A 72,089-nucleotide genomic window follows, 5' to 3' on the forward strand; every position below is an offset into this window, starting at 1 on the left:
TTCAAAGAGAAATATTGTTCCATTAAATACTCTAAAAGTCTAAATTGAATTAAGTTGTGGTTCTTATTGACATTTCTTTGGTTTCAAAAAATTGCTCTGATCCCCGTTGGGCCACTTAGCGAAAAAATTTGGGAAACACTGGTCTAGATGAAGTACTTTCCATTCCTACCAGTAGGCCAGGACAGGTGGTAGGGGTGGCACCCCCAGAGTAATCAAGATTACGGACCTCCATTAAACCTAAGAAAGCCTATAGATGAGGGGTCGTGGGGTGGAATCCGTGGGTTGCAGGATTGGTGAGCGATAAATCCCAGAGGTCAATTGAATGTCGGTTCTCAGGTGTGTGGTAACTGGTAGAGGGTGAGTTGTGTAATGCCTTATTGGATACTGACTCCCAGGTAATGCAAATTTCAGATAATGTTGTGGCCAGATATGCAGAATTATGATGGCTAAGCCATTAGAGAATATGGAGATGCTGATTGAAGGAGCTCAGGTGTAGTTGGTAACACGTCATGGTTTAATCCCTGTGGTTTTGGGAGGTGCACCGAGTGATGTTTAATGAGATTGCAAGCTTTATTGGGCCGACAACACCGTACAGACAGATGGTGCCAACGATAATTGGGGCAAATGTATTCCAGGTGTACACAACCTATTTGTTCGCAGGGGTCAATGAACATAATAAACAGGCAAGTGTGAGTTGACATTCCTTGATGTGGTGGGACTTATGGAAACAAATGAAGGGAATTCACGAGAAAGGTCAGACTGGCTCGGTATGATATCTGTGCCGGAAGCCAGTGGTCATGCTCATACCACTCCATACACAAAAAATGAGTGATGGGGCGAATGACGAAGAGCATGGGGAGCAAAACCTTTGCAGCACTGCTGTTGAATGATCTTGGTTCACCTTTGTTAACTGTGAGGGCCATGGTGACCACCATGAGCCATTAATTGAAGGTAGTGGTTTGTAATGCATCTAATGAGCAGGTAGTGTTGCAGCATGGGCAAGTACGAGCAAGAGCATATGGGTGGAGCCGATTTTTTGTTTGTTTGTTTTTTTTGTATACAAGATCGAGGCTCGTGAAAGAGCGAACATTAATCACACAGAAAGACAAACAGACACACAAAACAAATAACATCGGGAGCAGTAGACAAGATGGGGAGAGAGGGGGAAGGACACAAACACAACATTTGAGAGCAGGGACCGAGAGACATGGAGACATCGAGAGAACTGTGGGAGGGAGAGGGCTTTGGGGGGGAGGCATGGGAAGGGGGGGGGGGGGGGGTGGGAGAGGTATAAAACATGGACACTGCCAAGACTTCCAGGAAAGAAGTTGGAATTTCAAACAAGGTGGATCTGGGGTGAATTAGTGGGGGTAGAAAAGATCAAGGTTTTGGATGGGGGAAGATAAGAGATGGTGGTGAACAGCTGTTTTGAAGACCTGGAGGGAGGAGTGTGATTGAAGTGAGTGTGGGAGTTTGTTCCAGAGGCGGGAGAAAAGAGGAATGAAAGAGTGAAGGTGAGCAGAGAGCCGAGATTTCGGCAGTTTAACCATCAGAGGGTGGCTGGCAGATCTTGTGCGACCTGTAGGAATATTTGGGGGACAGAGCACAGAGAGAGCTGGGGGAGCAAGGCCGGAGAGGAGTCGGTAGAAGACAGAAAGACCACCTACCTGCCTGCGGTGAGTGAGTGAAAGGCCCTCAGAGATAGCTTCATCGCGGGAGATTCCAATGATTCTGAAAGCTTTGGATTCAACAGCGTGAAGCCGAGCCAGGTGTGAGGCAGGAGCACCAGCCCATAGGGGAGAACAGTATTCCATTGAGCTGCGGATGAAAGCCTTGTATGTGGTGAGGAGCTCAGGTGTGCCTAGGAAGGATTGAGGATAATGACCTCCAAGGAGAGGCACAGTTGATTCAGGCGAGACAAGAAAGGACCCAATATAGTGGGGGGATGATCCATCCACCAAGGACTGTAAAGCAAAACTCAGCTCTTAGCTCCATGGTGGATCAGCTGCTACAGGATAATGCACACGTATTGTCAAAGGATGCTTTGTACATTGGAAGGACCCTGGATGTAAAACTCAGGATCCCTATGGTGGGTCATCACCTTTTCCAACTACCATATTGGCATATTTTTCCAGCATAATTCCAGGATGTCTGTAGCAAGGTTGTGATAAAAGCTAGAATTATCGAGCTCAGTGAGAGCCCTTTATGCTTCACCACTGGTTGTTGTTAACAAAGATTGCTGTGTTGACGCCAATTTAATCACCGGACAGTGTGAGATGTCAGACATGTACCAGTTTCCCTGAATATGAGGTGCGGAATGCACGATTTGGCAAAATGGTTGTGAATATAAGATCTGAAGGCAGAGAACCACCAGATTGGGGTTAAAGGCTATTTGAGTTCAATCGTGTACCTTTTGGCCTACAGAATACCCCTGCTATATTTTCGACACTGATGACATCCCGCACTGGGGATTTGAATTATGTCTCAGTATTACTAAGTCTTGACGACCTCATTGGGTTTTTTTAAACTTTTGGGAGCAAGTGGAAAGACTCACTTGTGTCTTTGACCATCTGCGACAATTTGGACTATGACCGAAGGTGTCGAAGTGCCATCCATTTCAACAGGTGTCATATTTGTGGCATGTTGTGTCCTCAGATGGTGTGGCCATAGATCCAAAAGGTAACTGCTGAAAGGGACTGGCAAATCCCAAAGGCCAAGTAGGAGGTCCAACAATCCTGGAGGTTTGTAGCTTACTACCAGAGGCTACAGGCGCGAATCCGCGCCATCTTGTGTGCTTCCCACGCGGGGTGGTTATACCACGGATACGACCATCAAACTCCTAAAAGCCTCGTAGACTAGAGCTGAGTGCCGGCCGATACAAATACAAAACATTATATTATTTCTTTTTCATTCCTTTGTGTTGTATACGATACTCAATCTCAGCGCGGGAGGGTTCAACTCGACCCTCGTCAGTCTTCCTTTCATCGTCATCAGCTAAACAAGCGAGGAAAGGACAAGACAAGGCTTCCTGAGGCCTCCTTTCCTGCTTCTTGAGGCCTCCTTTCCTGCTTCCTGAGGCTCGTTTGCACGACGTGCTTGAGGCCTCCTTTCCTGCATCCTGAGGCTCGTTTGCACGACGTGCTTGAAGCCTCCTTTCTTGCTTCCTGAGGCTCGTTTGCACGACGTGCTTGAGGCCTCCTTTCCTGCTTCCTGGGGCTCGTTTGCACGACGTGCTTGAGGCCTCCTTTCCTGCTTCCTGAGGCTTGCTTGCACGACGTGCTTGAGGCCTCCTTTCCTGCTTCCTGAGGCTTGTTTGCACGAAGTGCTTGAGGCCTCCTTTCCTGCTTCCTGAGGCTCGTTTGCACGATGTGCTTGAGGGCTCCGAGTGCTTCTGCTCACTGAGGATCTCACCTTCGAAAGTGTTGCTTTTACATTCTGTACGCCTGGCCATCTTAGCTACTTAACGTGCAGTGTAAACGAACCTTTTCTTTGTTATCAATGGTGATCTCAAGCTTGTGGAGGAGCTTGTATGTGTAATGTATTTGGGAGGACGACTCGGCAATCCTTGTGCTTTTACATGAATTGACTTGGACCGGTGTGTACGGTGTGTACCCTGGTTAGAATAGGTACACCGTATCCCTGCGTGTCGTAAGAGGCGACTAAGAGGGTTGGCGTCAGGCAGGGCATCCGGCCATAAAAACCTTGCCTCAAAAAGAGAACCATGACAATTACAACTACATATGGGCAGGGTACAGCCCGAAGTGGAGATCGGTTTCTGAGGTTTGGGACATGGAATGTAGGGACAATGACAGGGAGATCAGGAGAAGTGGTGGAAGTATTGGTCAGAAGAAGAGTGGACATATGTTGTGTGCAAGAGACAAGATGGAAGGGAAGTGGTGTGAGAATGGTGAAGGGTAGGCAGGGACAGAAATACAAGTTTGTGTGGCAAGGGTGCCCGGAGGGCGTGAATGGTGTTGGTGTCCTGTTTTCTGAGGAGTTTGTAAACAGTGTGGTGAGTGTGACTAGAGTGAGTGATAGGTTGATGATGGTGAAAATGATGATTGGAAAGCTCTTGGTGAACGTCATCTCGGGATATGCTCCGCAGGTTGGTCGGAGCGATGAAGAGAAGGACAAGTTCTGGTGTGCGATAGAGAAGCTGATGGAAAACGTGAAAGATGAGGAAGTTGTTGTGGTAGCAGGAGACCTAAATGGACGTGTGGGGAGGAGTATGGACGGTTTTGAGGGAGGTCATGGGGGTTACGGATATGGTGTGAGAAATGGAGAAGGTGAAAGGATTTGGGAGTTTGCTGATGGAGCTGATTTGTTGATTTGTAATACTCAGTTCCAGAAAGGGGATAATACGCTTGTTACACACACGTCAGGTGGGTCGACGACAACTGTTGACGACCTGATGGTGCGTAGGCGAGATAGGGGGCACCTCCGGGACAAAAAGGTGATCCCGGGGGAGGAGGCTGTTTCACAGCACCACTTGGTTGTCTGCGACATAAGGGTGAAAGGTGCGAGGAGAGCTCGGTGGGTGAAGTACCAACCGAGAATGAAGGTGTGGTGGTTGAAAGAAGTGACAGTAAGGGAGGCATTAAAAGAGAGGCTGAGTCGGGTCGAGGATGATGTGATTGAGCTTGAACGTGGTTGGATGTCAATGAGAGATAGTCTGTTGGGAGCCGTTGGTGAGGTATGTGGATGGACAAAAGGACCACCGAGGCACTCGGAAACATGGTGGTGGGATGATGAAGTTGGAAAGAGGATTGACGAGAAGAGGAAGAAGTTCAAGGAGTGGCAGAAGGCGAAGGGTAAGGGAGCAGAAAAAGCAGAGCATGAAAGTTATAAGGCAGCCAAGAAGGCTGCAGAGAAAGGTAGCAAAGGCGCAGGAGACATGTAGGAAAATGTTCGGAGAACGCTTGGATTCGGAAGAGGGTCAGAGAGCGGTATTCAGGATTGCAAAGCAGATAGCGAAAGAGGTGTGATGTGATGGGGATGAGTTGCTTGAAGGATGATGTGGGTCAAATCGTTGTGGACCCAGATGGAATTAAAGGAAGATGGAAAAGATATATGGAAATGCTGTTGAATACAGAGAATGAATGGGATGGCAACATAGAGAGTAACCCAGTTTTAGGACCGGCAGAGAAGATAACTGAGAAGGAAGTTGAGGAAGCGATAAAAGCAATGAAGAGTAGAAAAGCGGGACGGCCGACAGGAGTTGTGGGAGATATGTTGAAGGCAGCAGGAAGTTGGGGTGTGAAGAGAATGGCAGAGATCTGTAATCTGGTGGTGAAAGAAGGTCGCATTCCAGTGGATTGGGGACTGAGTACCCTTGTCCCTCTATACAAGGGGAAAGGTGACCCTCTGGAGTGTGGCCCGTACCAAGCGATAAAGTTATTGGAGCATGGAATGAAGGTATTGGAAAGGGTGTTGGAGAGGAGGATAAGGAAGATAGTGAAGATTGACGAAATGCAGTTTGGATTTATGCCAGGAAGAGGAACGACAGACGCGCTCTTTATTGTGAGGCAGTTGCAGGAGAAGTACATGGAGAAGAGGAAGAAGTTGTTTCTTGGGTTTGTTGATCTGGAGAAAGCATTCGATAGGGTTCCACACAAAGTATTGACATGGGCATTGAGGAAGTTAGAAGTAGAGGAATGGTTGATCAGAGTTGTGATGGCAATGTACAAAAGAGCGCGCACAGCTGTAAGGACGAAGGACGGGAACAGTGGTGAGTTTGAGGTGAAGGTGGGAGTGCATCAGGGGTCGGTACTAAGTCCACTACTATTTGTAGCTGTGATGGAGGTGCTGGCTCAGACCGTAAAGGAGGGTTTACCGTGGGAGTTGTTGTTTGCAGATGATCTGGTGTTGATTGCGGAAAGTATGGATAGACTGAAGGAAAAGATGAACAAGTGGAAGGAATGTATGGAGACAAAAGGTCTGAAGGTGAATATAGGAAAGACGAAGGTGATGGCAAGTGGTAAAGCATGTGGTGAGGTGGAAAGAACTGGGAAGTGGCCATGTGCTGTGTGCAGGAAGGGTGTCGGAGTGAACTCCATTCAATGTACAATGTGCGCTGAGTGGGTTCATCAAAAATGTAGTGGTCTGAGAGGGTCATTAACCAGTGTGGCAGCTACATTCAAATGTAAGGTGTGCACAGAGGGAGCTGCAGATGGAGGAAATGTTGAGTTGGATCTTGGAGACGGCATGAAGCTGGAAGGTGTGAAAACATTTTGCTACTTCGGAGACATGCTGAATGGAGAAGGTGGATCAGACTCGGCAACGGTTGCTCGAGTGAGATGTGCATGGAAGAAGTTTCGGGAACTGAGTGGCGTGCTGATGAGGAGGGGAGTGTCGTTGAAGCTGAAGGGAAAGGTGTATGCTGCATGTGTGAGAAGTGTTATGATTTATGGGAGCGAGACATGGGTCATGAATGTAGAGCAGCAACGAAGGCTGGAAAGGGTGGAAATGCGAATGGTTCGGTGGATGTGCGGAGTGTCGTTGAGAGAGAGAGGAAGACAAATGATGAATTGCGAAAGATGATGGGAATAGAGCCTGTGATTGATGCTGTTAAGAGGAACAGGTTGAGATGGTTTGGTCATTTGTTGAGGAAGGATGAAAGTGACTGGTTGAGAAGAGTGATAGAAATGCATGTAGAAGGAAGTAGAGGACGGGGAAGACCGAGAAAGACTTGGCTAAAGATGGTGGAAGAAGAAATGCGGGCAAGGGGGTTAACAAGGAGAGATGCAGAAAATAGGGCAAAATGGAGAAGATTGGCATGGGGACCGCAAGGCTAACCCCCGCTCTTGCAGGGAAAATGGCCTTTAAATGCATGTTGTTGTTGTTGTTGTTACCAGAGGTACATGAAGCCTGAAGGGTTTCTCTTCCATTGTCGCACAATTCTACAAGTTGATGCTTGGGGACACAAAAGACAACGTGAAAGATCAACAAAGGGGTAAGGAGTCGACGATGATACTCATATGGGACACAGTGCCAGGAAGTCTTTCACCACCCCAAACTCTACTTAACCACTGCTTGTGTTGATGTTTGCAGACTTCAGCAAGCCATTCATTCTTCAAGTGAATGCCTCACAGGGAGTTATAGTGGAGGTTTTGCCACGACTTCAGGATGGTAAAGAGAGGGATTGGCATAGGCCAGTAGGTGAGTATACAATCCTCCGAAACCCGTTATGCAGCGCACAAGTTGAAGGCTCTTGCCATAAAATGGGCCGAGGCAGACGAGCTGCGAGGTTACTTGCAAGGTCATACGTTCACTGCCAAACTAGATGCTATAGCACAGTGATAGGTAACAAAAATGGCAGCTTATGAATTTGACATTGCTTATCATCCAAGGAAGGGCAAGGCAACACCAATGCAGATTTGTTGTGCCGGTGGCCTTGAGTAATGGAGGTGGAACAAGAAAGAGGAAGGACTATGAATGAAGAAACTGTGCAGCCCATCTTAGATGGGATGAAAATAGATGTGAGAGTGACAATGTGGGGTCATACAACAAACATAGCTGAACGGCAGTCAACTGGTTGGGGTGCATTGCTATGTATTGGGGTGGTGGAGATAAGTACAACACAGGAAAAAGATCCGCAAATAGAATAACTCATGAGCAAGGCTCAGGAGAGTCTTTATATAGAGGAAAAAGGTGAAGGAAGAGCTCTTATATTTAGATGGTTTCATGAAAAATTTTGGAAATACCGTTACCGGGTGAACAAAGTGCCAAATTTTCCATGAATGTTCCTCACGTTATAATGATGAATTTCAGAAGTGTAGCTACCCAGATATAGGTCAATGAGACCTCAGTAGGGGAAACTGAAATTCAACATGGGATATTACCCACAGATATGACATATGTACTCAGTAGGGGAAACTGAAATTCAACATCGGATATTATGAGTCATATGTCCTCAGTAGTTCTTTGTAATAGTTATTGGAAAAAAAACTACTCAAAAAAATAATAAATACATAGAATTAATGTGATAAATATTGTCGCGTTCCCGAGGTGAACACCCTGGGGACGGATTAGCCGATCGAGCTTAACATTCCGAGGTGTTCAGTCAAAATATAGCGGAGAATACGTGCGTGGGGGAGGGCGAATAACTTACCTTCATGGGTCCCACCGGACATCTTCGAACCTGCGATGATTAATTCAAGCCGACACAGGATTTAAAATGTACAAAAATACTGGCTTTATTGAAGAAATGCCGGTAATAAAATAACACACGGCAAAACTAAGATTCCTAAATGTGACGTCCCCACACAGACTCGTATACCACACAAAGGGGGAACATAACTGGTGAAAATAAATGTGTGTGTGTTTTTAGTTACTTAGCTCTGAGCATCTCCTCAACCCCCTTGGGAATCGTCAAAAACCCCGCATCCTTGGCGGGAACAGCACAAGCCTCCGTGCACAGTTCGCTCGCGGGAAACGCAGGCCTCGGTCCGCAGTCCGTGCCCAGGAAACCGCAGGCATCGGTCTGCAGTCCATGCCCGGGAAACTGCAGGCATTGGTCTGCAGTTCGCTCCTCCTCACGATCGTCGAAACCTCCAATGTCCCTAGCGTGAGAGTGCTATGAACTGTGACTGCACGGCACCAATGTTCCAATGCAAGAGGAGGGAAAATGTCGGAACACGACTGTTCGTTGAGACTGTCCCACCCAAGAGAGAAAATGTCGGGGAGAGCGTTCTTTTGTACTCAAGGCTCTGACATCATCCGACGCCGCGCGTGCCTGCTCCAACCAGCTAGTCCCTCTCTTTGTTGCTCGACAATCCTAACCAATCACTGCTCTTTGGGGCGTGGCCTTATGCCCCTGCCTGCTTGGTGTGGAGATGTGGCGGCTGGCAGTGCCAGCGGTAGTTGAATGTCTTGTTCCGGTTGCTTTATTTAATGTTATTAATGCACGATTGCTGGCTTTGTGTGTGTGTGTGCTGCATTGTCATAAATAACAGAGGGGAAATAACAGAGGCAATTACATGCAGTGGATTCATAACCCATAATCCCTAACTAATTAACATAACCCAACCCCTCTCATGGGGACACATATACTTACACGGCATACGGTCTAACGGATCCCTACTTTTGTACATGGGGATTCTTCTTCTTCATCGTGCCATTCGGAGCATGGTAATCTATACACTTCTACCTATACTAAGGTAATCATTGCCTACCTCCACAAACGTAACAATATGTCACCTGTACATTTATTCACTTTAAATAAAAAGAGTGTATAATGTTTCATATGTGATGTCTGAAAAAAAAGGCACAATGGTGGACAATATCTCTTGAAGTCTTAATGTTTTGAACAGTTTTATTCATTTTTGCTCTTCAATATTACAATTATCCTCGGCAAAATTCGGTCCTTTTTTTTTTTTTTTTTTTTTTTTTGTATACAAGATCGAGGCTCGTGAAAGAGCGAACATTAATCACACAGAAAGACAAACAGACACATAAAACAAATAACATCGGGAGCGGTAGACAAGATGGGGAGAGAGGGGGAAGGACACAAACAACATTTGAGAGCAGGGACCGAGAGACATGGAGACATCGAGAGATCTGTGGGAGGGAGAGGGCTTTGGGGGGGAGGCATGTGAAGGGGGGGAGGCATGAATTTTTTTGTGTGCTGAGGGGGAGTTCACCCTTTAGTAATAACTGTGATTTATATGTATGAAGTAATCATATATAAACAATAAATCATATATAATTAATAGCAGTATCATTTTATGGAATAAAAAAATTCCATCTGTGATAGGTTTTCGTTACCACAATAACTTGGGAATGACTGAAGGGATATAAGTCAAACTTGGTGCAGGTATGTAATGTAAGGTGATGATGAACAGATTAGATTTTGCGGTCATGAGGTCCAAGGTTAGGTAAAAATCCTGTTACCGTGATAACTTGTGAACCAGTGATGCAATTTTGACCAAGGTGTTTGACCAAGTGACACCTTGGTCAAAATCTAATTCTGTATGTATTATGATGCAAAGATGAACTGATTTGATGTTGGGGGTCGAGAGGTCAAAGTTCAGAATCTGTAATAGGTTTATAACTTGAGAACGGCGAAAGGGATCTAATTCAAACTCGGTACAGGTATGTATAATGGTGTAAAGCTGAACTGATTTGATGTTGGGGGTCAAGATGTCAAAGGTCAAAGTCTGTAATAGGTTTATAACTTGAGAATGGCGAAAGGGAGTTGGTACAGGTATGTATAATGGTGTAAAGATTAATTGATTCGATTTTGGGGTCCTGAGGTCAAAGGTCAAAGTCTGTAATAGGTTTATAACTTGAGAACGGTGAAAGGGATCTAATTCAAACTTGGTACAGGTATGTATAATGATGTAAAGATTAACTGATTCGATTTTGGGGTCAAGATGTCAAAGGTCAAAGTCTGTAATAGGTTTATAACTTGAGAACGGTGAAAGGGATCTAATTAAAACTCGGTACAGGTATGTATAATGGCGTAAAGATTAACTGATTCGATTTTGGGGTCAAGATGTCAAAGGTCAAAGTCTGTAATAGGTTTATAACTTGAGAACGGTGAAAGGGATCTAATTCAAACTCAGTACAGGTATGTATAATGGTGTTAACTGATTCATTAACTGAATTAACTGATTAGATTTTGGGGTCAAGATGTCAAAGGTCAAAGTCTGTAATAGGTTTATAACTTGAGAACGGCGAAAGGGATCTAATTCAAACTTGGTACAGATATGTATAATGGTGTAAAGATTAATTGATTAGATTTTGGGGTCAAGATGTCAAAGGTCAAAGTCTGTAATCGGTCTATAACCTGAGAACAGCGAAAGGGATCTAATTCAAACTTTGTACAGATATGTATAATGGTGTAAAGATTAACTGATTAGATTTTGGGGTCCTGCAGGCTGAGGTCAAAGGTTAAAGGTCATGTCAGGTAAAAATGTGATAACTTGAGAACAGCTGAATGGATTGAAATCAAACTTGGTACAAGTATTATAATGATGTAATAATGTGGGCGGAGGCATATCGGTCGACGTCATGACGTCGAAGAGTGTTGTTCTAGTTTTAAGTGATTCTTCACCATTGAGTGATATAGTCAGGTTCAGTATGTCCAGATTTAAAGTTTCGTTGGATTTTTTGGGGGATTTGGAAAACTATATATTTTTGGAAACTATATTGTATAGTCAGTCAGAAAACCAATGTTGCTATTTGCACAAACTCCTGTATGGCGGCCATCTTGGATTTTCAAAATTGCCGCCGTAGAACTAATTGTTCTCAATATCTCAGCTTCTAAATAACATAGAGCTTTGATTCTAACGGCTAAACATACATTTTCAAGGGCCCCGAATCCAATGGTAACAAGTTCGATAAGCTAGACATGACCATAGCGCTCCTATGTGGCGGCCATCTTGGATTTTTAAAACTGGCCGCCGTAAAATTGATGTTTCTCAATATCTCAGCTTCTAAACAACATAAAGCTTTGATTCTAACGGCTAAACATACATTTTCAAGGGCCCCAAATCCAATGGTAACAAGTTCGATAAGCTAGACATGACCATAGAGCTCCTATGTGGCGGCCATCTTGGATTTTTCAAACTGGCCGCCGTAAAATTGATGTTTCTCAGGATCTCATCTTCTAAATAAGACGGAGCTTTGATTTTTCTAAATCCCAAAAACAATCCAACGAAATCTAAAATCTGGACATGCTGAACCTGACTGTGTTGACTGTAATGAGAAATACGATTCTACTGCGAGTGTTTTGCCCTTTGTGGGCCTTTGCAAACAGCAAACTCCTTCAAGTCTTGACATCTGATGGGGTGGTGACGGCACTCGAGAATTGGGAAGCACGGAGATCCAAGAATGCAATGTTCAAGTCAATGATGAACTATCTACATCGGGTGGAGACAATCCTGTTATTCGTGGCAGCATCACGGAGTGCTGACCTGGTGCTTCACCTCCAAGCTGGAGAAGAACTGAGCAAGTTATTCTTTGCCATGGACCGGATCAAATACAAGCGGCTCTGGCCCCGATACATCGCAGACATGTATGACCTAGGAACCAATCACCCTAGGACCTGGGAAGAACTAGGAGCTGGCAATCTATCAGTAACCAAGAATGACATCCCGTTTGTATCCATTGGACCAGATCATGCATGTGAACATCTGAACAAGCTGATGAAGATTCACTCTGGACTGATTGGCATCTCTAACAATGCCAATGCTAGACAGAGATTCTTCATGGTTACACCAGAATTATCACGCCTGTCAAAAGACTTCAAGAGTCAGTTTGGCCTGGAAGGTGACAAGATCACAGAACATCATGACCGTGGTCCAAGTGCAGTCAAGATGGAGCATGAAGCAATCAACAAGATCAAGACTGTGATACTGAGTCACGGGAATCCATTTGACACTGAAGGTGACAAGCTGCACAATGTGATAACGAATGCTTACATCCCAGACGAGTATGTACCACAGATCTTGAACATTGATGTCACTGGTCAGAAGTTGTATGAAGACTACGTGTCGGAGCGTATCAATGGAGATGTTAGCCTCTGGGCACCAGTCAAGAAGGAGAACAACAAGATGTTCACGTCTGGGAACAAGAGAACCACAGTGAAACTCAGAGACAGGACTGTGGATCTGAAGGAGACTAAGGAACTGTACGGAAGGCTCATGGTCCTTGCCAAGTCAAACAGAGACGTCAACCAGAAATATGCCATCGGAAATTACGAGTTCACTGTGACACCAAGAGCACTGTTCGCTCCAGATGGGACAATTCTTCCATGCACTGACAAGTCGAAGTTAATTCATCTCCTCGACAAGTTAGCAAGAGCAGAAATTCACCCCGAAGATCAGCAGCAGACACCAGCGGCAAGTGTTCTGCAAGAAGATCCAATGGACACAAGAACTATGGCATCCACATCTAGTAAACCTACAAGTCGGAAGATTGCACTGGTGGATGGGATGGTACTTGTGCATAAGCTGACAAAGAAACCAGCCACTGTAGTGAAAGTCAACGATCTGGGTGAATGCTTCAATGACAGACTCATGTCTCGAACAAAAGATTGTGATGAGATCATACTGGTCTTTGACACGTACAAAAATGATTCTCTGAAGAGTGCTACCAGGGCTAAAAGAAGGCAAGGAAAGGATGCAGTACAGTATCAAGTCAGAGATGATTTATTCCATCAAACACATCCCAATGAGCAGATTCCTTTCTCATGACAAAACAAAGGCTGATCTGACTGACTATCTGGCAGCGAAAACTCTAGAATACAATAGTCACTCATCCAAGTTGATCATCACGTCTGCTTCAGGGCGTACTTGGAGCAACAGTGACCTGCTCTTCGAGGACAACAACCATGAAGAAGCTGACACCCTGTTGATCCACCAGGCCGTGCTGGCATCCCAGCGAAACCCACATGATGCGCAGTTGGTGTTCTTCTCTCCCGACACAGATGTCCTGGTACTAGTCATAGCAAACTATGACCTACTGCTGAGGAATACATCCATTTCCATGGCCTCTGGAATACTTCAAATAGAGCCACTGTGGACAGCTCTAGGGGTCGAAAGAGCAAAGGCATTGCCAGCCTTTCATGCTTTCACAGGGGCAGACAACACTGGGAGGTTCTCTCGAATAGGCAAAGCAACCTGGCTGCATGTCTACCTCAAAGCAAGTGAAGATGTCATAGACACCGTGCGAATGCTTTCAGATGCAACTGAAGTGACGGAGGACATGTTGTCCACACTAGCTAACTTTGTATGTGCTGCTTACTCTCCAAATGGCATCCACATCGACAGCATCCCCGAACTACGATGGTATCTCTTTTGCAAACACATGGCAGAAAGTGACAGGCTTCCTCCTACTCTTGGAGCTCTCAAGCAGCACATCCTTAGAGTCAATATCCAAGCCAGAGTGTGGGGTCAGGCAAGCATTGCTCAACAGGATCCTCAGCTGAATCCCCTGCAAAACGGCTTTTACAAAGACACGGATGGACAAGTGAAACCAACCACAACTGAGGAGCCTCCAGCCCCCAAGGCCATCATTCAAATGGTTAGATGCCAGTGCAAAACAGACTGTTCTTCATCTAGATGTTCCTGCAGAACAAACAACTTGGCTTGTACAGACCTTTGTCAGTGTGACATCCAGTGCCAAAATGATGAGGACTCTCAAGATGTGATGAACGAAAGCGATGATGAGGATGATGATGACTTTACTCAATGATGAATCAAAGCTCTGTGCTCTTTAGAAGGTGAGTTACATCAGTTTTACGGCGGCCAGTTTTAAAAATCCAAGATGGCCGCCACATAGGAGCTCTATGGTCATGTCTAGCTTATCGAACTTGTTACCATTGGATTCGGGGCCCTTGAAAATGTATGTTTAGCCGTTAGAATCAAAGCTCTATGTTATTTAGAAGCTGAGATATTGAGAAAAATTAGTTCTACGGCGGCAATTTTGAAAATCCAAGATGGCCGCCATACAGGAGTCTGTGCAAATAGCAACATTGGTTTTCTGACTGACTATACAATATAGTTTCCAAAAATATATAGTTTTCCAAATCCCCCAAAAATTCCAACGAAATTACATAGTGAACCTGACTAGGAGTAGGAGCTTGAGTATGGATCGGTGATTGTGTGCATCACTGTGCTGAGTGTGATGTCCATGTTGGAGTCTCGTCAAAGGATCGTGTGTGGTTGGTGTTGTACGTTTTTATGCCTCCGTCCCCAAAGGTGGCCGGAGGCATTATGTTTTCATGTTGTAAGCCCGTCCATCTGTCCGTACAGGCTACACCTCATTTTTCTCAGCAACCACATGTCCGATTGAGACGAAACTTTCAGGGTAGGAGTGACACCGATGCAGAATGTTTTTTTTGATAATTGTGATGTCATAGGTCATGTGATATGGCAGCCATCTTGGTTTAAACGCAAATAATTTTTAAAAAGTTCTTGGAAATTGCTGAATGGAATTTTTTTTAAACTTGGCACATTGTCAAGTACTCCCAATGGGGAACAAAAGCATGATAATGATGACATCATCAGTGAAGTGGTACACCAGCCATAAATGTTTTAATTGAATGCCTTATCCTAAAAATCTGAAATTGCATGCACATGATCTCTGACCCATTTGTATTGAAATGTTAAATTTATGACATCTTAGGTCACATGGTTTGGCAGCCATATTGGATTGAAGGAAAATATTAAATAATTATATCTCTGAAACCGCCTACCCTTTCGATGCAAAATTTTACAAATGTCATCTAACACCATTGTTGCATATAGTTTGAAAATGATGACGTCGTAGGTCACGTGGTTTGGTAGCCATCTTGGAAAGAAAAACGAACCTTATCCTATCAATACAAAACTTCTGAAACGTGATCCCCGAATCTCACATCTGCAGATTGTACCTTTTTATGTTAAATGTCAGTTGGTTTGGCAGTTATATTACATTGAAAGGCAATATTTAAAAAAATCCCTTCTCCGAAAACACTTCACCGATCGATGTGAAACCTGTCCTCTGGTAAAAATGTGATTCTTCAAAACAGCTGAAGGGATTTAAACCAAACTAGTTTATTTTCAGGACAGTGAACGAGGATATCTACCCTTTGTCACTGGCATGGTCTACGCGAAGGCATATTGGCGACACAGTCACATTGCTCTGGTTCACACTAAAACTGCCTTCAACCACTTTTCCTCTCTCCCCAAATGTGGTAATAAACCAAACACGAAAAACTAAAACAATGCGACTGTGTCGCCAATATGCCTCCTCAAAGTCACACAACGGGTCACACAACGGCCCTTGTTCATTGTCCTAAAAAGAAACAACTTTGATTTAAATCCCTTCAGCTGTTTTCAAGTATCATATTTCACCAGCCATGACAGGTTTCACATGGATTGGTGAAGTAGTTTCAGTTAAGGGATTTTTTTAAATATCGGCTTTCAAGCTAATATGGCTGCCATACCACATGACATATGACCTTTAAAAATGTACACTCTGCATATGTATGGGTAGTGGGTCACGTTTGTGAGGTTTCGTGTTGATCGGATATGGTTCGTTTTTTTATCCAACATGGCTGCCAAACCACGTGACCTGCGACATAATCATTTTCAGACTATATGCAACAATGGTGTTCGATGATATTTGTAAAATTTCGCATCAATATGGCAAGTGGTTTCAGAGATACAATTATTTAATTTTCCTTCAATCCAATATGGCTGCCTCACCATGTGTCTAATTATCTTTTCGTGATCATCATTTAATCGCTATGTTTAGTCAATGACACTCGTGAAGTTTCGAGTCAATCGATTTGTTTTGGGAGATGTTTTTAAAAAAAGTTTTAGGTTAAATCCAATATGGCTGCCAAACCATGTGACCTATGATGTCATAAATTTCAATACAAATGGGCCATAGATCATGGGCATGCAATTTCAGATTTTTAGAATGAGGAATTTGATTAAAACATTTTAGCTGGTATACCACTTCACCTATGATGTTTTCATTATCATGCTTTTGTTCCCCATTGGGAGTACTTGACAATGTGCCATGTTTAAAATTTTTCCATTCAACGGTTTCCGAGAAATAATTTTTTTGATCATTTTAAAATCATTTTAATCATTCTCGCTCCACCCCAAACAACTCCCCCGACGATTAAATTACGTCATCAGCTTAACTGATTTATTTAATTTAGTATTGGTGTAGCACACAGGCATGATGGGCCGAATGGCCTCCTGAGTTGAAATTCCTCATTATCCTGCATTGAAGTTCCTTGTTATCCTGTGCTTAAGTTCCTCGTTATCCTGTGCTTAAGTTCCTCGTTATCCTGCGTTGAAGTTCCTCATTATCCTGCATTGAAGTTCCTTGTTATCCTGTGCTTAAGTTCCTCGTTATCCTGCGTTGAAGTTCCTCGTTATCCTGCGTTGAAGTTCCTAGTTATCCTGCGTTGAAGTTCCTCGTCATTCTGCGTTGAAGTTCCTCGTTATCCTGCGTTGAAGTTCCTCGTTATCCTGCGTTGAAGTTCCTCGTTATCCTGCGTTGAAGTTCTTCGTTATCCTGCGTTGAAGTTCCGAGTTATCCTGCATTGAGGTTCCTAGTTATCCTGCGTTGAAGTTCCTCGTTATCCTGCATTGAAGTTCCTCGTTTATCCTGCGTTGAAGTTCCTCGTTATCCTGCGTTGAAGTTCCTCGTTATCCTGCATTGAAGTTCCTCGTTATCCTGCATTGACGTTCCTCGTTATCCTGTATTGAAGTTCCTAGTTATCCTGCATTGAGGTTCCTAGTTATCCTGCGTTGAAGTTCCTCGTTATCCTGTATTGAAGTTCCTCGTTATCCTGCGTTGAAGTTCCTAGTTATTCTGCATTGAAGTTCCTCGTTATCCTGCGTTGAAGTTCCTAGTTATTCTGCATTGAAGTTCCTCGTTATCCTGCGTTGAAGTTCCTAGTTATTCTGCATTGAAGTTCCTCGTTATCCTGCGTTGAAGTTCCTAGTTATTCTGCATTGAAGTTCCTCGTTATCCTGCGTTGAAGTTCCTAGTTATTCTGCATTGAAGTTCCTCGTTATCCTGCGTTGAAGTTCCTAGTTATTCTGCATTGAAGTTCCTCGTTATCCTGCGTTGAAGTTCCTAGTTATTCTGCATTGAAGTTCCTAGTTATCCTGCGTTGAAGTTCCTAGTTATTCTGCATTGAAGTTCCTAGTTATTCTGCGTTGAAGTTCCGTGTTATTCTGCATTGAAGTTCCTAGTTATCCTGCGTTGAAGTTCCTAGTTATTCTGCATTGAAGTTCCTCGTTATCCTGCGTTGAAGTTCCTAGTTATTCTGCATTGAAGTTCCTCGTTATCCTGCGTTGAAGTTCCTAGTTATTCTGCATTGAAGTTCCTAGTTATCCTGCGTTGAAGTTCCTAGTTATTCTGCATTGAAGTTCCTCGTTATCCTGCGTTGAAGTTCCTCGTTATCCTGCGTTGAAGTTCCTAGTTATTCTGCATTGAAGTTCCTCGTTATCCTGCGTTGAAGTTCCTAGTTATTCTGCATTGAAGTTCCTCGTTATCCTGCGTTGAAGTTCCTAGTTATTCTGCATTGAAGTTCCTCGTTATCCTGCGTTGAAGTTCCTAGTTATTCTGCATTGAAGTTCCTCGTTATCCTGCGTTGAAGTTCCTAGTTATTCTGCATTGAAGTTCCTCGTTATCCTGCGTTGAAGTTCCTAGTTATTCTGCATTGAAGTTCCTAGTTATCCTGCGTTGAAGTTCCTAGTTATTCTGCATTGAAGTTCCTAGTTATTCTGCGTTGAAGGTCCTAGTTATTCTGCATTGAAGTTCCTAGTTATCCTGCGTTGAAGTTCCTAGTTATTCTGCATTGAAGTTCCTAGTTATCCTGCGTTGAAGTTCCTAGTTATTCTGCATTGAAGTTCCGAGTTATCCTGCGTTGAAGTTCCTAGTTATTCTGCATTGAAGTTCCTAGTTATCCTGCGTTGAAGTTCCTAGATATTCTGCATTGAAGTTCCTTGTTCGAGAACATAAATATTGAGTGTTATTAATTTGTTTTTAAAAGCTAAGCTGGTATACCACCTTTTAACGTTTGCCTACCTGAAACATCAATAATATTTGCTACGCCATATCTCATAAATATTAGAATGAAGTTTAAGTGAGAAACATTAGGAAATTAATAAGGGAGATTACTCGATGTACCATTTCCGTTAAATCAACGGACGCATTTTATCAATATTCTCACACAACACGAAGTGTCGCTTTAGCTGAGCCAACGTGAGCGATCGAGGGAGGAAAAAGAGGCCGTTCCTGAAGGCGAGCGTGACCATTAAACGAAGAGGGATTTTAAAATACAGCTGTTATTGAACACGTCACGTGGACCGAGGCCGAATTATGGCTGAAAGTGACTGGGATTCGGTGACCGTTCTGCGGAAGCGTGCTCCAACAGCCGGCCAGGCCCGTTCCAAACAGGTCAGACTCCGTTTCGTCGACAATGTGCACCATTCGTGTGATGTTTTTTGGGGTTCGGAACGCTCGTCTGGGTTCCCGGGCCGTGTGGGGGTTTGTATCTCTGTGTTTGTCGGGTGAGATTACGAGTTGGCTGAAGACTCATTCTGATTCTTCGCTCACCTGGAACGTACTACGTAGTTCAGGTGAGATATCACTATCAGGATCGTGCGGTATCAATCAGTCAGTATGTGCAAAAATAAAAATCATGGTCTCCGGGGGAGGGAGGGGGGAGGGGGGTGAACCCTTGAGGTCTAGGTCTATGTCTCGGAAGGTTTTACCCTCCACACCAGTACCCCTTCCCGCTCCCACCCCCGCCAAAAAATAGGTATTTCATTTGCTTCCTACCTGCAACGACACACACTTTCGATTCACACAACATTGATCACCCGTGATGGACTAAGGTTTAACGGAATCAAAAAACAAGACCAAAAGTCTAACACTAACAGCAGTGCAGCTGAGCTTGTAAAATATTCTCAACCACAAACACACATTATTAGCTTTTCAAACACTCGCTGATGCTGTTTATAACATTAAACAAATATATTTTGAGGAATCCCGACATCCATGAAGTAAGTTTTACCAACAGAACTGAGCGAAGATCTACTGTAATCTATATACCCCACAATGGTGGACGTGTGCTCATTTACCAAGCGGATAGCTAGCGCTTGCCAAGCCAGCCGGTCCTTAAGGGTTTTCAATGGAGTGCTTGCTCGAATGCTTTAACCACTTAGCGATCTCTCCACAAGAAACTTGGCAAATGAACACACCCAATGTTTGAGCACACCTTGAGACCCGACCATAGATCGACTGTATTAAATCTATATACCCCAAAGAGGAATGACCCTTTCTGCAGCTCCCGTCGTGAGCGGGTGTCGGCCTACTAGTAAATTGAAATGTCGGTCGGTGAAGTCAGCCGTTGTAATGACATCACAGACGTAATGATGTAACGGACACAAAACTGCCGCTTCTTTAATATGTAGACAACAACAACATGCATTTTAAGGCCATTTTCCCTGCTAGACCGGGGGTTAGCCTTGCGGTCCCCATGCCAATCTTCTCCATTTTGCCCTATTTTCTGCATCTCTCCTTGTTAACCCCCTTGCCCGCATTTCCACCATCTTTAGCCAAGTCTTTCTCGGTCTTCCCCGTCCTCTACTTCCTTCAACATTCATTTCCCTCTTCTCAACCAGTCACTTTCATCCTTCCTCAACACATGACCAAACCATCTCAACCTGTTCCTCTTCACAGCATCAATCACAGGCTCTATTCCCATCATCTTTCGCAATTCATCATTTGTCTTCCTCTCTCTCAACGATACAACGCACATCCACCGAACCATTCGCATTTCCACCCTTTCCAGCCTTCGTTGCTGCTCTACGTTCATTACCCATGTTTCGCTCCCATAAATCATTACACTTCTCACACATGCAGCATACACCTTTCCCTTCAGCTTCAACGACACTCCCCTCCTCATCAGCACGCCACTCAGTTCCCGAAACTTCTTCCATGCACATCTCACTCGAGCAACCGTTGCCGAGTCTGATCCACCTTCTCCATTCAGCATGTCTCCGAGATAGCAAAATGTTTTCACACCTTCCAGCTTCACGCCGTCTCCAAGATCCAACTCAACATTTCCTCCATCTGCAGCTCCCTCTGTGCACACCACACTGGTTAATGACCCTCTCAGACTGCTCCATTTTTGATGAACCCACTCAGCGCACATTGTACATTGAATGGAGTTCACTCCGACACCCTTCCTGCACACAGCACATGGCCACTTCCCAGTTCTTTCCACCTCACCACATGCTTTACCACTTGCCATCACCTTCGTCTTTCCTATATTCACCTTCAGACCTTTCGTCTCCATACATTCCTTCCACTTGTTCATCTTTTCCTTCAGTCCATCCATACTTTCCGCAATCAACACCAGATCATCTGCATACAACAACTCCCACGGTAAACCCTCCTTTACGTTCTGAGCCAGCACCTCCATCACAGCTACAAATAGTAGTGGACTTAGTACCGACCCCTGATGCACTCCCACCTTCACCTCAAACTCACCACTGTTCCCGTCCTTCGTCCTTACAGCTGTGCGCGTGATATCTCACCTGAACTCGGAACCTCTTTTGTACATTGCCATCACTACTCTGATCAACCATTCCTCCACTTCTAACTTCCTCAATGCCCATGTCAATACTTTGTGTGGAACCCTATCGAATGCTTTCTCCAGATCAACAAACCAAAGAAACAACTTCTTCCTCTTCTCCATGTACTTCTCCTGCAACTGCCTCACAATAAAGAGCGCGTCTGTCGTTCCTCTTCCTGGCATAAATCCAAACTGCATTTCGTCGATCTTCACCTTCTTCCTTATCCTCCTCTCCAACACCCTTTCCAATACCTTCATTCCATGCTCCAATAACTTTATCGCTCGGTACGAGCCACACTCCAGAGGGTCACCTTTCCCCTTGTATAGAGGGACGAGGGTACTCAGTTCCCAATCCACTGGAATGTGGCCTTCTTTCACCACCAGATTACAGATCTCTGGCATTCTCTTCACACCCCAACTTCCTGCTGCCTTCAACATATCTCCCACAACTCCCGTCGGCCCTCCTGCTTTTCTACTCTTCATTGCTTTTATCGCTTCCTCAACTTCCTTCTCAGTTATCTTCTCTGCCGGTCCTAAAACTGGGTTACTCTCTATGTTGCCATCCCATTCATTCTCTGTATTCAACAGCATTTCCATATATCTTTTCCATCTTCCTTTAATTCCATGTGGGTCCACAACGATTTGTCCCACTTCATCCTTCAAGCAACTCACCCCCATCACATCACACCTCTCTTTCGCTATCTGCTTTGCAATCCTGAATACCGCTCTCTGACCCTCTTCCGAATCCAAGCGTTCTCCGAACATTTTCCTACATGCCTCCCGCGCCTTTGCTACCTCTTTCTTTGCAGCCTTCTTGGCTGCCTTATAACTTTCATGCTCTGCTTTTTCTGCTCCCGTACCCTTCGCCTTCTGCCACTCCTTGAACTTCTTCATCATCCCACCACCATGTTTCCGAGTGCCTCGGTGGTCCTTTTGTCCATCCACATACCTCACCAACGGCTCCCAACAGACTATCTTTCATTGACATCCAACCACGTTCAAGCTCAACCACATCATCCTCTACCCTACTCAGCCTCTCTTTTAATGCCTCCCTTACTGTCACCTCTTTCAACCTCCACACTTTCATTCTCGGTTGGTACTTCACCCGCCGAGCTCTCCTCGCACCTTTCACCCTCATGTCGCAGACAACCAAGTGGTGCTGTGAAACAGCCTCCTCCCCCGGGATCACCTTTGTGTCCCGGAGGTGCCCCCTATCTTGCCTACACACCATCAGGAAGTCAACGGTTGTCGTTGCCCCACCTGACGTGTATGTAACAAGCTTATTATCCCCTTTCTGGAACTGAGTATTACAAATCAACAAATCAGCTCCATCAGCAAATTCCAAAATACTTTCACCTCCTCCATTTCTCACACCATATCCGTAACCCCCATGAACTCCCTCAAAACCGTCCATACTCCTTCCCACATGTCCATTTAGGTCTCCTCCTACCACAACAACTTCCTCATCTTTCATGTTTTCCATCAGCTTCTCTATCGCACACCAGAACTTGTCCTTCTCTTCATCGCTCTGACCAACCTGTGGAGCATATCCCGAGATGACGTTCACCAAGAGCTTTCCAATCATCATTTTCACCATCATCAACCTATCACTCACTCTAGTCACACTCACCACACTGTCTACAAACTCCTCAGAAAACAGGACACCAACACCATTCACGCCCTCCGGGCACCCTTGCCACACAAACTTGTATTTCTGTCCCTGCCTACCCTTCACCATTCTCACACCACTTCCCTTCCATCTCGTGTCTTGCACACAACATATGTCCACTCTTCTTCTGACCAATACTTCCACCACTTCTCCTGATCTCCCTGTCATTGTCCCTACATTCCATGTCCCAAACCTCAGAAACCGATCTCCACTTCGGGCTGTACCCTGCCCATATGTAGTTGTAATTGTCATGGTTCTCTTTGTGAGGCAATGTTTTTATGGCCGGATGCCCTTCCTGATGCCAATCCTCTTTGTCGCTTCTTACGACACGCAGGGATACGGTGTACCTATTCTAACCAGGGCACACACCAGGATAAAGCTTTGAATAAAACCAAACGGCTTTAATCCCGAACGAATAAACGGAGAATGAAATCAATAATAACTACAGACAATAAAGTAAAATAATCCGATAAAAACTAAGGCGTCAAGTCACAAGCACAGACGGGGCGAGGGACACAAAATGGCGACTTATCTCTGCTCTTTCAGATGACACAAGCTTCCCAAGAGAAACCAGCACCCAAAGCATTTTGAACAAAACTGCAATGCTGGTGTCCATGTTGCATTCAGTGCCGTAAGCTTGCTTTGATAGAGCTGATATTTTTGGTGACGCATTTTTGTGAGCTCAATGAACTCAACGAAAACGGAATTATGTACAAAAATAAACAGGTTTATTACCACGGATGCCGATAATACAAAATAAAACGCGCCGGTCTGTCTAATCCCTCTAACTCCTATTACAGACATTTACAGACACATACAGATGGGGAGGATATATGAAAAATAAACGTTGTGCGTTTTATCATGCACTTAGCTGTGATTGTTCGGTGCGTCGTCTGCAATCGCCCAGGCCCCCCGTTCCCGTGCGGGGAGAAGGCCGCAGTCCACTTGGTTTAATATGTAGAACATGATATATTTTAACCCTTCCTCCCGTCCATGGTACACTGAATCTTGTGGTGAGGCAGTTGTCCTGAAACAACTTGCCTTTGCCTCTTGGAAGGCAAATCCAACTGAAGGTAATCTCAGTTCCTTCCACCAAGCTCGGAACAAGTGTGTGTCTACCCTCAGGAGTGCCAGGAAGCACTATCTCTCCACACTCAAGATGGAACTCTCAAACCTGTCTCCTTCCTCCAAATCCTGGTGGCGTCTGGTCAAATCCGTTTCTGGTGTTTGTTCCCCCTCCATCCCCTCCCTCAGCTCAAATGGCTACACAGTTGACACCGCACGTGACAAAGCCGAATGCCTCAACTCTGTGTTTGCCTCAAAATCTTGTGTCCCAAACCCATCTCTCTCTGTTCCCACCTTACCCAGTCGAACCCAACTGCTCCTGGACTCTGTGTCCTTCTCTCCTGACAAGGTGGAGGAGTTTTTGTCAAACCTCGAAGATGATTCTGCAACTGGACCAGACGGCATCAGCCCACGAGTCCTAAAATCCTGCTCTGCCGCTCTATCTCACCGTCTCTCTGTTCTTTTCACCCTCTCTTTTGCTCAAGGTCATCTGCCAGCATCTTGGAAATCAGCAAACATTACCGCTTTACACAAAAAAGGTGCAAAAACAGATCCGTGCAACTACAGCCCAATCAGCCTGCTCCCAATTATCAGCAAAGTCATGGAATCCATCATTGCTTCGGATATCAAATCCTTCCTCTTCTCCAATGGCTTGATCTCCGATCATCAATTTGGATTCAGACCAGGTCGTTCTACTCTGGACATGTTGCTTCTGCTGTCTCAACAATGGATGGAGGTCCTCAATGCCAAACAGGAAATCAGAGCTGTCTCCCTCGACATATCACGTGCCTTCGATACGGTTTGGCACCCAGCTCTGCTCACCAAACTCTCCTCCTATGGTATCCATGGAAATCTCCACGCTTGGCTTGCGGACTTCCTCTCTGGTCGTAGTGAACGTGTGGCCCTGAATGGATTTCTCTCATCGCCCCTTCCTATTCTGGCTGGAGTTCCCCAAGGTAGTGTTCTGGCCCCTGTCCTTTTTCTGGTCTTCATCAATGATCTCTCCGACTCTCTGGAAAATCCTCTCTATCTCTTTGCTGATGACTCCACTCTCTGCCGCTCCATTTCTCATCCCTCAGATCGGCAGCCTGCAGCCTCCTCACTCTCTGCAGACCTGGACAAAAATCACAGACTGGTCAAACAAGTGGAATATGTCTTTCAATCCTGACAAATCTCACACTCTTACTATAAAAAAAAACAAAAAACACCTTTAGAGGCCATTTTTTCCCCGCAAGCGGGGGTTGGCCTTTTTCGGGAACTGTGGTTGTTGTTGTTTTTCGGTCCCCTTTTTGAAGCAATGTTTTACGGCCGGATGCCCTTCCTGACGCCAACCCTTTTTGCCGCCTTTAACGACAAACAGGGAATTACCAGTGAACTGGTACTCAATTAGCCGACCTCGGAAGGATGACAGGCTGAGTCAACCCCCCTGGCGTTAATTCAGCGATTGACCGGGATTCGAACCCAGGATCCTAGGATCCTAAGCCGGCACCCTAGCCGCTAGCCCAACACCAGGGTTTTGGATGGGGGAAGATAAGAGATGGTGGTGAACAGCTGTTTTAAAGACTTTACTCTTACTATGACTCTTACTCTGACTCTTACTATGTCTCTCCGAAAAGACCGACTGGAAAACCCTCCCATCTACTTTCTCAACAATCCTCTCCAAGAAGTTCTGTTGCTCAAGCTTTTGGGTCTCACTATCTGCCATGATCTTTCTTGGGAAAACCACATTTCCAAGCTGGCCTCCAAAGCCAGTCGCCGACTGGGCATCTTCCGTCGTGCGAAATCCTTCCTTGGCACACCTGAGCTCCTCACCACATACAAGGCTTTCATCCGCAGCTCAATGCAATACTGTTCCCCCCTCTGGGCCAGTGCTCCTGCCTCACACCGAGCTCGGCTTCACGCTGTTGAAGCCAAAGCTTTCAGAATCATTGGAATCTCCTGCGATGAAGCTAACTCCGAGGGCCTTTCACTCACTCACCGCAGGCAGGTTGGTGGTCTTTCTGTCTTCTACCGACTCCTCTCCGGCCTTGCTGCTCCAGCTCTCTCTGTGCTCTGTCCCCCAAATATTCCTACAGGTCGCACAAGATCTGCCAGCAACCCTCTTATGGTTAAACTGCCAAAATCTAGGCTCTCTGCTCACCTTCACTCTTTCATTCCCCTTTTCTCCCGCCTCTGGAACAAACTCCCCCACTCCCTTCAATCCCACTCCTCCCTCCAGGTCTTTAAAACAGCTGTTCACCACCATCTCTTATCTTCCCCCATCCAAAACCTTGATCTTTTCTACCCCCGCTAATTCACCCCTGATACTTTTTTCGAAATTCCAACCTATTTCCTGGAAGTCCTTGCAGTGTCCATATGTTTTATACCTCTCCCACCTCCCCCCAAGCCCTCTTCCTCCCACAGTTCTCCCGATGTCCCTGCTCTCAAATGTTGTGTTTGTGTCCTTCCCCCTCTCTCCCCATCTTGTCTACCGCTCCCCTTATTTTGTGTTTTACGTGTCAGTTTGTGTCGGTTTGACTTTTTGTGTGATTAATGTTAGCTCTTTCACGAGCCTCGATCTTGAATCCAAAAAAGACAAAAAAACAACTTCCATGACATTAGCAGTCACTATGAAGGGATTGGTGTGATGATTTGATTTACTATAATATTAACGTTACGTTATCATGATTTCGAAAATGATATTACTATCAAATAACCAAGGCTAATTCCTTACTTCCTCGGTTATTGTCCCCCGTCGCACAGCATAGCGAAAGGGGGACTATGGCTTTCCCCTCCGTCCGTGTGTCCGTCCGTCCGTGCGGGCGTGCGTGTTTGCGTGCGGGCGTGCGTGCGTGCGTAATCGAAGGACCGCATTCAAATTTGGTGTGTGGGTGCAACCCACGTCAAAATCCAAGATGGCCGCCACCATGTATGTCTGATGCCATGTGTATCTGAACCTTGTGAGATGAATATCTTGAAAAATAAGTGAAGTACCAACTTCTAATCTGGTGTGTGGCTGTACCTAGGCACAAGGAAGGACGCTGTTTAAAATTGGGTCGCCACGTCAAAATCCAAGATGGCCACCGCCATGTATGTCTGAACCTTGTGAGCGAAATATCTCGAAAAATAAGCGAAGTACCAACTTCTAATCTGGTGTGTGGGTGTATCTCGGCATAAGGAAGAACGCTATTGAAAATTGGGTCGCCACGTCAAAATCCAAGATGGCCGCCACCATATATATGTCTGAACCTTGTGAGCGAAATATCTTGAAAAATAAGCGAAGTACCAACTTCTAATCTGGTGTGTGGGTGTATCTAGGCACAAGCAAGAAGGCTATTGAAAATTGGGTCGCCACGTCAAAATCCAAGATGGCCGCCGCCATGTATGTCTGAACCTTGTGAGATGAATATCTTGAAAAATAAGCGAAGAACCAACTTCTAATCTGGTGTGTGGGTGTATCTCGGCATAAGGAAGAACGCTTTTGTAAATTGGGTCGCCACGTCAAAATCCAAGATGGCCGCCACCATATATATGTCTGAACTTTGTGAGTGCAATATCTTGAAAAATAAGCAAAGTACCAACTTCTAATCTGGTGTTTGGGTGTATCGAGGCACAAGGAAGAAGGCTATTGAAAATTGGGTCGCCACGTCAAAATCCAAGATGGCCACCGCCATGTATGTCTGAACCTTGTGAGCGGAATATCTTGAAAAATAAGCGAAGTACCAACTTCTAATTTGGTGTGTGGGTGTATCTAGGCATAAGGAAGAACGCCATTGAAAATTGGGTCGCCATGTCAAAATCCAAGATGGCCGCCTCCATGTATGTCTGAACCTTGTGAGCGAAATATCATATCATAGCATGTTTTCTGCGTCTTCCACTTTGTCAACACACATCACTTCACCGACGGGGGACCTAGGCGTAACGCTTGTTAATATTAGTGCCGAACACCACTCACCATTGATCATGAACCGAACACCGCTTCAATCCATTAACCTTCCATTCACGACATTGGGATTAAAGTGTTACGGTTATATTTACTATATTATTATGATTATTATTATTACGAAAATGATACGACTGAAACGATACACTACTGTATTAAGAAACCTGGGCTTAATTTGTCCGAAGCGGTCCGAAGGTGAGGTATGAAGCCTAAGGCCTATACGTACCGTACCGTATTGTTGGAAGAGACGTAACGCCAATGCTTTCGATATATAATGGTCATTTTAACAATCGGTTTGTTTGTGTTTCACACTGAATGAAAAACCTAAAGGTATGGCATGGCGATTGTGATATATGACAGGTTCGACGATATGTTTGGCATGAACGGCACATAAAATCAACATGGCGGTGTGTGGAGTCAGCCGCTGTACGGACGTAATGACATCAGACGTAATCACATCACCCTGTCATGTGACCAGATTCTCAGCTTTGATTGATATACGTTTGAGGGGACATACATACATACAAACAGACGGACAAACACTGTTACAGACGGCTCTGCCCGATGGGCTGCGCCGTAAAAATCATGGTCTATAGGGGTCAAAGTGGATCCATGTATTGACCCACCCTCCCCAAAATAGATGTAGTTATTTGCTTTCTTCTCTGAAACTGCAGACTCGATTTTGATGAAATTTGGCCTCAACCTTCATCACCTGTGATGCTGAAACTAAGTCATATTTTCACCAAACTTTGTAGAACTTCTGAGGACCCCTCCTGATGCATTGCAAATCCCATCAAAAAGCTGTATAGTAAGTAGGTCAATTTAAAGGTCAAAAGTCAATACGATTCCGGGATCAATACTTTTGACTTCTCAAAGTATTCACCCAATTTATTTGTAACATTGTAGGAATAATCTCTGCATGGTGCTTTCACAAGTTTGTTCAACCCATAAGTTAATTGACATATTTAGTGGGTCATCTATGCCTACCAGTGTTTCGCCTTTCGCCTGTCCAATCAGCGGTCGGCTTGCTTCGCCTTCGCCCAGCAGACGCCAATACGATGGCGTCGTATCGGCAGTTAATCGGATGCTTTTGGGCCCCAACGTCGGCTAATTCAGATTTTTCGAGTATAGCTGTACGTGATAAACAAAGAGCGCGGTTCGTAGATCGTAAATCCATTAGTGCCGTGGGCATCGGGTCACTGGGTGCGGCGTAAAAGGGATAACAAAGTCGAGGCCTTACGCTATTATTATATAGACTAGCCGAAACCCGTGGAACATCCACGGAAGGGAGGATGTGGTGTATGGATAGAGTGTACCATTATGGATGGCATCGGGGAGCGCTCATGGGATATTATTCTTCCATTAAGCTCCAATTTTTTCTCTTTAAGTTAAGTCCAATCAGTCCTCTCTGCTCGAAGTACTCAGGCCATGCCTTCCCGCTCTCATACTTTTATTGCCGTTCGGTGTAGAAAGGGATTGACATATCGTTCGTCTGTTTCAGCTCGTTATCTTTAAGCTTCCTTACGTCTCGCCACCTGCTACACCTCTCTGAGTTACGAGGATTTATGCAACGCACCCCGAGTATCGCAACGTCACTCCATTTAACTTTATTAAAATGACAATAAAGACGTTTCCTTATATATCCTAATTTAAAATGTTCAAGGGAATAAAAAGACCATTTGGTTCACACCACCCATGTTCACACCACTCGACTGTCCAATCAGCGGACGGCTCGCTTCGCCTTCGCCCAGCAGACGCCAATACGATGGCGTCGTAAGATGGCGTCGTATCGGCAGTTAAGGGTGTAGTACTGGTGAAAAATTGAGAAAACTACATAGGTACCTTTGAGAGGCCTTTACACAAAAACAAAGTCGAGTTAATATCTAATTTTCAGTTTTTCTTGAAAGATATAATCTTGGCTTTAACTCAGACCAGTTTCAACGCTTCTTTGTCATATTACATGCATATAATTTGCATAAATTAGACCGTCAATAAAAAAACAAGGAAAAACAAAGAACACATTTCTACTTCTATCTTCTCTGTCACCTATCATTCTTTTCACACAAAACTTGGTACATGTATTATACATGTGTTACTCCACTACCTGATGAGAGGATTTTGTGAAATTATGTCAAATGTTCACTAATTAGCTAATTATGCCAATTACCAGATAAAACTTGGTTGTCCTTCAATAAATCCACAATGGCTACTCCTATAAACAAAAGCCTTCATCATTTTAAAGGAAGTGATATTCTGAATATCCTGTCCAAATTTCAGCCCAAAAGAATGATGCAAATTAAAGTTATAACAAATTTCATGCAAAATATTATATTTCTTGTAAATTGCGTGTAAAGATAACATTAGATATTTTAAAGGAAATACTGAATGAGTTTATACAATACGTATGAATCTAAACCGTAAAAACATAGTTTTTTAAAAAAGAGGCATATTGGAAAGTTCACCAGTACTACACCCTTAATCGGATGCTTTTGGGCCCCAACGTAGGCTAATTCAGATTTTTCGAGTATGGCTGTACACGATAAACAAAGAGCGCGGTTCGTAGATCGTAAATCCATTAGTGCCGTGGGCATCGGGTCACTGGGTGCGGCGTAAAAGGGATAACAAAGTCGAGTCCTTACGCTATTATTATATAGACTAGCCGAAACCCGTGGAACATCCACGGAAGGGAGGATGTGGTGTATGGATGGAGTGTACCATTATGGATGGCATAGGGGATTTGCTTGTCCGAGTAAGAGTTGGGAAGAAAGATGAGAATGAAGAGTGCATATATGAACAACGATCGCCGACACCGGCACAAATGCATGCTCTGGATTGTCCACTCAGTGGACGGCTTGCTGTCGCCTTCGACTGTCCAATCAGATGAGACAGCTGGCTTAACGTCCTCTGATGCGACGTCACACCTGCGAGGTATCAGGAGACGGGAACCGAATCCAAAACAGAAGCTAAAGTAAAGACCATCGGAGATCTCCTGCGGCAGCGTTTCTAACCGATGTGGTAAAGTACAGTACGTACAGTAAAGGACATTCTCATTGATCCGTTGATTAACTATAACTGACCTGCGCCGCCCTGCTGTAGCTTGACATGTTAGCAGGTACTCTGACCTTTTTCACAACTTCAAATGGCGTTTCATAAAATCCTGCTGTGACTCGACATGCGCCGCACCATAATCATTGGCTCATAAAACCCGACTGCTACAGAGGATTATACGACCACCGGAAGCCGGCACTTGGTTGTCCACAGAGGGAGGGAAGAAACACACCATGTGGAATGAAAAACAAAATGCTTTAAAATATTCAAGAAAGAAACATTTTTTTTCATTTAATATTCCGTAAGTATTTATTGTACGACTAACGATTGTCAAAATAAGAACCTGCTTTGGGCAATCGCACACTATACCGTCGAGGCCGCTTTTACAGAATAAAAAGGAAATAATTAAATTAATGCTTTCCTATTTACATCGTTAAGTCAATACGTCAAAAAATCATTTTTTAAACCTGTAATCACTGGTTGTAGGGAATGCAGATTTGACAATCAGCTGATTTATGTGTGTGTGTGCGTGTGTATTTTAGACTTGGACAATATAAGAAGGAAAATTGCTTTGCAATACATGCCCATTTGCAAGTTTCAGATCAATATCAGTAAGCAGTAAGCACGGCCCATTATTTAATGACACCACTCGACTGTCCAATCAGCGGACGGCTTGCATCGCCTTCGCCCAGCAGACGCCAATACGATGGCGTCGAAAGATGGCATCGTATCGGCCGTTAATCGGATGCTTTTGGACCCCAAAGTCGACTAATTCAGATTTTTCGAGTCTGGCTGTACGTGATAAACAAAGAGCGCGGTTCGTAGATCGTAAATCCATTAGTGCCGTGGGCATCGGGTCACTGGGTGTGGCGAAAAAGGGATAACAAAGTCGAGTCCTCACGGTATTATTATATAGATTATTCCCACGCTTTTTGAAAAAGCCGAGTGGGAATGGTTTGTGTATCACACTATCTCCTAAACGGTTGTGGAGACATTCGCCAAACTTTATAGTGATGATCACCACATAGCAAGAAGGTGTGAGAGCAGTATCATTTTGGCACCATCCTTTTGGGTCCTGGGGTGAGGTCAAAAGTTCAAATACTGAAAAATGCAATTATGGGCACGTTTTTAAAACATTTTAAAAATGAAAGTTTATAGTTACCTGTGCCATCGAAGGTGGATGGAGGTTATGTTTTCACCCCTGTTTGCCATCTGTTTGTGAGCAGGTATCTCAAAATGTTGAGGACGGATTCAGATGAAATTTAGTGGAGTGGTTGGGTGTGTGACAAGGACGAAATGATTAGATTTTGGTGAAGATCTGGTTCTGGACCCAGATACGAGAATTTTTAAAGTGTTTCTTCACCATTGAAAAAAAAAAACATTTTTGAAATATGCAACATTTTTTGGGGGAATTTGACCCCCAGTCCCACTGGGGTTGGGACTTAGGATCACAGGGGTCAAAATGGAAGATTTTTTTGAATCAAAATTTGATATTGGATCATTCCTCATGGCACTTTTTGCCATCTTTCAGCTTGGCTTTCGGTAGCAAGCGTGGGGTTTGCGACGGGCACTTCCTCCCCATCCCTCTCCTGTTTGTGGAACTGCCTTCCAGAGAAGGTTCAATTCCACTCTGCCGTCCCAGGCTTCAATCAGACGGTGAACCACCATCTCATGTCATCCCCGTTCTTACCCATTGTCTTTTCTTCCCCTGTTAACTATACTTAACTCAACCCTTTTATTTACAGGTTACTGTTTCCTCACCCCTCTTTCTCTTTTCCTGTTCATTCATTCCTTTGCTTGATTTGTCCAACTCTTACTCCTACCGTCAGTGTATTACCTTTTTACCCTCTATCACCTTGCATTTCTCCAAGCCGAGATTTTATATATTTTTTAATTTTCCTTATTTTTTTTCTGCTTTGTGTGGTTTGTCCTTTGCTGTCCTTCAGTCAGCTTGCTTGATTCCAGAAGCAACTATTGTCAGTGGTGAAAGTGTGGAAGCAATCATTCATTCTCACTTAAAAGTTGACAAGGTATGTGCCAGGTTGGAACCAGAGGACCTCACTTTTTGATCAAAAAGGCCACTCGAGTGCCAATTGCAACTGAGCTCCCGGAACATGACTGGAGGGAGGGAGATTATTTATCTATTGGTCAATATGACATAGAACAAGAATATGCGGAACATTATCAGCACTGACGTGTGTACCTGAACTGAACCCAAAATGGCCAGTGGACATGAGGTATAAAATATTTATGACTAATGTCAATGGAGACAAGAGGTGGGATAAAAATCGTCAATGTTGAATTACCCTTGTATGTAAATTTTTGCTTATCACACTTGACCCATATCCATATTTTGTATCGTACTGAGGTATGCTAAACTTGTATCATGCATTTTAAAGTGGGGATGATGTAAGATTACATGCATCTGAAATTTCAGTAAATTTGTCGGGCCCAGCTGCTGCTTCATTTGCCAAAAAAAATATCCGGATGCCAAGCATGAGATGACTTCTTTCTTTCTTTTTTCAGGCAGTTGCTGCTGCACAAAGAAAAGGACAAGATGTAGAGACAACAAAAAAGTGTAAGTATCAGTTGCCTTGCCCTGTGTTCCATTTCTTTGTCTGCATTTTGTTTCAGTCTTTCATTATAAAATACTAGCAACGGTACCCGCCCTATGGGCAGGGCTTCAATTGGGAAGCCCAAATGAAAAGGCAAAATATCAGAAATTGAAGGGTTTTTTTATATTTTAAATGATTCATATTGTTACAGATCTCAACGTCGGCCCCTCTTCCCCTTATCAAAGGGGGATTCTTCCCCTTGTCTGTAACTGACCGACGTGGTCCTCGAAGTTACAACGTCCTTACCGGACCGACGGTAGGTAGGGTCCGTAGGCCTCGGGGTTCGCAACTTACCTAATTACTGCTGCCAGCCGGGAACGAGGGAATAACTTCTGCCCGAGCCGCAGCGTTAATGGATTACGCCGAGCGAAGAGGACTGCGGCGCGAGCCGTTTATCAAGGGACTAAACCCGATTCATATGCGGTTGGCCAAATCGTGCCACAGGTGTTCAATGATGGAAAAGAAGGACGATCCGATGAGGAAGAAGAAGAAGGCAAAGGTAGGAAATAACAGATATTTATTAACTAATTATGTACACAATCAAAGAAACCAAGGGAGAAGGAAAGATACGAAAATAATTACAGGAGAAGAAGACAGTGCAATTCTAGCTTATCTATGCAGGCTTAACTTATTCCCCAGACAACACAGACAGACAGACGACAGTCAGACTCTTGACAGGAGTCTACCTACACGAATGGGGGTAGATGGATGCCAGGGATCGATGGCATGGGAAGGCAGAGAAAGGGCCAGGCAGATGGTAGGCGTCGAGGTCCGGCTCCAAGCGCGCGCTCCGATCCACGCTTTTGGGGTTGAGGCGAAAACCCGGCAAACAGCTCCGCGTGTCGTTGGACGCGACCGGACAATTATATAGCAGGGGAAAGTTGGTATGTTTCATAGGCAATTCTCGGCCGGGCAATCCCCGTGGCCCTCTTTCTGCCGCTCGCCCCTGCTCGCTCCACTCGACCTCAACAGAACTTGCAATTCGTCCTCCCTCTCTCGTCTGGCCCCTTACGAATCTCTCCCCCTCAATCATCTCCCTCCCTCAATCATCTCCCTCCCTCAATCATCTGAGGTGGGGGCGTCGCGCCGTGGGTTATATGACACGCCCTACCAAGCCATACCCACTGATTTGTGGTTGGTCGTTCGGGGCTCCACCCTTGATGACGAGGTGCGGGCCACGCCCATAATGTAGCTCCTCCCTCTTCTTCTCCGAGGCTTGACCACGTGCGTAATGGAGGTTTTGGGGCGATTCGACCTAGCCCCAGCCAAAGGGCAGCGAACGCTGCCGGCAAATGCGTTTTGGTGGCAATTGAAAGGGGATTCTACCTTATTTCATTTGGTGCAATGCAATGTCAACTAGTGGAAAACATAGCCTTAACTAATACACATAATAAAGAAATAACTATAGAGAGGTTCTATGATTGGCTACGTGCTTGTACATGGACTAGCTAAAGGGACGACCGTTGACCTTTACAATTAATGGAGGGTGATATTTACAAACAATTACTATTTACAGAGGGTGATATTTACAATAATTATCAACATGCAGGATTCTCAAATCCGCAACAATATAAACATCCGTTGAATCATATCACACGCAAATCATCAAAATCTAAACAGTATCTTTAAAATTTCAATAAAAGCCACACCACTGTTCATATCGGTAAATATTATTCCATCGTGTTTCAAATCGTGATCGATACACTGTGATCGTGATGATCGCGATCGTGAATCATGATCAATAATCGTGTTCACAATCGCTATGTCGTATGTACTCCCGATACGTGTACCAAATTCCCGATACGTGTAACTGTACCAAATCAACAGTTAAAAGGATTTTGAGCCGATAGCTGTTACGGCCTTGGCAAGATCGAAGGAGACAGCGATCTGTTCGCATATTCACCACCCAAATAGCTATGTGGAATTTTGTCATGTAGAGATTAAACGTTACGGCTGTTACGGCCTTGGCAAGATCGATGGAGACAGCGTTTATTATACTTTTAATGAAGGACACTGTTTCAAGCCCCAGTCCCCATCACGGATGGGGCTCAGCGGTTTACCCGAGCCTGACGGCGAAGGGCAAGGTACACGCTGGCCCGTCCAGTGCAGCGCGCGTGCGACCCCGGACATCGAAGGGCATTAAACGTTCATTAAAGGATTACGAAACGAAAAACATGACGAAATTACGTTCACACCGTCACGTGAAACACCAACGTGAACAAATCCATCGTCACAATGAACGTTATGTGAATGCGAATGTTTTGTCCAAACCTGAGAATACTGGAGACCAAAGCTGAAATTGGAAAAACTAAATAGCCTATTTTACTCCTGGAGATCCCAGGATTACCCACACAAAGTATCGTTTGATCAGTTGAGCCGTTTTTGCGGTACCTTCGAACAGACGGACAGACATTTGGTGAATTATCGTAAGATGTATTATATCGAGATTGCTGTGTGCATGCATGGTGTAGCTCTCCTCGCATACTTGTGCAACGGTTTGCAAAGCCAAATCTGTGTCCTCACCTCACTCCACACAGGGTCAGCTGGACAGAACAAACAGCATGTGCTGAGTCGTAACACCGCAAAGCTAGACCGTGAAACGGAGGAGCTCCATCACATCCGCGTCCCAATGGAGGTCGGGAAACTCATCCAAAAAGGCCGTCAAGAAAAGGGACTCAATCAAAAGGACCTCGCCACGGTATGTCATCTTCGATCAACCTGTGCAGGTGATGATGGGCAGTGCATGGAGACCCCTTAAAGCCGTTGTACGTGTTAAGGGCATTGCAATTGGTGGCCCGATCTCGACACTGCACTTAAGCAGGCTCTTTGGCACAAGCAGCCCCAATCCTATGATAATAATCAATGTATTTAGAGCTTCATAATAACTGCAGCATGAAGCTGTGTGGGAGCATAATTGACTGAGGTTGAGGCTGTGGTGCTGATGCAATGCACTCTGTAGGTTGGGGCAGGAATTTGTAATTTATTTATGGTGCTGTTGATAGCTCGCCTACTCTTGGTGAAGGACACAGTCGGATCTTTAACGTCCACCAACTAATGTCGCCAGATGGAACGCCCGTTTAACGTCCACCAGAGGGACGTCACAAGCATTGATGAATCTCCCTGCTTGTGAAACACCAGGATGACAGTTTATAGTTGGGCCAGGATTGGCTTGGCTAGACATATAGGTGAGTGTGCATACAGTGCATTCAGAAAGTATTCAGACCCCTTCACTTTTTTCACATTTTGTTATGTTGCAGCCTTATGCTGAAATCGTTTATATTCATTTTTTCCCTCATCAATCTACACTCAGTACCCCATCATGACAAAGAGAAAACAGGATTTTAAAAAGTTTTGCAAATTTATTAAAAATAAAAAACTGAAATATCACTTTTACATAAGTATTCAGACCCTTTGCTATGACACTTGAAATTTAGCTCAGGTGCCTCCCATTTCTCTTGATCATCTTTGAGATGTTTCCACACCTTGATTGGAGTCCACCTGTGGTAAATTCAATTGATTGGACATAATTTGGAAAGGCACACACCTGTCTATATAAGGTCTCACAGCTCACAATGCATATCAGAGCAAAAACCAAGCCATGAGGTCGAAGGGAAATGCCTGCAGAGCTCAGAGACAGGATTGTGTCGAGGCACAGATCTGGGGAAGCCTGCAAAAAAATTTCTGCTGCATTGAAGGTTCCCAAGAGCACAGTGGCTTCCATAATTCTTAAATGGAAGAAGTTTGGAACAATCAGGACTCTTCCTAGAGCTGGCCGCCCCACCAAACTGAGCAATCGGGGGAGAAGGGCTTTGGTAATAGAGGTGACCAAGAACCCGATGGTCACTCTGGCTGAGCTCCAGAGATTCTGTGTGGAGGTGGGAGAAACTTCCAGAAGGACAACCATCACTGCAACACTCCATCGATCAGGGCTTTATGGCAGAGTGGCCAGACTGAAGCCTCTCCTCAGTGAAAGACACATGAAAGCCCACTGAATCTTGTTTCTCACAGTCTGAGAGTCAACCAGAGAATTGTCTGAGGAGGTCAGACACAAGATTGTAGCCATGCATGGACCATCTCAAGGCTACAGGTCCATCTCCATAGACCTTGATGTTCCTGTGTCCACCGTACGCAATGTTATCAGGAAGTTTAAGGCCCATGGCACTGTAGCCAACCTCCCTGGACGTGGCCACAAAAGAAAACCTGATCGAACATTTCAGCGAAAGATTGTTTGAATGGTGGAAAAAGCACCTCTATCAACTGCCAAACAGATTCAAGCTGACCTTCAAACACAAGGTACGACAGTTTCAACTCGCACCATCCATCGCCAACTTAATGAAAGGGGGTTCTATGGTCGGAGACCCAGGAGGACCCCACAGCTAAGACAGAGGCAGAAGAAAGGCCGACTGGAGTTTGCCAAGACACACCTGAACAAACCAAAATCCTTCTGGGAGAATGTCCTGTGGACAGATGAGACCAACTTAGAGCTTTTTCGTGAAGCACATCATCTCTATGTTCACAGAAAACAAAATGAAGTTTTCAAAGAAAAGAACACCTTCCCTACAGTCAAACATGGAGGAGGTTCAGTGATGTTTTGGGTTTGCTGTGCTGCCTCTGGCACCGGGTGCCTTGAATGTGTGCATGGCATCATGAAATTGGGAGATTACCAAGGCATTTTGGAGCGCAATGTCCAACCCAGTGTCAGAAAGCTGGGTCTCCGTCGATGGTCATGGGTCTTGCAGCAAGACAATTACCCCAAACACACTTGGAAAAAGCACCCAGGAATGGTTCAAGACAAAACGCTAGACTGTTTTGAAGTGGCCAGAAATGAGTCCAGATCTAAATCCCATTGAACACCTGTGGGGAGATCTCAAAACAGCAGTTGGGAGAAGGCACCATTCAAATCTGGGAGAACTGGAGCAGTCTGCACAAGAAGAGTGGGCCAAACTGCCAGTAGAGAGGTGTCGGAAGCTCATTCATGGCTATAGGAAGCGCTTGACTGCAGTTATTTTGTCCAACTTAATGCTTCGTTATTTTGTCCAAGGCTTCACATATCACCAAATTGGTGGCCATATGATACTTTTTTCATCAGGTTATACTTGTGGGTACAATCAGGCTAGCTGTCTAACCAATGGGTGGAACAGAATGTTACACACACACACACACACACACACACACACACACACACACACACACACACACACACACACACACACACAGTCGGACGGACGAATAAGTGTATTATTATATCGACTAGTGGGGGCACCCGTGGGAATCCCATCCTCATTTAGATGGACATCTTCATTTCTTCAATTACTAGGCCTTCACATCTTCAATTTGGATATCTTCATTTCGATGCTGCACATTCAATTTTGCAAAATGGTTACTGGCAATTTATCAGATCCACAAATGATGTAATCTGCACAATGTATTTACTTCTGATAACATGTGAATGCATGTGCGTGCACATGGGAAATACAGTTTGAAATGTGGAATTACATCTCATGTAAAATGTGACTTCAAGAGCTCAAATCCTCTCCCTCCCTGCCCCCATCCCTCCCACATCACGCACACTGCACCGGGGAGTGGGTCACACACGGGGGAGTGGGTCACACACGGGGGAGTGGGTCACACACGGGGGAGTGGGTCACACACGGGGGAGAGGATCACGACATTCATTGGTGTCTGGTTCTGTTCGCTCATTTTGAAAATGGCAGTTACAAATGACCCTCATGCAACTCATTGAGACAGCGCTGACATAAAGAAACAGGAATGACCACCCACATGCCCCACATTACGCAACTTTGAGGTAAAGACAGCTCGGATACATGCAACGCATATGGAGCATTTTCTGACATCGAGAGCAACTCGCACAAACAACCGAACAAAACAACGTGCGCAACATGTGACGAATGGGCCACTTCCGCAGCGATTGTAATCGTAATTACCGGACCAGATTCAATCTGTTCCAACATGACCACCTCAACCTCATCTGCAGGTTCGGCACCAGCCTTTGGAGAACAAAGCTCCACCCCTCTCCCCACATGCGGAGTACCTAATTGTAACTTTTTATTGTGACTATGTCTAAAGAATGAAACATTCCGACTATATAAAGAATACAGCTCAAATGGAAATGTCCCTGGGAAAAAGTATTTTGGGATGTATAAGAACATTGCCAAACACCTTTCTGTCCCGCGAATACCAAAGTTACTCTTTTCGTTACAGCATACAAAATAACATTTTTATAATTAAATTTCAAATACAACAACAACACAACATGCATTTTAAGGCAATTTTCCCTGCTAGAGCGGGGGTTCGCCTTGCGGTCCCCATGACAATCTTCTCCATTTTGCCATATTTTCTGCATCTCTCCTTGTTAACCCCCTTGCCCGCATTTCTTCTTCCACCATCTTTAGCCAAGTCTTTCTCGGTCTTCCCTGTCCTCTACTTCCTTCTACATTCATTTCCATCACTCTTCTCAACCAGCCACTTTCATCCTTCCTCAACACATGACCAAACCATCTCAACCTGTTCCTCTTCACAGCATCAATCAAAGGCTCTATTAAAGATTTCAAATAAACTTCTTTGAAGTGTATGTGCACATAGCTTATAAAACAAGCATTCTGAGTATTGCGCTGCAAGACATGTCCCCTACCAAAGTTCAAAGTGCCATAACTTTGTCATAAATGATCGAATATGCAAATTTATGCACGGTTGATGCTGGTTTTCAAACTGGATCTGAGGTATGCTGAGACATATGTGTGTCACGCCTCGCCTCGTTGATAAGCCCGCAAGGTCGCTCCGTGGAGCAGCCTGCAAGTATTGCATTGTGTGAATTATATAATTACCAACTCACGGTCTGAGGTACCAGCGATTCAAGAGATATCCATTTTTTTTCTTTCCGTTTAATTAACGATATCTGCCAAACCACGTGCTCTATCGCAAATTCCAAAATGACATTTTAGTAGACTGACATGCTGAACAGATCTGTGAAGTTTCCCCTCGATTGGATCAAAAATGAGGGAGGAGCTCAGTTTTAAAGGTTCATGCTTAAAAACGTCATAACTCTGAAACCATGTGATGCATGATGTCATGCTCGTTGACTTTTTTGTTCGTCATGGGTATGCGATTGTGCCTGCAAAGTTTGGCTTCGATCTGTTCAGCCGTTGCAGAGAAAAAGGGGTTTTCGTGTTTTCACGAAAAACAATATGGCGGCCGAACTACGTGACCTGTGACGTCAAAATTACCTTTAAAATATTATACAAACCGAGTCCCCCCGACGGTGAAAATTTGATCTCAATCGGTCCTATTATTGCAGAGAAAATCTTTTTTAAAGGAAATTAAAACTTAAAATGGCACCGAGTTAAGGATCATCAGAATGATCAGAATTCCCAAAGTTCAAAGTGCCATAACTTTGTCAAAAATGTTCGGAACGTCGTGAAGTTCGAACTTGATCTGTAACTTATCATGAGGAAACCATGTACCAAGTTTGAAATCATTAGCATTAAGCGTTGAGAAAAAAAGTCCAGAAAACTGTTCTTTGCGTGACGGACTGACGGACTGATGGACTGACAGACTCTGACTGACTGACGGACTGACGGCAAACCTATCTTCCCCTTCGGTGTACACTGGTAGAGGACTAATAAGAACGAAAAAAAATCTCAGCAATTTCCCGGCTGTGTTTATTGATTTGTTTCACATCTGTGAATTGCATGTCCATGCACACACGAGATGGAGTTTTTTTTTTGAATCCTGGATGTGAACACTATTCAGCCTTGAAATCATGAAACCCAATCCTTGAAACCCAATCGTGGGCCAATGGAGCCTTGACTCTTCTTCATTTTTAAACTTGAAAGTATCAAACTTTTTGTTTTACAAAGTAAAAATAGATTAAAACCAACAACAACAACATGCATTTTAAGGCCATTTTCCCTGCTAGAGTGGGGGGTTAGCCTTGCGGTCCCCATGACAATCTTCTCCATTTTGCCCTATTTTCTGCATCTCTCCTTGTTAACCCCCTTGCCCGCATTTCGTCTTCCACCATCTTTAGCTAAGTCTTTCTCGGTCTTCCCCGTCCTCTACTTCCTTCTACATTAATTTCCATCACTCTTCTCAACCAGTCACTTTCATCCTTCCTCAACACATGACCAAACCATCTCAACCTGTTCCTCTTCACAGCATCAATCACAGGCAATATTCCCATCATCTTTCGCAATTCATCATTTGTCTTCCTCTCTCTCAACGATACTCCGCACATCCATCGAACCATTCGCATTTCCACCCTTTCCAGCCTTCGTTGCTGCTCTACGTTCATTACCCATGTCTCGCTCCCATAAATCATAACACTTCTCACACATGCAGCATACACCTTTCCCTTCAGCTTCAACGACACTCTCCTCCTCATCAGCACGCCACTCAGTTCCCGAAACTTCTTCCATGCACATCTCACTCGAGCAACCGTTGCCGAGTCTGATCCACCTTCTCCATTCAGCATGTCTACGAGGTAGCAAAATGTTTTCACACCTTCCAGCTTCACGCCGTCTCCAAGATCCAACTCAACATTTCCTCCATCTGCAGCTCCCTCTGTGCACACCTTACATTTGAATGTAGCTGCCACACTGGTAAATGACCCTCTCAGACCACTACATTTTTGATGAACCCACTCAGCGCACATTGTACATTGAATGGAGTTCACTCCGACACCCTTCCTACACACAGCACAGGGCCACTTCCCAGTTCTTTCTACCTCACCACATGCTTTACCACTTGCCATCACCTTCGTCTTTCCGATATTCACCTTCAGACCTTTTGTCTCCATACATTCCTTCCACTTGTTCATCTTTTCCTTCAGTCCATCCATACTTTCCGCAATCAACACCAGATCATCTGCATACAACAACTCCCACGGTAAACCCTCCTTTACGTTCTGAGCCGGCACCTCCATCACAGCTACAAATAGTAGTGGACTTAGTACCGACCCCTGATGCACTCCCACCTTCACCTCAAACTCACCACTGTTCCCGTCCTTCGTCCTTACAGCTGTGCGCGCTCTTTTGTACATTGCCATCACTACTCTGATCAACCATTCCTCCACTCCTAACTTCCTCAATGCCCATGTCAATACTTTGCGTGGAACCCTATCGAATGCTTTCTCCAGATCAACAAACCCAAAAAACAACTTCTTCCTCTACTCCATGTACTTCTCCTGCATCTGCCTCACAATGAAAAGCGTGTCTGTCATTCCTCTTCCTGGCATAAATCCAAACTGCATTTCGTCGATTTTCACTTTCTTCCTTATCCTCCTCTCCAACACCCTTTCCAATACCTTCATTCCATGCTCCAATAACTTTATCGCTCGGTACGAGCCACACTCCAGAGGGTCACCTTTCCCCGTGTATAGAGGGGCGAGGGTACTCAGTTCCCAACCACTGGAATGCGGCCTTCTTTCACCACCAGATTACAGATCTCTGTCATTCTCTTCACACCCCAACTTCCTGCTGCCTTCAACATATCTCCCACAACTCCCGTCGGCCCTCCCGCTTTTCAACTCTTCATTGCTTTTATCGCTTCCTCAACTTCCTTCTCAGTTATCTTCTCTGCCGGTCCTAAAACTGGGTTACTCTCTATGTTGCCATCCCATTCATTCTCTGTATTCAACAGCATTTCCATATATCTTTTCCATCTTCCTTAAATTCCATCTGGGTCGACAATGATTTGTCCCACTTCATCCTTCAAGCAACTCACCCCCATCACATCACACGTTTTTTTCTTTCTTTTTTCCCTTTTTTTTGTATACTGAATCGAGGCTCGTGAAAGAGCTAACATTTACTTCACAAACAAATCAACTAGACAAACAAAATATACAAAAAGAGGGAGCGGAAAACAAGATGGGGAGAGAAGGGGAAGCACACAAACACAACATTTGAGAGCAGGGAGATGTGTGGACGGGAGAGGGCTTGGGGAGGAGGAGGTGTGGGAAGGGGGGGGGGGGGGGTTGGAGGGAGAAGTATAAAACACAAGGACACCAAGGACTTCCAGGACAGAAGTTGGTATTTCAAAAAAGTGGAATTGGGGTGAAATTAGCGGGGGTAGAAAAGATCAAGGTTTTGGATGGAGGAAGATAAGAGATGGTGGTGAACAGCTGTTTTAAAGACCTGGAGGGTGGAGTGGGATTGAAGAGAGTGAGGGAGTTTGTTCCAGAGGCGGGAGAAAAGAGGAATGAAGGAGTGAAGGTGAGCAGAGAGTCTTGATTTTGGCCGTTTGACCATAAGAGGGTTGCAGGCAGATCTTGTGCGACCTGTAGGAATATTTGCAGGACAGAGCCCAGAGAGAGCTGGGGGGCAAGGCCAGAGAGGAGTCGGTAGAAGATGGAAAGACCTCCAACCTGCCTGCCTGCGGTGAGTGAGTGAGAGGCCCTTGGAGTTAGCTTCATCGCGGGAGATTCCAATGATTCTGAATGCTTTGGTTTCAACAGCGTGAAGACGAGCTAGGTGTGAGGCAGGAGTACCAGCCCAGAGGGGAGAGCAGTATTCCATTGAGCTGCGGATGGAAGCCTTGTATGTGGTGAGGAGCTCAGGTGTGCCAAGGAAGGACTTCGCACGACGGAAGATGCCCAGTCGGCGACTGGCTTTGTAGGCCAGATTTGAAATGTGGTTTTCCCAGGAAAGATCATGGCAGATAGTGAGACCCAAAAGCTTGAGTGACAGAACTTCTTGGAGAGGATTATTCAGAAAGTGGATGGGAGGGTTGTCCAGTCGGTCTTTTCGGAGAGACATCGTAAGAGTGTGAGATTTGTCAGGATTGAAAGACATGTTCCACTTGTTTGCCCAGTCTGTGATTTTGTCCAGGTCTGCAGAGAGTGAGGAGGCAGCAGACTGCCGATCTGAGGGATGAAGAATGGAGCGACAGAGAGTAGAGTCATCAGCAAAGAGATAGAGGATTTTCAAGAGAGTCAGAGAGATCATTGATGAAGACCAGAAAAAGCACAGGGCCCAGAACACTGCCTTGTGGAACTCCAGCCTGAACAGGAAGAGGAGATGAGAGAAACCCATTCAGGGCCACACGTTGACTTCGACGAGAGAGGAAGTCCGCCAGCCATGCGTGGAGATTTCCATGGATACCAAAAGAGGAGAGTTTGGTGAGCAGAGCGGGGTGCCAGACCGTATCGAAGGCACGTGATATGTGAAGGGAGACTGCTCTAATTTCCTGTTTGGCATTGAGGACCTCCATCCATTGTTGAGAAAGCAGAAGCAGCATGTCCAGAGTAGAATGTCCAGGTCTGAAACCAAATTGATGATCAGAGATCAAGCCATTGGAGAAGAGGAAAAATTTCATATCTGAAGCAATGATGGATTCCATGACTTTGCTGATAATTTGGAGAAGGCTGATTGGTCTGTAGTTGCTGGGATCTGTTTTTGCACCTTCTTTGTGCAAAGCGGTGATGTTGGCAGATTTCCAAGCAGATGGAAGATGACCTTGAGCAAAAGAGAGGGTGAAGAGAACAGAGAGAGGGAGTGAAAGAGCGGAAGAACAGGATTTTAGGACCCGTGGGCTGATGCCGTCAGGTCCAGTTGCAGAATCCAAGTCGAGGGTTGACAGAAACTTTTCCACCTTGTCAGGAGGAAAGGACACAGAGTCCAGGAGCAGCTGGGTACGACTGGGTACGGTGGGTACAGAGAGGGATGGGTTTGGGACACAAGATTTAGAGGCAAACACAGAGTTGAGGCATTCAGCTTTTTCACGTGCGGAGTCAGCCGTGTGGCCATTTGAGGTGAGGGAGGGGATGGAAGGGGAACAAACACCAGAAACAGATTTGACCAGACGCCACCAGGATTTGGAGGAGGGAGACAAATAAGAGTTCGGTCCTGAGAACCTCTCTTTCGCTATGTGCTTTGCAATCCTGAATACTGCTTTCTGATCCTCTTCCGAATCCAAGCGTTCTCCGAACATTTTCCTACATGCCTCCTGCGCCTTTGCTACCTCTTTCTTTGCAGCCTTCCTGGCTGCCTTATAACTTTCATGCTCTGCTGTTTCTGCTCCCGTACCCTTCGCCTTCTGCCACTCCTTGAACTTCTTCCTCTTCTCGTCAATCCTCTTTCCAACTTCATCATCCCACCACCATGTTTCCGAGTGCCTCGGTGGTCCTTTTGTCCATCCACATACCTCACCAACGGCTCCCAACAGACGAGCTTTCATTGACATCCAACTACTTTCAAGCTCAACCACATCATCCTCTACCCTACTCAGCCTCTCTTTTAATGCCTCCCTTACTGTCACCTCTTTCAACCTCCACACCTTCATTCTCGGTTGGTACTTCACCCGCCGAGCTCTCCTCGCACCTTTCACCCTTATGTCGCAGACAACCAAGTGGTGCTGTGAAACAGCCTCCTCCCCCGGGATCATCTTTGTGTTCCGTAGGTGCCCCCTATCTCGCCTACGCACCATCAGGTAGTCAACGGTTGTCGTCGACCCACCTGACGTGTATGTAACAAGCTTATTATCCTCTTTCTGGAACTGAGTATTACAATTCAACAAATCAGCTCCATCAGCAAACTCCAAAATCCTTTCACCTACTACCTTTCTCACACCATATCCGTAACCCCCATGAACTCCCTCAAAACCATCCATACTCCTTCCCACATGTCCATTCAGGTCTGCTCCCACCACAACAACTTCCTCATCTTTCACGTTTTCCATCAGCTTCTCTATCGCAAACCAGAACTTGTCCTTCTCTTCATCGCTTCGACCAACCTGCGCAGCATATCCCGAGATGATGTTCACCAAGAGCTTTCCAATCATCATTTTCACCATCATCAACCTATCACTCACTCTATTCACACTCACCACACTGTCTACAAACTCCTCAGAAAACAGGACACCAACACCATTCACGCCCTCCGGGCACCCTTGCCACACAAACTTGTATTTCTGTCCCTGCTTACCCTTCACCATTCTCACACCACTTCCCTTCCATCTCGTCTCCTGCACACAACATATGTCCACTCTTCTTCTGACCAATACTTCCACCACTTCTCCTGATCTCCCTGTCATTGTCCCGACATTCCATGTCCCAAACCTCAGAAACCGATCTCCACTTCTGGCTGTGCCCTGCCCATATGTAGTTGTAATTGTCATGGTTCTCTTTTTGAGGCAATGTTTTTATGGCCGGATGCCCTTCCTGACGCCAACCCTCTTAGTCGTCTCTTACGACACGCAGGGATACGGTGTACCTATTCTGACTAGGGTACACACTGGGAAACGTTTAAAACTTGGAAATTCTGGGGAGGGGGGGGGGGGGGGGGAGGGCGGCGTCAGCATCACGCCTGCGGTTTAAACATATTCCAACAATATCCAAACAGAACCATGAAAACCATGAAAAACAATCTGGGAAAAGTCTCCAAGCGAGAACGTGGATTTGAGAAAGAAGGAGCAGAGGCGGAAGAAAAACGAGATATAGGGGGCGGGGCACAAGTCGAGACGAGGAGGAGAGCGAACAAGCACGTGTCCGGGAGGAGAGAAAGAATCAATATAGAATTCTTTGTCTATCCGTTTGTCCTGTTTTTAAAAACGCCGGACAAAGGGTAAGATGCCCGCGAGAGGCAGGGGGGAGAAAAGAAAATCAAAGAAACAAGCAAATACTATGAAGGAAATAACTTGCACTCACAAAACACCGACGGGGGGAAGGGAGCCCGGAAAGACCAGGCCGCGCACGATACGCGAATAAAAAAACGACCAATCACACACAAATCCGCAACAACCACAAAACCAAAACTAAACAGAAACACACAACAACACACACACAACAAAACAACCAGCGGAAACCCGACAAAGACACGAATGGGAAAACACTCAAACGTCGATGCCGTGGAGAGCTCGAAGCAAGCCTCGTCGCCCGAGGGACATGAACATGTTGGAAGGATTTGCCTTCCCACAGATCGAAGACCTGCAACCCGATAGGCCTATCATTTTTTTCAGATATCATTATCATCATATCAGATTAAAACCAAACGTTATTAATAATTATGGTATTCCATAGTTAGTTTACATTATTATATACATTTTTGAAGTACTGTATTGTTTAATTCCATAGTTGGAAAAGAGTTGACTCGCTTCAAACAAACGATGTATATACACCCCAGGGATATGGAAAAATATAATTGGACTTCGGTTCGATCCCGAACTTCAGTATTCAGTCGCTGTACTTTTACCAAGTAATAATATAAATGACGAAGTCCTGGGAACGTTCTCTCCTCTCCTTCCTCTCTCTCCTTCCCCTCTCTCCTTTCCCATGCCCACATCTCATCCGACCAGACACATTCAAAACAGCTCTTGGAATACATTTGACCGATGTTCTCAACTTTAGCTGAAACTGAGACTTGAACTATCCCAGTGACTGTGATGATGAATTAGAGTCGAGATAAAGCCATGAGGGAGTCTCAATGAATGGCCTTTATGTTACAGGCCTTCTCATTTAAAATGCATTTTGTTATATCAACTGCCAAACAGATTCAAGCTGACCTTCAAACACAAGGTACGACAGTTTCAACTCTAAACGGGAACTTTCATTGAATTTTCTTCCTGCTTTTTGCAACCGAGTCTTAAACCATCTTAGCGACTATGAAAAATGAAATCAGATGGTGAATTAGAGTCGAGAAAAAGCCGTGATGGAGTCTCAATGGACATTATGTTACAGGCCTTTGAAAATGCATTTTGTTCTATAAACGGTAAATTTCATTGAATTTTCTTCCCGTTTTTTCTCAGGGCTTACAGAGCCCTGGTGTGAATCGCCATGTTAGCGATTCGCCATGTTAGCGACTGTGAAAAATGAAACGAGATATCGAATTCAAGTTGAAATAAAACTGTGAGAGAGAGCAAGACACTGCAGGCCAAACAAAAGAGGCCTCAAAGCTATGTGAGAAAACAAAATGGTGGTGATTTGTTTTTGAAGCCCCCCCACACAGACAGAATCACCTACGAAGAATATTATATAGATGTTTTTTTTGTATGTATGCAGCCATGTGATCTCTTTGCTTTGTTTGGAAAGCTATCTATTGCTCATGGTCTTTGGAGTGTACTCCTTGTTTGATTGAGCCAACTGATTTTTTCATTGAGCTTATTGTCGCATTGCAGCAGGTGATGGGCGTTGGCCTTTGTTGAGAATTTATCAGCAGGTTTATAATTTATCAACCCCAAGGACCGCACAAGTTCTTATTGAGGTTCGTCTTTTTCCTCCCCTTTTTCCCCCTCACTTAGAGAATCAGTGAAAAACCACAGATTGTTACAGATTATGAGGCCGGCCGAGCCATCCCCAACAATGTGGTCCTGGGCAAGATTGAGCGTGTGCTCGGTGAGTTTTGTGTGCCCTTTATTTGTTTTGTTTTTTTTTCTTCTCTTTCTCCTGGTGTCTTTGTGCTTGTCCACGCTCATTGGGGGATTCGGGCTTGAGGATGGTTCCTGGTCTCCTTTGCTAACCAAACGCTCTACCCGTGACAGAAATCAAACTGCGAGGGAAGGATATTGGACTACCGCTGCATTTGGGACCGAAGAAGAAATGAAAATCTTATATTATATTGTTTATGAATATTCTGGTTTTGTTCCTTAATGGCATTTGAAAAGACTCATTTTCCAAGTTTGCTTTTTGTTTTCACACTGCACGGACTTGACTGGGTTCTAACTTGCTTGACAATACCACAAGGTTAAAAGCCCTCCAAGACTTTCCTCTTTTGTACAATTTGGGGTTAAATGGTTGGGTGATTAGCAGCTCATTTTATTCTGCATCGAAAAGATGACAATTTGTTTAGTTTAGTTCCTGTGCCATAAATATAATAAACATGAATGCTGAATTTGGATTGTGTAGGATGTTTTGTTTAAATGTGGCATTTTATTGCTTAAAACTGAATAAAACTTTTATTTTTTTGTTTTTAGTTTGAAGTTAACCAGACTTGGTCATGTAATGGTGAGAGCATCCGCTCTGAGTCTGCGAGGTCACGGTTCGAACCGCGGCCAAGTCATACCAAAGACTTTATAAATGGAACATGCTGCTTTCTTGCTTGCCATAAATCATCTAAAAGGATAAGAGCTTGGACAATCCTCATAAGTTGCCATCCTTGGGGAGGAGGAAATTCCTCCTCAGGAAATACTCCTCCAAGTGTGAGAAAGGTGGCACCATTGTTATGATGTCACTTTGGATGGTGGCACCAATCGATGCCTCGATTCAGTATACAAAAAAAAACAAAAAAAAAACTGCTACCAAGAGTACCTTGGGAAGTGACAGCACTTGTCTTACCCCAAGCTCAGTTGGCATTTGTCTCAACAACGGTCTTGGATTGCCGTGTATGTTCGTCTGTATGTCCATGTATATGTGGCTGCTCCACTATGGAGCTGAGATCGTGCAACAAAAAATATATATGTACATACATGATGTGTATATACAGTGGGGAGAACAAGTATTTGATACACTGCCGATTTTGCAGGTTTTCCCACTTACAAAGCACGTAGAGGTCTGTAATTTGTATCATAGGTACACTACAACTGTGAAAGACGGAATCTAAAACAAAAATCCTGAAAATCACATTGTATGATTTTTAAGTAATTAATTTGCATTTTATTGCATGAAATAAGTATTTGATACATCAGAAAAGCAGAACTTAATATTTGGTACAGAAACCTTTGTTTGCAATTACAGAGATCAGACGTTTCCTGTAGTTCTTAACCAGGTTTGCACACACTGCAGCAGGGATTTTGGCCCACTCCTCCATACAGATCTTCACCAGATCCTTCAGGTTTCGGGGCTGTCGCTGCGCAACACGGACTTTCAGCTCCCTCCAACGATTTTCTATTGGGTTCAGGTCTGGAGACTGGCTAGGCCACTCCAGGACCTTGAGATGCTTCTTACGGAGCCACTCCTTAGTTGCCCTGGCTGTGTGTTTCGGGTCGTTGTCATGCTGGAAGACCCAGCCACGCCCCATCTTCAATGCTCTTATTGAGGGAAGGAGATTGTTGGCCAAGATCTCGCGATACATGGCCCCATCCATCCTCCCCTCAATACGGTGCAGTCGTCCTGTCCCCTTTGCAGAAAAGCATCCCCAAAGAATGATGTTTCCACCTCCATGCTTCACGGTTGGGATGGTGTTCTTGGGGTTGTACTGATCCTTCTTCGTCCTCCAAACACGGCGAGTGGAGTTTAAACCAAAAGGCTCTATTTTGGTCTCATCAGACCACATGACCTTCTCCCATTCCTCCTCTGGATCATCCCGATGGTCATTGGCAAACTTCAGACGGGCCTGGACATGCGCTGGCTTGAGCAGAGGGACCTTGCGTGCGCTGCAGGATTTTAATCCATGACGGCGTCGTGTGTTACTTATGGTTTTCTTTGATACTGTGGTCCCAGCTCTCTTCAGGTCATTGACCAGGTCCTGCCGTGTAGTTCTGGGCTGATCCCTCACCTTTCTCATGATCATTGAGGCTCCACGAGGTGAGATCTTGCATGGAGCCCCAGACCGAGGGAGATTGTTTGTAAACCTGTAGTGAGATCTTGCATGGAGCCCCTGACCGAGGGAGATTGACTGTCATCTTGAACTTCTTCCATTTTCTAATAATTGCGCCAACAGTTGTTGCCTTCTCACCAAGCTGCTTGCCTATTGTCCTGTAGCCCATCCCAGCCTTGTGCAAGTCTACAACTTTGTCCCTGATGTCCTTAGACAGCTCTCTGGTCTTGCCCATTGTGGAGAGGTTGGAGTCTGATTGATTGAGTGTGGACAGGTGTCTTTTATGCAGATAACGAGTTCAAACAGGTGCAGTTAATACAGGTAATGAGTGGAGAATAGGAGGGCTTCTTAAAGACAAAACTAACAGGTCTGTGAGAGCCGGAATTCTTACTGGTTGGTAGGTGATCAAATACTTATTTCATGCAATAAAATGCAAATTAATTACTTAAAAATCATACAATGTGATTTTCAGGATTTTTGTTTTAGATTCCGTCTTTCACAGTTGAAGTGTACCTATGATAAAAATTACAGACCTCTACGTGCTTTGTAAGTGGGAAAACCTGCAAAATCGGCAGTGTATCAAATACTTGTTCTCCCCACTGTATATACAAACCATGATACTAAATGGACATTTAAGAAGCAGTTTTGATGCAAGATCAGTGTTTTTGCAGAAATGAAAAGTTAATGGGTTTTATTTATTTATTTAAATCAATCCCAATGCAAACGATTTAGCATAAGAGGACTGTGTAAAGGGAACTCTTCTCCACGTCCGTACTGAAGGATTTAATAATCTTCAATGTATTTGCTTTAATATAGTCTTCAAATTGGTTTATTTATGAGTGCCGGGATGCAATGTCCTGATTTCAAGCCAAACACAGGCTGAAACCCGCCCTCCCCCAGCCAACCCCCCCTCCTCCAGGGGTGAATAAGGTGCATGTTAGTCATAAAGTCTGTGCAAGAGTTATATACAACGTTAATATGTGATATGATTGTAAACAGGTTTGATCTCTGTTTAATGTCTCGACTCAAGAAAGTGCTCGTGTGTGCCTCCAATTTCACTTTTGTTTCCTTCCTTTTGTTTACTTTACAAAAGCTGTACTGCTGTACTGCTGCTGTACTAAATATTATGCTGTACTACCCTTGTGCTCTTCGGAGGAACCAAGTCATGCTCTGGAAAAGTTCATATAAAGGGGTGCCAATTTTATTCATGCAGCTGCATGAAGAAGTAAATGTATTTTAACCTATATATTGTTGCGGATCTCGAGCGTGGAGACGGCGTGAAGCTGGAAGGTGTGAAAACATTTTGCTACCTCGGAGACATGCTGAATGGAGAAGGTGGATCAGACTTGGCAACGGTTGCTCGAGTGAGATGTGCATGGAAGAAGTTTGGGGAACTGAGTGGCGTGCTGATGAGGAGGGGAGTGTCGTTAAAGCTGAAGGGAAAGGTGTATGCTGCATGTGTGAGAAGTGTTATGATTTATGGGAGCGAGACATGGGTCATGAATGTATAGCAGCAACGAAGGCTGGAAAGGGTGGAAATGCGAATGGTTCGGTGGATTTGCAGAGTATCGTTGAGAGAGAGGAAGACAAATGATGAATTGCGAAAGATGATGGGAATAGAGCCTGTGATTGATGCAGTGAAGAGGAACAGGTTGAGATGGTTTGGTCACGTGTTGAGAAAGGATGAAAGTGGCTGGTTGAGAAGAGAGATGGAAATGAATGTCGAAGGAAGTAGAGGACGGGGAAGACCGAGAAAGACTTGGCTAAAGATGGTGGAAGAAGAAATGTGGGCAAGGGGGTTAACAAGGAGAGATGCAGAAAATAGGGCAATATGGTGAAGATTGTCATGGGGACCGCAAGGCTAACCCCCGCTCTAGCAGGGAAAATGGCCTTAAAATGCATGTTGTTGTTGTTGTGTTGTATCTCGAGCCCGTCGACGTACAGAGGGGGGTTAAACCCTTTTCCCCCTCGGGCCTTCGAGTCCACGAGGCCGCTACCCACTTTACACTCGGGCGGATTGCGGAGCAATTCCAGCCGCCACCCCCGTAGCGAGCGTGCAGAAGGGTATCTGGTCGAATCCCCAAGTACCTTCCATACACACACGGCCACGAGAACGGGGACTGGACCTCGCACGAGTCACGCTAGTCTGATACGCCCGAGTGGTTTGCGTGTCACGTGACTTGTGCTGTTAATTATTATTGAACCCAATTCAGCGGTTTTACTTCATACAACGCGAGGCCAATGGTGGAAAAGACATACGGCCAAATGGAAGGAAAGAACACAGGTTTATTATTACAATGTACAATGGCCAAGGCAAAAAGACACAGGGCAGAAACTTAACGTCCTTAACTTAATCCCCGGACAAGGGCCCTTTCACTCACGCGGGGAAAGGAAGGAAGAAGAAGGACGCGCTCAAAGTGCGGCTGTTTGTGCGATTCGCCCCGGTCAGCTCGTTGGGCGTGTCCCTCGAGATGTTCGCGGCACGGGCAGGGAGATCGTTGGCGTCTGTGGCCCCGGGAGATATCGTCCTCGAAAGCGCTTATAACAGGGGCAGAATGCAGACGACAGGGAGAGTTCGTGCTTTCGGTCACGGAGCGCAGAGAGAGATGATCACAGAGAGCCTCGATCACACACACAGTCACTTCAGAATCCCGGGACAGAGAGCTCAGAGACAGACAGCGCGCTGGGAGCTTGGCCATGGAGGAGAGAGTACGTGGATCCGGACCGGGTTTTATAGCCCCTCTCAGATTCCCACCCGAATGTTCGAATCACCTCCCCTGGCTGCTCGCCGCTTGCCGACCACTCCCCTTCAGCTCCTCCCTCGGGCCTCCCAGACTTGTTCTGGGCATAGCACATGGCATTCCAGCCCAATGAACAATGAAGCCTACACTTACTTGCCTGCTTCAACGCATACTAACACAGGAAAGGAGACTATACTTTACATTGAATAAGACATAACTGAACTAAGCGAGGCTACATGTTGTGGTGCAACTAACTAAGAGGGGGATTTGCCTTTATTCTCAAAACTGCAACACTCCACCCCCCTCTCTCACCAGACTCGTCCCGAGTCGACCCCAACATCGGAACGACCGGTCGAGTCTGGCATGCAATTTTACGTTTACTTTTAATGTGACACATTGGTGTAATCCCCCTAACATTTATTCTAACCCATGTGTGCGACATTTTTAACACTAGATATGTCCCTCCTAATGTGTTGAGCAGCTATTCTATCAGACTCACACTCACAACTATCCGAGTATTTCCGGAATTTTCAAACTAAACACATAGCCGGTGGGCGCATTCTTATATGTACGTGCACAGAACTTAACCTTTATTTACAATTCTTTGACCCAGGACCTGGACTTAAGGAAAGAATTGGAGGAAGAAAAATCAAACACTTGATATGGCACTTGCTGCTTGCATCTTGCATCTTGTGTGTGCGGCGAAACAAAACAGGCTGGCCATAACCGGCATACAGGCCATATGAAGCATCAGGGCCATCTAAGTCTTCCATCTTCATAACTAGCACACAATAGCACACAATTTCATTTTATTGGCCAGCAGGGCCACTCTCACGTGGTCCAACTGCGTGGCGTCAGTCCCATTCAAGTGGTCCGAAGGTGCAAGGTAAGTTTCAGCAAGATGCTGCACAGCAGAGGTGCGAGCCACAAGGCTTGTGGTCCATAGGTGTAGCAAGGGTGCAGCAAAAGGACTGGCAGCAAGGTGCCGCACAGGTGTAACACGGCAGATTGGATGCTGCACAGGTTGGCCTCCAAATGGTCCTGGGGCGGGGAGGGAACACATGGCGCAACAAGCAAAGGGAAAAGCACACGGCAGCACATGCAAAACAAGGTGACCAGGCACCACCGTACCTGGTGCGGTGCGAGGGACGTGGTAGAGCGAGCGGAGCAAGCTTGTCCCTAACCGTCCGTACCCCCCCCCCCCCACTGCTGGCTGCACTACCCTAGCCCCCGCTTGTATTTACAATCCGTCTCTACGTCTTGTCTCCCATATCCCCCTCTATACCAAATTCGTCTCCAAATCCCTCCCAGGAAGGAAGGGATGGAACAAAACAATGTCTCACTCACGTCATGATGCGTCTTACTTCCAAACGGCTTACAGAGCCCTGGTGTGAAGCTCGTCCTCCTCGGTGACTGTCTGTGGATGGTGCGAAGGGATCTCACGTCCTAACTACACGAATAGCATTACTCATTTAAACTACCCGGGGTCGTACCCTGCCAATCGGCCTCTTTAAACTATGTGGTTCTAAGAATCCAAATTCCCATTGCCCACACTGTGGTGCCCTCCGAATTTGGGTCTCGCCCCAAAAAATTTTCTCACTGTGCCCTCGCACAATTTCGGGGTTGGGTCGTGTGGCTCCACCAGCAGGTCCACCTGCCTGCGCACCTCCGCCACTGAAGCCGCCTCCCGAGCTTGCCTGCTCCTCACACTACACTAACCGGGGAAGGCCCTCCCTGGCACTTACCCCCTCTATGCCCACCTCGGCATCGGGCAACCCGAGTCCTCTCCTGGGATCCTCGGGCCCCACTCACTCACAAACAACTACCCTAACCGGCTCCCAGAGCCTACCTGCGGCCTTACCTGGCCGCCAAGCTACCAGTGACGGAGTGCCCCAATAACTATACTCACTAATTAAGCCACACGCCCCGCCATTCCACAGTCTACTGCACCCCACAAACACTTCTTTCCACTACCGGCACCACAGGTGTCATTATCCATGCAATTTACCTATGCCCTCTACCTGGCTTTACACAACCCCCCCCCCCCCCCCCCCCGGGCTTTCGCGAATGGGTTCCACTCCCTCCCCATTCGATCCTTCGCACCATGCATTCCACACCAATTACTTCTACACCTTTAATCTCGCACACCATTTATTTTCACACACCACTACTTTCACACACCATCACACAATTCCCTTTATCTTCACTCACACAATTCCTCAAACACACAGCATCATCTGTCTGACTAATTTCCCCGAAAACTCGTGCTTCCCTCGTCGTCCCTTTACACTATGCACACCCTTTATTAACAACCACCGAAACTCTCTACGTCCCCACTACTGTTCAGGTGTCACTACTTAAATCTCAGTCCCCACTGTTTTCTAAATCCCTAACATTATCCTAGCCCTCCGTCGGCTAGCTTCGGTGCCCCATGGAGGCAACCATTGCTGACCCCTCCATGTGCCTATCATGCCATCCCCCTAAACTAATGCTCAATGCCCCCCCCCCCCCCCCCGTGGGAGGAATAGTTACACTAACAGTCCCCCACGTGGGGTACACTACTCCCCCCCAGTCCTCTGGACTATGAGCCCCCATCTACGGAGGTGCTTTGTCACAGCTCGGCCTCGAAGGGACGAGCGATCCATGCGGGTGGTTGGTCGCCTGTATGTGGTGTCCGTCCGGCATTGACGATCCGCGGGGGGAGGGATTGACGGGCCCAGGCGCTGGGCTCCCCTGTGCGGGGCCTTTCGGTCCCACGCGCGATGACTCAACCAGCCACGGTCAGCGCACCTCACCCGATAAGGTGCGTGGCTCCGAAAGTCAAAATCTCCCCTCGAAGCCGGCAGATCGCCCTTGCCGCCGCACGGCGCCAACCATACCGTGCGGGGGCCGGAGGCACGAATCGTGCACGCCGGTCCCTGCGAGACCGACGAAGCAACGATTCCCTCCGGTTCTTGCAGCACACAACTCACCGGGGGCTTGCGTATGCTACCCGTCCCACTAAGGACTACCCCGGTCGGTGTCGATGCCTGGGCCGCGTCCTTACCACGTGCGACCCACTCCACACTCGCACACCCAGGCGCACATGCGCCCCCCACACACTCCGTTATCGCACAACCTGGTGCACACTTTTCTTCTACACACTCGGCCATCGCACACTCCGGTGCACACTTTTCTTCTACACACTTGGCCATCGCACACTCCGGTGCACACTTTTCTTCTACACACACCGTAACACACACTCGCTCCGGTACGCACTCCCTCTCACACCGCACAATGGGCCTTTCGCGAACGCCCGGGTCTCGTCTCTCTCCCAAGCTCGCCGAGCACCCGTTCGCACCAAACACATTCCCGCCATTAGTGCCACTCACCTCGGGGCTCTCCTTCCCCTGCGTCTCCGCCAACACCTGCAAACTTTTTATTTTGTTAGCAAGCACGGCATCACGGTGCAAACACAAACTTTGTGCGTGTTCCATTTCCACCTCCCGTGATTCGCTCCCTTTCTCTCCCGTCTCTTCAACCCCAATTGTTTCTTCTTCGAACACGACGATCGTCGGCGCCCCTAAAATTTCCTTTTCCAACTCGACCTTCGCCGGCGCCCCCAAAATTTTATTTTCCAATTCGACGATCGTCGGCTCCTCTACACCCCGCGTCGCTACTCCCATAGCCCCCGTCAATGTGGCTGTGCTCCGCTTTATCCCGCTCTCCACGCGTTCCCCGCACCGCGTCACCCCGTCCCGTACCACCGCGACCTTGCGCCCAATGTCCTCCCCCATTTTTTAAATGTCCTTTCTTGACTCTGCCCTCATCTTCTGCATATCGCACCTGGATTCCTTCCTCATTTTTTCCATGTTACACCTGGATTCTTCCCTCTGAGTATCCATTTTGTTTTCCAACCCTTCCATGTTAAACCTTGCTTCGTCCCTCATCTTTTGCGTATCGCTTCTTGACTCTGTCCTCTGCACCTCCAGGGATGCTTTTATTTGAGCCAAGAGTAGCTCGATGTGAAACCCGGCTTGCACAGCGGGCCCGGCTTACACCGCCACGTGTGAGGCGCCGCCATTTTCTTCCTCTTCTGCCGCACCTCCCCACCGGCACCACAGGTCAAATATCCTTGAACACTCTTCAACTCCCTCCACTACCAACTCTCCCTGCTGGTCCTGGGCCATTAATTATACATCCTCTATTACTCCCACCAGCATTTGGTCATCTTGGCCAGCCATTGTACGAATTTAATTTTAATTTTAAACTAAATTTTGGCCGCTCGTAATTTCGAGCACGTGACGCACACTCTAGCTCCAAATATCCCACTCCCGGACACCAATTTGTTGCGGATCTCGAGCCCGTCGACGTGCAGAGGGTGGTTAAACCCTTTTCCCCCTTGGGCCTTCGAGTCCACGAGGCCGCTACCCACTTTACACTCGGGCGGATTGCGTAGCAATTCCAGCCGCCACCCCCATAGCGAGCGTGCGGAAGGGTATCTGGTCAAATCCCCAAGTACCTTCTATACACACGCCGCCACGAGAACGGGGACTGGACCTCGCACGAGTCACGCTCGTCTGATACGCCCGAGCGGTTTGCGTGTCACGTGACTCGTGCCGTTAATTATTATTGAACCCGATTGAGCGGTTTTACTTTGTACAACGCGAGGCCAATGGTGGAAAAGACGTATACAGCCAAATGGAAGGAAAGAACACAGGTTTATTATTACAAAGTACAATGGCCAAGGCAAAAAGACACAGGGCAGAAACGTAACGTCCTTAACTTAATCCCCGGACAAGGGCCCTTTCACTCACGCGGGGAAAGGAAGGAAGGAAGAAGAAGGACGCGCTCAAAGCGCGGCTGTTGGTGCCGTTCGCCCCGGTCAGCTCGTAGGGCGTGTCCCTCGTGATGTTCGCGGGACGTGCAGGGAGATCGTTGGCGTCTGTGGCCTCGGGAGAGATCGTCCTCAAAAGCGCTAATAACGGGCAGAACGCAGATTACAGGGAGAGTTTGTGCTTTCAGTCACAGAGCGCAGAGAGAGATGATCACAGAGAGCCTCGATCACACACACAGTCACTTCAGAATCCCGGGACAGAGAGCTCAGAGACAGACAGCACGCTGGGAGCTTGGCCACAGAGGAGGGAGTTCATGGATCCGGACTGGGTTTTATAGCCCCTCTCAGAGTCCCACCCGAATGTTCGAAGTACCTCCCCTGGCTGCTGTCGCTGGTCACTCCCCTTTAGCTCCCATTGGCTACTCGCCTCTTACCGGCCACTCCCCTTCAGCTCCTCCCTCGGGCCTCCCAGACTTGTTCTGGGCGTAGCACATGGCATTCCAGCCCAATGAACAATGAAGCCTACACCTACTTGCCTGCTTCAACACATACTAACACAGGAAAGGAGACTATTCTTAACATTGAATAAGACATAACTGAACGAAGCGAGGCTACATGTTGTGGTGCAACTAACTAAGAGGGGGGTTTGCCTTTATTCTCAAAACTGCAACAATATGTAGGGTGCCACTTACATCCGAGGGACGGCACACACATCGATGAATCACCAGGATGATGATTTGTGGCTGGATCAGGATTCAAACCCAGGGTAGACAGCCAAGGAGAGAGTATGCGTTCCTCTCGGCCATCCTGTCATCAAGGTGGACAACAGCACTGTACTGTTTTTGAACAACGTAATGTCGGACTAGCTCGAGATTAGTCAAGACTCGACATAAGTTGGTCATAGAACGTGTTAACGACGTTCTATTGAAACGATGCAAATAGACTCGACGTAAATTGGTGACTTACTGTTTTGCAACTAACACCAAAGCTGAGCTTGCCATGATGTTTAACCCCCTGGGGATCTTTGACTGGTCGAGGGTTAAACATGACCATCACCGCCGTGCCTCAACACAGAGTGCCATTTCCTGTGTGTTTTGTATTTTACGGCGATGGCCCCACTTCACACAGGAGCAACAAAGGTTTCATCGGCTTGAACTGTGGCCTCCTGAACCAGATTGTGTGGACAGCTGACTGAAGTACAACACAGTGATTGGGCGATTGCAGGTAAGGGAGGGCAGAATGAAGTCATTGCTGCTGTGTTTGTTTCTATCTTGTCTTGCTTCTTGCTGTTGAAGAGTTTAGTGTGTTCAGGATGCAGCCTTTGCAAGTCGTTTTTTGTGGGTCTCCGGGAAGTTCGGTCTCATATTTAGAGCAATCAAGGCAGAAGAACCCTTTTCCTGAGGCTCCAATGTTGGTCTCACATTGTGAGCTGTCATGGCAGAACTATTTTACTGATATCCCCAAATTTTGTGAGTCTCCAAGGTAACACTCACATGCTGAATTTTGGTTGTTCAAAAGGTTCTCAAACAAATTCATGTCACCCCTCATCTTATTAATATGAAAGAGCAAACGTAAATGGTTATGTTTGTATCTTATTATAATAGAGCAAACGTATATGGTTCGCTGTGTATGATAGGTATGTTTATATGCGACGAAAACGTCTTCTTCAAATAAAATTACCACCCTCTTAAATAACCCTCTTCATTGCGTAAGACTGCTGAGACCCCTTAGACCTTTGACGACCCTTTAATTCACCCAAGACCCAAAGTACCCTGAAGACCCCCAATGACCCAAAACACCCCAAAGACACAAAATACCCTTCAAGGCCCTGAGGCTCAAAAAGACCCTGAATAGCCAAAAACCCAAAACACCCCGAAGACCCAAAACACCCCGAAGACCCAAAACACCCCGAAGACCCAAGACACCATGAAGACCCAAGACACCATGAAGACCCAAAACACCCCGAAGACCCAAAACACCATGAAGACCCAAAAGGCACCGAAATGGTCAAAGATGCCTACCCCTCTGAAACGATGTGTGGTGAGGCGCGCAATGCGCGCCGGGTCACGCCAGTATTTGGAACCAAAACGTCGTATTCTTCTTCAAATTAAAATAACACTCCAAAACAGTCCATGAATTCTTAATTACGTACTGTTGGAATATACCTTTTGACCCTTTAGACTGCTGAGACCCCTCAAACCTTCAATGACCCTTTAAGTCCCCCAAGACCTTCAAGACCACCAATAGACCCTTAAAGATCCCGAATACCCAAAAGACCCAGAGGACCCAAAAGACCACGAAGATCCAAATACCCTCAAAGACCCAGAGGATTCAAAAGTCCCTGAAGATCCAAAAGACCCAAAACACCCTGAACACCCAAAAGACCACGAAGACCCTTAAATACCCCAAATACCCTTAAAGACCCAGAGGATTCAAAACTCCCTGAAGACCCAAAACACCCTGAAGACCCTGAATATCCAAAAGACCCAAAATACCCTTAAAGACACGAAAGACCCTTAAATAATCCCAAATATCTAAAATACCCCAAAAAGACCCAGTGCATTCAAAAGTTCCTGAAGACCCAAAACACCCTTAAAGATGCTGAAGACCTTTAAATACACCAAAGACCCAAAATACCCTTAAATTCAGAGGACTCAAAAGTCTCTGAAGACCCAAATGACCCTGAAGACCCAAAAGTCTGTGAAGACCCAAAATACCCCAAATATGTAAAATACCTTGAGACACTAAAGACCATTAAAAACACCCAAATACCCTTCAAGACCCAAAGGATTCAAAAGTCCCTGAAGACCCAAATGACCCTGTAGACCCAAGACCCTGAAGACCAAAAATACCCTTGAAGACTCAAAACACCCTCAAAGACACTGAAGACCCTTAAAGACCCAAAATACCATTAAAGACCCAGAGGATTCAAAAGTCCCCAAAGACCTCAAAAACCCAAAAGTCCCCGAAGACCCAAAGCACCCTGAAGACCCAAAGCACCCTGAATACCCAAAATACCCCAACGATCCAAAGGACACTGCAGACGCTGAAAGACCCAGAAGATCAAAAAGACTGTTAAAGACCCTGAAAAAGAACCAAAATACCCCAAAGACCCAGAGGAACCAAAAGACTTTTGACCCAAAATACCGAAAAGACCACGAAGACCCATGTATTCATGTTTCAATAGCATATAATTAATGGACGTACGGTACTGTCCTCGTATTCGAATAGTATGTATTTAAAAGACGTACTCAGAGTTCATTGGTATGTAATTAATAGACGTACTCACGTGCCGAGCCACGCTAGTTTTAGAAAAAAGGGTGTCTTCAGCTTCAACTTCTGACTTTTAACTCCAACAAAAAAAATGAAGGGGCATTATGATTGGCCATGTCTTTGTTTGAGTTGATGAGGTCGAGAAGACCATGGCCACAGCTAAAGGAATGGGAAGGAGGAAAAAAAGTGAAAGATGATGTTGGCGTGCAAAGTGTTTATACAGTAATGAAGTCATGTACTATGGTAGCTGCAGTGAACACCGAGGGTTAACAGCTACAGTTCCCTTCATGAGTGACAGATATTATTGACATTGATTGCACGGATCAGGGAGAGACCTCGTCTTCCTTGAATTATTAAAATATCTTCACTCAGTATGATGAAGTTCTCGTCATGATATTTTGAACAAAGAAGTGACAGATTGAACAACTTGGGCTCAAAGTGTGCAAATACTTAAATAAAGTCCTTTGAGTGCGCATAGTATACCTGTAGTTCTGTAGACTGGTTTTCATTCAGAAAAACGTTGGATCGGCCAACCCAGTGAGTCGAGCGTTTCTTCGCGCATTCCTGGAGATCTTGCACATGGGATTGACGTCCATCGGATCTTCTTCTCCAGCCATCATTATGATGACTTCTTTTTCTGCACACACATCAGCAAAAGGAAGTCAAAAACACTCAATTGCACTGTCATCATAATTTCCATCATTATCATGCCTGTCAACAAAATCCTGGAATGAATATTTATCCATCTACATCTCTATCCTTCTCCCTCGAGCCATGATAAACTGCTTTGTGGAAAGCAGCTCAAGCCACCCCAAACTGATTGCAGGTGAAGAACACAGTTTAAGCAAAGTTAGGAATAATTTGTAATGCAAGGCAAGAATCTTGGCAACTTACGTTCCAACAGATATGATGGTTTCCTCAGGTGTTCGGGTGGAGGAGGGAATCTGAACCGCTTCTGAGGGGCCTTTGAAATAAGACAATAGAAATATGAAAGATTAATGCATTGATGTCTTCATCAGTTTGATAACTCTTCATTAGTTTGAAATGCAATGATGGAACAGGTAATCGATGGAAAGGTGAATTGGGTGATTTCATCCAATTGAGGGGAGTTGCATTTCTTGTTGTTTATCTTGCATGGCAACAACCAAGCAAAATTATGATTACAATTATCTCCACATTTCAAGATATTCTTCTTCCTCAAAGTAAATATTAACAGCAATGTCGAAAAAAATGAAGCACCAAAATTAATTTCAACTTAACAACTTGATGTTGGGGTTGGCTGAGGTTTGCACCCAGTATATTCACACCAACTTCACCAAAGTACTGAAGAGTGCTCACCTGTTGAATGGCAAGCACAGGGATTTCATCCTTAACACTGTGCTGTTTCTCCTGCTGTGTCTGTTGTTGCTGCTGACGCCAGGTATTACATTGAGGATTCTGTGCCTGATGGAACATCTCAAAACCGTGCTGTGTCTGTTGTTGCTGCTGCCGCCAGGTATTACATTGAGGATTCTGTGCCTGATGGAACCTCTCAAAACCATGCTGTGTCTGTTGTTGCTGCTGTTGCAACCCATCATCACCATCACTGTGGGGCTTCTGACCAATTCCAGAACTTTTGTTTCCTGCCTGCCTTTGCTTCTTCATTTGTTTTCTGAAGAAGCACTTTTCCTTTTCTTTCAGTCGATGTTCTTCTTTCTGATTCAGCAACTGCTTTTCTTTCCAATCGTGAGACCACTCATGGTCATTCTGATACCGTTGTTGCTGTCGATTCAGCTTCCAATCGGCATTCTTTTGCACATTTTGTTCCCCCTCAACAGCAACACCTTCTTCCTCCTCCAGAACAACACTTTCTTCTTCCTCCACTGCAGCAATTTCTTCTTTCTCCTCTATAACAACACTTTCTTTTGTCTGCTCTACTGCAACACTTTCTTTTGTCTGCCCTACAACAACACTTTCTTTTGTCTGCTCTACTGCAACACTTTCTTTTGTCTGCTCTACTGCAACACTTTCTTTTGTCTGCTCTACAGCAACACTTTCTTTTGTCTGCTCTACTGCAACACTTTCTTTTGTCTGCTCTACTGCAACACTTTCTTTTGTCTGCCCTACAGCAACACTTTCTTTTGTCTGCTCTAAAGCAACACTTTCTTTTGTCTGCTCTACTGCAACACTTTCTTTTGTCTGCTCTACTGCAACACTTTCTTTTGTCTGCCCTACAACAACACTTTCTTTTGTCTGCTCCACTGCAACACTTTCTTTTGTCTGCCCTACAACAACACTTTCTTTTGTCTGCTCTACAGCAACACTTTCTTTTGTCTGCTCTACTGCAACACTTTCTTTTGTCTGCTCTACTGCAACACTTTCTTTTGTCTGCCCTACAACAACACTTTCTTTTGTCTGCCCTACAACAACACTTTCTTTTGTCTGCTCTACAGCAACACTTTCTTTTGTCTGCTCTACTGCAACACTTTCTTTTGTCTGCTCTACTGCAACACTTTCTTTTGTCTGCTCCACAGCAACACTTTCTTTTGTCTGCTCTACTGCAACACTTTCTTTTGTCTGCTCTACTGCAACACTTTCTTTTGTCTGCTCTACTGCAACACTTTCTTTTGTCTGCCCGACAACAACACTTTCTTTTGTCTGCCCTACAACAACACTTTCTTTTGTCTGCCCTACAACAACACTTTCTTTTGTCTGCTCGACTGCAACACTTTCTTCTTCCTCCTCTTGACCAATACTTTCTTGTTCTTTCTCTTTGGTCACATTAAATTTCTCAAAATATTTTCTGGGTTCCTGATTCGTTCCCTTCTCTTCTTTTATTGGATTCATCTCAACTTCCTCTTTCTGCCTTAGATCATCTTCCTCTTTTTGTCTCTGCTCTTCCTCTCTTTGCCTCTGCATTTCTTTATTCTTTTTCTTTTCGAATTTTCGGTTTTGTTTCTTTCTTTGCGAGTTATTGCAATGAGGCTTTTGTTCCTGGTGAAGCCTCTCAAAACCGTGCTGCGGCTGTTGTTGCTGCTGTTGCAACTTGGCGTCATCATGGGGCGTCTGTTCAATTCCAGCAATTTTGTTTCCTGCCTGCCTTTGCTTCTTCATTTGGTTTTTGAAGAAGCACTTTTCCTTTTCTTTCAGCAGCTGTTCTTCTTTCTGCTTCAGCAACTGCTTTTCTTTCCTATCGTGAGACCACTCATGGGCATTCTGATACCGTTGTTCCTGTCGATTCAGATTCCAATCGGCATTCTTTTGCACATTTTGTAGCCCCTCTGCAGCAACACTTTCTTCTTCCTCCTCTACAACAGCACTTTCTTCTTTCTCTTCTGCGACAACAATTTCTTTTTCCTTCTCCACAACAACACTTTCTTCTTCCTCTACAACAACACTTTCTTCTTTCTCTTCTGCAACAACAATTTCTTTTTCCTTCTCCACAACACTTTCTTTTTTCTCCTCTATAACAACACTTTCTTTTGTCTGCGCTACTGCAACACTTTCTTTTGTCTGCCCTACAACAACACTTTCTTTTGTCTGCCCTACAACAACACTTTCTTTTGTCTGCTCCACTGCAACACTTTCTTTTGTCTGCTCTACTGCAACACTTTCTTTTGTCTGCCCTACAACAACACTTTCTTTTGTCTGCTCTCCTGCAACACTTTCTTTTGTCTGCCCTACAACAACACTTTCTTTTGTCTGCTCGACTGCAACACTTTCTTCTTCCTCCTCTTGACCAATACTTTCTTGTTCTTTCTCTTTGATCACATTAAATTTCTCAAAATATTTTCTGCGTTCCTGATTCGTTCCCTTCTCTTCTTTTATTGGATTCATCTCAACTTCCTCTTTCTGCCTTAGATCATCTTCCTCTTTTTGTTTCTGCTCTTCCTCTCTTTGCCTCTGCATTTCTTTATTCTTTTTCTTTTTGAATTTTCGGTTTTGTTTCTTTCTTTGCGAGTTATTGCAATGAGGCTTTTGTTCCTGGTGAAGCCTCTCAAAACCGTGCTGCGGCTGTTGTTGCTGCTGTTGCAACTTGGCGTCATCATGGGGCGTCTGTTCAATTCCAGCAATTTTGTTTCCTGCCTGCCTTTGCTTCTTCATTTGAATTTTGAAGAAGCACTTTTCCTTTTCTTTCAGCAGCTGTTCTTCTTTCTGCTTCAGCAACTGCTTTTCTTTCCTATCGTGAGACCACTCATGGGCATTCTGATACCGTTGTTCCTGTCGATTCAGATTCCAATCGGCATTCTTTTGCACATTTTGTAGCCCCTCTGCAGCAACACTTTCTTCTTCCTCCTCTACAACAGCACTTTCTTCTTTCTCTTCTGCGACAACAATTTCTTTTTCCTTCTCCACAACAACACTTTCTTCTTCCTCTACAACAACACTTTCTTCTTTCTCTTCTGCGACAACAATTTCTTTTTCCTTCCCCACAACACTTTCTTTTTTCTCCTCTATAACAACACTTTCTTTTGTCTGCTCTACTGCAACACTTTCTTTTGTCTGCTCTACTGCAACACTTTCTTTTGTCTGCCCTACAACAACACTTTCTTTTGTCTGCTCTACTGCAACACTTTCTTTTGTCTGCTCTACTGCAACACTTTCTTTTGTCTGCTCTACTGCAACACTTTCTTTTGTCTGCCCTACAACAACACTTTCTTTTGTCTGCTCTCCTGCAACACTTTCTTTTGTCTGCCCCACAACAACACTTTCTTTTGTCTGCTCTACTGCAACACTTTCTTCTTCCTCCTCTTGACCAATACTTTCTTGTTCTTTCTCTTTGGTCACATTAAATTTCTCAAAATATTTTCTGGGTTCCTGATCCGTTACCTTCTCTTCTTTTATTGGATTCATCTCGACTTCCTCTTTCTGCCTTGGATCATCTTCCTCTTTTTGTCTCTGCTCATCCTCTCTTTGCCTCTGCATTTCTTTATTCTTTTTCTTTTTGAATTTTCGCTTTTGTTTCTTTCTTTGCGAGTTATTACATTGAGGCTTTTGTTCCTGGTGAAGCCTCTCAAAACCGTGCTGCGTCTGTTGTTCGTGCTGTTGCAACTTGGTGTCATCATGGGGCGTCTGTTCAATTCCAGCAATTTTGCTTCCTGCCTGCCTTTGCTTCTTCATTTGGTTTTTGAAGAAGCACTTTTCCTTTTCTTTCAGCAGCTGTTCTTCTTTCTGCTTCAGCAACTGCTTAACTTTCAGCAGCTGTTCTTCCCTGTGCTTCATCAACTGCTTTGTTATCAGCAGCTGCTCTAAGGCCTGCTGCACCCGCTGCTTTACTTTCAGCAGCTGTTCTTCTTCCTGCTGCAGAAACTGCTGTTCTTTCAGCAGCTGTTCTTCTTTCTGCTTCAGCAACTGCTCTTCTTTCCTATCGCGAGACCACTCATGGGCATTCTGATACCCTGGTTGCTGTCGATTCAGCTTCCAATCGGCATTATTTTGCATATTTTGTCCCCCCTCTGCAGCAACACTTTCTTCCTCTACAACAACAATTTCTTCTTCCTCCTCTACAACAACACATTCTTCTTTCTCTTCCACAACAACACTTTCTTTTCGCTGCTCCACTGCAACACTTTCTTTTGTCTGCTCCACTGCAACCCTTTCTTCTTCCTCCTCTTGAGCAATACTTTCTTGTTCTTTCTGTTGAACCTCCTGAAGCAATGGCTGCTCTTTCCTTCCCTTTTTTTGATGTTCATGTTTCTTGCCACATCGAAAACTGCAAGAAATAAAGACAATGCTTATCAGTTCGAGAAAATTGCATGATTTTGGAAAAGACAAAAGGCATATTTCATGCGTGTTGCATTGTTATGGGATATAAAAACATTGATCCTGCAGGTGTAAATTCAACAGTATTAATAGGATGGAGGTGGAATGATGAAACTAAAACATAAAACAGGCAAATACTTCATCGAGGAACAAAAAAGGGGGAAGACTTTGTGAAGATGAAAGGGCATGGAGGAAGTAAACCGAATCTGAACTCCCTTTGAGAGGCCCAAACTTCATGGTGAGTGGACCTGATAATGATAATGATAATATAAACCCAGACCATAATTACGAATTAAGCCCAAAACAATTATGCTAAAGGCAGAGGATCTATTCAGAGGGGTCGCAGGATGGCTGGAGGTATGCACACTTTCCTCGAAGCTGTCTAGCCTGGGTTTGAGCTATAAACTGTTGTGGAAGTGTAACTTTATGAAGCAAGTAATTTCTATGAGCCACAACCTGCTTTCCTAGTCTGCAAGTTTATTTCGTGGTTTCATGCAGAATCTGGGATTTCCTACAGTTGGCAAGTTATCTCCGACACTCTGACACTCAAATTTGTTGCTCAAGAAAAGTAAAAATTCTTAGTGGAGGCAATGGTGGACCACATATTGTCATGACAAAATCATTTATGACTGAGGGTAATGTGATTACATATGGGATGTTCTTTTGAAATAATGTAATGTTGGATTTAGTATGTCTCATTTAAGTTCCATGAGTTTCATAAGATATTGTTTTTTTCTTGGTATGGCTGACAGCTGACATCGCAATGTCTGAGTAAATTAGTATTCAGAACTGTCCATTGTTTGGTGAAAGCTAATTACTATTGGTGCTTGCTTGCCAATGGGCTTGGTAAACAAATGTTCGTTATGACAAAATCATCTCAGTATGAGGTCTGGAAAACTACCTTTGTTTTAATAAATTAGATGTAAATATTTGTAAGGTGTGTCCCCTCCCACTTTTGCCTACGTGACTTCTGGGGAATGGTAGTTCCGAAATCCATCCTGAACTTAATGTGACAACTAGGTTTTGAGAAAAATTGTGTATAGAACTACAAAAATTGCATGTAGTATTGAGTTTTAAAACAAAACTAAACTGAACAACGGTTCGGAAATAATATACCTGTAATTCATATAATTGCATGGAGGTTTACTCCATCCGGGTAGCTATCTCTGGGAATTTTCAGCATTCTCAGTAAAATCTTTCAAAAGAACGATAATTAAACACTGAATCAAAATAGCTTATTTGTATTTGAGAAAGGGGTTAGTCTAAAGTATAAAATCCATGTAGGCTTGCTCTCTCTGGCTCTCTGCTTCTCAGTAAAGATCTTTTGTGGGATTGCAGTATGATTTTACTTCTCATTAAAGGATTTGAAAATGCAGATCTGCTCTCAGCGGGAAGTATTCTCATCTCAATATTTCACTCGACCAATCACATTGTATCCCCCGATCCTTGCTCCCTCCCACCCAAACTTTGCCCAACCAATCCGACTGCTCTCCTTCTCTTCGCTCCTCCCCCCTCCACTTGCTCCTCCCACTTGAAATGGTATAAAAATCAGAAACTGATGTCCAAATAGTTAGGATACTACACTTGGCTTGTCGATTCTGTATGTTTACACTGTATGTTAACTGTATTCTGTGCATGCTGGTGTTTGGTATGACATTCCTTTGTGCATCTCTACTGTACCAGGATTTCACTTGGGACTTTCTGTGAATCTTGCAATGTAATTTGTGAATTGTGATATGGTTTGATAAAGGTTATTGTTTCTTGCTGTGTATTTCCTTGTAGACAGAAGGTGTTGTCCTCCCCGGGAATTAAAATTTGTGACTCTCTTCTGACATTGAATTTTTGGTTCATCTATGACATACTACTGTTGGAAAATATCCCCAACAAAATGGCGACCGTGACACTTTTGCTAACTCTGAGACGACCTGGAAAACGGAGACCAGACACTCTCCCCTTCCTCTTGGTCGCTTGGCAACGTATCTAATGAACTGATTACAGATTTTGATTCCCGAGTATTATGGTCACAGGGTGGTGTATTGTGTTAACTATTTGTATCATCTGTCTGTTCTTGCATAAATCTGCACTGTGGTGTGTGAGTTGGTTGGTTATTTGGTTGGTGGGTATACCAGACGGTTGATCGTGTGAAATACCCCAGGAGTGTTTTGTCAAAGTGGTTTGTTGCCACTAGATTTGACAGGTTAAACACGGGTGTCCGCATTGTCGCGGTGGTTCCAACTGTCTTCACTCACTTAAGCAGTGGTGAACAGTTGTTCGTTGTTGTGTGCATGTCTTGAAGTATCAAGAGTGCCCTGTATTTTGTCATGAGCTCAAGTGGTTGTGTGCATGTCTTGAAGTATCAAGAGTGAGTTTTGGTGTGTGGCAGAGTGTGCTTTGCAATGGTGTGTCAGAGATATGGGTGAAAATATTGTGTTTGCAGGTGTGCGTGACATTTGGTCAAGTAGGCAGGTGCACCTGTTAAAATTAGGCTGCTTGTACCTTGGGTGTGAATGTAAAATGCTTTGTTGGTGTTTTACAGACAGGCTGACAACTAACATTCACTCGAATGGTGGTTGAAGCTGACCTTCATATGAATGAATGTAGTTATGACAAAAGGATGCAAATGAGTGATATCCCCGACAGAAATGGTCAAGTATTTCTGATCTGGCAGACATTCTGAGTGACGATTCAGAGATGTTCCGATTCATGATCAATGTTAAAGATGCAAGCCTTTTCTGTGTGATTTGCATGGGGACCTTTTGTTCGATATCGATATCTAGGATTATTGCATGACAAATGATGGGAATTTAATGAACAGGCTAAAAATTGTGTACATAATTTGTGAAATGGGAGAGATACGATGTTCTTGTAAATTCCTGCACGTTTTATGTGCCTTGAAGGAACAGGTGGATTCAACAATGCAGGTCCAGGCTTAGGAAAACAGATTTGGTTGGTACTTTTTTTTAATTTTTATTGAAAGGTGAAAAGTATATAGATATAATGAATTTGGAAAAAAATAAAACATTTATATATGAAAGATTTGTCTGCCATAAAGCTCCAAAATATAAAAATTGATCTGCTTGGTGTTAATTTAAGGGCTGTTCCGATTATCTTTGTTGAGCACCAAAATCTGTCTACCAAATTTTGTCCATGTCCATCACTAAGCTTTTGAGACATGCTTCACGTTTAATGAAAGACAATAATTCAGCGCTTTGTGGAAAGGCAATGGCAAACCACCCAATGTCGGACACGATATTTCCAGCACGATCGTGGATTTGAGAATGCAAGTAACTTCTAATCTTGTCTGTCCTGTGTGCAAAATGTCGGACAGTGTTGAACAAATTAATACAGTTAAGATTATTATGGCGTTTAAAAAAAAAAAAAAAATCCCAAACGCATAATGACAGGGTTGATGGATTGAAGCGGTGTGTGTTTCATGAACCAATGATGTTGTCTCGCGACAATGATGTCTCACAATGTCTCGCGACGAGTGTTTGTGAATAACAACCACCCTCTGGTCGAGGCTCATAGAAAAACTGATACTTATTGATGTGGCACGCTTACAATAGATATGTAATGGCGAGAAGTTGTGGTTTGATTCGATTTTGCGAAATTAACATTCTTTGAACAAGTTAAATGGTAAAATAATGCAAATATATATATAATTATTTACTCTCTGAAACTGGGTATAGTTCTGACTAGGGTGTAGTTCTCGGGCATAGTTCTAGGGTATAGTATAGAACTCTGGGTATAGTTCTCAAATCACTCTGGGTTGTGACTTGAAGAATGAATTGGAGTTGTGACATGGTGTAGAAAGATGGGAGGTTGCGATATTGGTGCTGTGGATTCTATGAGACAAAGTACAGACAAATTTTGTTTCACTTCTAAAAAATTTGTGGACAAAAGTGGGTGTGTGATTCAACCTTTTGGTAAAGATGTCAGGATGTAAGGTAAAATGAATTATGGAATTAATTGCTTTAATGAATAATCTTTCAGCATGCAAAGGGTAACAAGACATGGGATTTTAATGGGATTTGTAATGGGATTTTAATGGGATAAATATAAAAGATATTTGTTTTGTCAAGAAAAAGTGACAATTAGCTGACGAGTCACCGAGGGCCAAACTTTAACCTTTGACAGCAGAGAAATTGTGTTCTAACAGCAAATGACTTCCAAATAATATTTATGGCTGGATTGCTTACCGAGAAAATATATCTGAAGACTTACGGACATAATTTAGGCAAAATATGGCAGAATAGTTGTTGATAGTTTCAGCACATCTCAGAATGCTTGTTGATTTAAATTTCAAAGTCAAATTTTTACACCTTCAAGACTTCATAGCTGCACTTACTCTCGGAGAAATTGAAGAATGAATGAATGAATGTGGATCACATGATTTCACTCGTATCTAATGGGACTTTATAATATTAATCTTTCTGTGTCACTAATAAGGCACAGAACATAAACAAAAATAGTTTTTTTTAAGGAATATAGTACTGATGAAATCTCCATGTTTTTTCCACATGTAGTTTTGTTGAAAAAACGAATGAAGATGAATAATTGACGATTATGGGGAAATTTTGAGAATCTAACTGTGGAAAGTGTTATTAAATCT

General features: G+C 44.9%; 1 protein-coding gene across 1 annotated transcript; it reads left to right on the forward strand.

Moving 5' to 3' along the window:
* Positions 1–18,641: 18,641 nt before the first annotated feature.
* Positions 18,642–49,261, forward strand: EDF1 (endothelial differentiation related factor 1). Its single transcript, XM_068110732.2, has 5 exons — positions 18,642–18,918; positions 33,334–33,385; positions 35,960–36,120; positions 48,672–48,765; positions 48,912–49,261. The coding sequence occupies exons 1-5, from the start codon at positions 18,841–18,843 to the stop codon at positions 48,971–48,973; spliced, it is 447 nt and encodes a 148-aa protein (XP_067966833.1). The 5' UTR covers positions 18,642–18,840; the 3' UTR covers positions 48,974–49,261.
* Positions 49,262–72,089: the final 22,828 nt, after the last annotated feature.

This window comes from Myxine glutinosa, chromosome 3 (assembly GCF_964187855.1).
Source record: "Myxine glutinosa chromosome 3, kmMyxGlut1.1, whole genome shotgun sequence".
NCBI classification, from domain to species: Eukaryota; Metazoa; Chordata; class Myxini; order Myxiniformes; family Myxinidae; genus Myxine; species Myxine glutinosa.

Bases quoted from the DNA above. Each gene is read 5' to 3' on its own strand.
- EDF1 (XM_068110732.2), top strand. From the start codon at position 18,841: ATGGCTGAAAGTGACTGGGATTCGGTGACCGTTCTGCGGAAGCGTGCT. The intron at 18,919-33,333 runs GTCAGACTCCGT...TTCTTTTTTCAG, and splicing joins GCCAGGCCCGTTCCAAACAG to GCAGTTGCTGCTGCACAAAG. The intron at 48,766-48,911 runs GTGAGTTTTGTG...TACCCGTGACAG, and splicing joins CAAGATTGAGCGTGTGCTCG to AAATCAAACTGCGAGGGAAG.